This window comes from Hippopotamus amphibius, chromosome 13 (genome assembly GCF_030028045.1).
Source record: "Hippopotamus amphibius kiboko isolate mHipAmp2 chromosome 13, mHipAmp2.hap2, whole genome shotgun sequence".
Lineage (NCBI taxonomy): Eukaryota > Metazoa > Chordata > Mammalia > Artiodactyla > Hippopotamidae > Hippopotamus > Hippopotamus amphibius.
Genome location: NC_080198.1, coordinates 18,263,387 through 18,324,334, shown reverse-complemented (window position 1 = coordinate 18,324,334; position 60,948 = coordinate 18,263,387). Strand labels below are relative to the sequence as shown.

The 60,948-nt window shown below is 42.0% G+C and overlaps 1 protein-coding gene across 2 annotated transcripts; it reads right to left on the bottom strand.

Moving 5' to 3' along the window:
* Window positions 1-13,188: 13,188 nt before the first annotated feature.
* Window positions 13,189-25,694, bottom strand: PROK2 (prokineticin 2). Of its 2 annotated transcripts, XM_057706527.1 has the most exons (4): window positions 25,599-25,694; window positions 22,051-22,176; window positions 14,800-14,862; window positions 13,189-13,293 (listed from the first exon to the last, which is right to left on the bottom strand). In XM_057706527.1, the coding sequence occupies exons 1-4, from the start codon at window positions 25,692-25,694 to the stop codon at window positions 13,189-13,191; spliced, it is 390 nt and encodes a 129-aa protein (XP_057562510.1). The 2 variants fall into 2 exon arrangements, with proteins under 2 accessions (XP_057562510.1, XP_057562511.1); XM_057706528.1 differs by lacking the exon at window positions 14,800-14,862.
* Between the last annotated feature and the right edge of the window lie 35,254 nt (window positions 25,695-60,948).

The following is a 60,948-nucleotide window of genomic DNA, read 5'->3' as shown; positions in this document are numbered from 1 at the left end:
TTCACTCTGTATGACAGACTCTAGGACTATCCACCTCATTACATATAGCTCCATCTCATTCCTTTTCACAGCGGAGTAATATTCCATTGTATATATATGCCACATCTTCTGTATCCATTCATTTGTTGATGGGCATTTAGGTTGCTTCCATGTCCTGGCTATTGTAAACAGTGCTGCAATAAACATTATGGTACATGTTTCTTTTGGGATTATGGTTTTCTTTGGGTATATGCCCAGGAGTGGGATTGCTGGATCATATGGTAGTTCTAGTTGTAGTTTTTTAAGGAACCTCCAAACTGTTTTCCATAGTGGCTGTACCAACTTAACATTCCCACCAACAGTGCAGGAGAGTTCCCTTTCCTCCACATCCTCTCCAACATTTGTTGTTTCTAGATTTTGTGATGATGGCCATGCTGACTGGTGTGAGGTGATACCTCATTGTGGCTTTGACTTGCATTTCTCTGATGATTAGTGATGTTGAACATCTTTTCATGTGTTTGTTGGCCATCTGTATATCTTCTTTGGAGAAATGTCTCTTTAGGTCTTCCACCCATTTGTGGATTGGGTTATTTGCTTTTTTGGCATTAAGCTGCATGAGCTGCTTGTATATTTTGGAGATTAATCCTTTGCCCATTGCTTCATTGGCAAGTATTTTCTACCATTCTGAGAGTTGTCTTCTTGTCTTGTTTATGGTTTCTTTCGCTGTGCAAAAGCTTTTAAGTTTCATGAGGTCCCATTTCTTTATTCTTGATTTTATTTCCATGATTCTAGGAGGTGGGTCAAAAAGGATCTTGCTTTGATGGATGTCATAGAGTGTTCTGCCTATGTTTTCCTCTAGGAGTTTTATAGTGTCTGGCCTTACATGTAGGTCTTTAATCCATTTGGAGTTTATTTTTGTGTATGGTATTAGGAAGTGTTCTAATTTCATTCTTTTACATATAGCTGTCCAATTCTCCCAGCACCACTTATTGAAGAGGATGTCTTTTCCATTGTATATTCTTGCCTCCTTTGTCAAACATAAGGTGCCCATATGTGTTTGGGCTTACCTCTGAGTTCTCTATTCTATTCCATTGATCGTCCTTTCTATTTTTGTGCCAGTACCATACTGTCTTGATCACTATGGCCTTGTAGTATAGTTTGAAGTCAGGAAGCCTGATTCCACCAACTCCATTCTTCCTTCTCAAGATTGCTTTGGCTATTCGGGGTCTTTTGTGTTTCCATAAAAATCATAAGATTTCTTGCTCTAGTTCTGTGAAAAATGCCATTGGTAATTTCATAGGGATTGCATTGAATCTGTAAATTGCTCTGGGTAGTACAGTCATTTTCACGATGTTGATTCTTCCAATCCAGGAACATGGTATGTCCCTCCATCTGTTTGTATCATCTTTGATTTCTTTCATCAGTGTCTTAAAGTTTTCTGCATACAGATCTTTTGCCTCCTTAGGCAGGTTTATTCCTAGGTATTTTATTCTTTTCGTTGCAATGGTAAATGGGAGAGTTTTCTTAATTTCTCTTTCTGCTCTTCCGTTGTTAGTGTATAGGAATGCAAGAGATTTCTGCACATTAATTTTGTATCCTGCTACTTTACTAAATTCATCAATTAGTGCTAGCAGTTTTCTGGTAGAGTCTTTAGGGTTTTCTATATATAATATCATGTCATCTGCAAAGAGTGACAATTTTACTTCTTCTTTTCCAATTTGGATTCCTTTGATTTCTTTTTCTTCTCTGAATGCTGTGGCTACAACTTCCAAAACTATGTTGAATAATAATGGTGAAAGTAGACACCCTTGTCTTGTTCCTGTTCTAAGAGGGAATGCTTTCAGTTTTTCACCATTTAGAACAATGTTGGCTTTTGCCTTCTCATATATGGCTTTGATTATGTTGAGGTAATTTCCTTCTATGCCCATTTTCTGGAGAGCTTTTATCATAAATGGATGTTGAACTTTGTCAAAAGCTTTTTCTATATCTATTGAGATGATCACATGGTTTTTATCCTTCAATTTGTTGATATGATATATCATGTTGATTGATTTGCATATATTGAAGAATCCTTGCATCCCAGGGATAAACCCCACTTGATCATGGTGTATGATTTTTTTAATGTGCTGTTGGAGTCTGTTAGCTAGTATTTTGTTGAGGATTTTTGCATCTATATTCATCAGTGATATTGGTCTGTAATTTTCTTTTTTTGTGACATCTTTGCCTGGTTTTGGTATCAGGGTGATGGTGGCCTCGTAGAATGAGTTTGGGAGTGTTCCTCCTTCTGCTATATTTTGGAACACTTTGAGAAGGATAGGTGTTAGCTCTTCTCTCAATGTTTGATAGAATTCGCCTGTGAATCCATCTGGCCCTGGGCTTTTGTGTGTTGGGAGATTTTTAATCACTGCCTCAATTTCTGTACTTGTGATTGGTCTGTTCATAGTTTCTATTTCTTCCTGGTTCAGTCTTGGAAGATTGTATTTTTCTAAGAATGTATCCATTTCTTCCAGGTTATCCAATGTATTGGCATCTAGTTGCTTGTAGTAGTCTCTCATGATCTTTTCTATTTCTGTGTTGTCCGTTGTTACTTCTCCTTTTTCATTTCTAATTCTGTTGATTTGCATCTTCTCCCTTTTTTTCTTGATGAGTCTGGCTAATGGTTTATCAATTTTGTTTATCTTCTCAAAGAACCAGCTTTTAGTTTTATTAATTTTTGCTATGCCTTCCTTCCTTTCTTTTTCATTTATTTCTGCTCTGATCTTTATGATTTCTTTCCTTCTGCTCACTTTGGGGTTTCTTTGCTCTTCTTTTTCTAATTGTTTTAGGTGTAAGGCTGGGTTGTTTATTCGATATTTTTCTTGTTTCTTGAGGTAGGACTGTATTGCTATAAACTTCCCTCTTAGAATTGCTTTTGCTGTGTCCCATAGGTTTTGGGTTGTTGTGTTTTCATTGTCATTTGTTTCTAGATATTTTCTGATTTCCTCTTTGATTACTTTAATGATTTCTTGGTTGTTTAATAGTGAATTGTTTAGCCTCCATGTGTTTGTATTTTTTGCAGTTTTTTTCCTGTAATTGATATCTAGTCTCATGGCGTTGTGGTCTGAGAAGATGCTTGATATGATTTCAATTTTCTTGAATTTGCCAAGGTTTGATTTGTGACCCAAGATGTGATCTATCCTGGAGAATGTTCCGTGTGCACTTGAGAAGAAAGTGTAGTCTGTCGTTTTTGGATGGAATGTCCTATAAATATCCATTAAGTCGAGATGGTCTAATGTGTCATTTAAAGCTTGTGTGTCTTTATTTATTTTCTGTTTGGATGATCGGTCCATTGATGTAGGTGGGCTGTTCACGTCTCCCACTATTATTGTGTTACTATCGATGTCCCCTTTTATGGCTGTTAGCATTTGCCTTATGTATTGAGGTGCTCCTATGTTGGGGGCATAGATATTTACCATTGTGATATGTTCTTCTTGAATGGATCCCTTGGTCATTAGGTAGTGTCCTTCCTTGTCTCTTGTAATAGTCTTTACTTTCAAGTCTAATGTGTCTGATATGAGTGTTGCTACTCCAGCTTTCTTTTGACTTCCATTTGCATGGAATATCTTTTTCCATCCCTTTACTTTCAGTCTATATGTATCCCTTGGTCTGAAGTGGGTTTCTTGTAGGCAGCATATAGAAGGGTCTTGTTTTTGTATCCATTCAGCCAGTCTGTGTCTTCTGGTTGGAGCATTTAATCCATTTACATTTAAGGTGATTATTGACATGTGTGTTCTGATTACCATTTTCTTAATTGTTTTGGGTTTGTATTTGTAGGTGTTTTCCTTTTCTTGTGTGTCCTACTTAGAGAAGTTCCTTTAGCACTTGTTGTAAGGCTGGTTTGGTGGTGCTGAGTTCTTTTAACTTTGCTTGTCTGGAAAGCTTTTGATTTCTCCATCAAATCTGAATGAGATTCTTGCTGGGTAGAGTATTCTTGGCTGTAGGTTTCTCTCTTTCAGGACTTTCAGTATATCCTGCCATTCCCTTCTGGCCTGCAGAGTTTCTGTAGAAAGGTCAGCTGTTATCCTTATGGGTTTTCCCTTATATGTTATTTGTTGCTTTTCTCTTGCTGCTTTTAATATTTTTTCTTTGTGTTTAATTGTCATTAGTTTGATTAATATGTGCCTTGGTGTATTTCTCCTTGGGTTTATTCTGTATGGAACTCTCTGTGCTTCTTGGACTTGGTTAATTATTTCCTTTCCCATGTTGGGGAAGTTTTCCACTATAACCTCTTCAAATATTTTCTCAGACCCTTTCTTTTTTTTTTCTTCTTCTGGGATGCCTATGATTCGAATGTTGGTACGCTTAATGTTATCACTGAGGTCTCTGAGACTGTTTTCTATTCTTTTTATTCTTTTTTCTTTTTCCTGCTCTGTGGCAGTTATTTCCCCCATTCTATCTTCCAACTCACTTATTCGTTCTTCTGCCTCAGTCATTCTGCTGGTTATACTATCTATAGTATTTTTAATTTCAGTTATTTTGTTATCCATTGCTGTTTGTTTGCTCTTTAGTTCTTCTGAGTTCTTATGAAGTGTTTCTTGTACTTTCTCTATTTTGTTATCGAGATTTTGTATCATTTTTACTATCATTACTCTGAATTCTTTTTCAGGCATTTTTCCTATTTCCTCTTCATTTATTTGGTCTTGTGGGTTTTTTTCCTGCTCCTTTGCCTGCATGGTGTTTCTTTGTTTCCTCATGGTAGTCCAAACTTCTGGGGTTTCTTGTCCCAGCGATAAAGGGGTTTATAGAAGACTGTCCAAGCCCCAGACTAATAGCTGAGTGTTGGGTCAAAAAAAATACTAAGTCTAGGAAACACATACATGTATAAGACACACAATTACTGAATCCAATAGGACATAAGGCACTAGAAAGACCTGACAGAAGAACCCCAGTATGCTATCAGATATTCAAAGAGAAAACCAACAGAAATTCAAAACCAAAACAGAACAAGACAGAAACAAAAGCAAAAACAAACAAACAAATAACACCTTACACATACAAACACAAATCCAGGGAGATATTGTAAGCTAGGATCATATAAAGAAAAGAGCTAGCGTACCACCAGACAGAATGGAGATTCTCAGAATGAAATTAGACCATTGTACTATGAACTAAGATAAAGACAAAAACCTAATATTAAATGCCAAGGCGGTGTCTCATCTGGAGAATAGAGCAAGGAGTCTGAGCAGATCAATAGTGTTGCTTATAAGTATGTTAAGATAAAATAAACTAAAAATGGATGGAAGACAGGGGAACAGAAGAGCATAGTGTGACTGGAAATATGCAAATAAAAAGAAATAGAAATGTATAAAAGATAGAAATGAAAAGAAGGTAGGAGAGATATATAGTCCATACTACAAAAAACTTAGCTAGAAATAGAAGTATATAAAAAGGCTAAAAATAAAAATAGAATAAAAAATTTGTTATAAAACTTGTAGATCCCTTAGGACTAAGATCATAATTAATAAAGAAACAAACAAACAAACAAACAAAACACTAGAACTGATCCCAGAATGGACCAGGTCAATATAATTGATACTAATATTTCTGTTTCCTTGGAGTCTCAGCTGTAAGTGTCCTTCTCCTCGCCTTGGGTTTTTTGTATTATTCTGTGACCAGCAGAGCTTCCTTTATTGTTCATCTGTAAGCGTAGGTGTGTGGGGAGGGAGAGGGTACAATAGCGGCTCCTTCCCCTGGGAGTGAGTGAGCAGTGGCGCACTGTTGTTTCAGTCGGGCTTGGAGGTGCATGTTGCAGAGGGACGCCGGTGGCTCAGGTGTAAACAGAAAGTCTCAGAGTTGGGCCTCTCTCTGGGTTTTTTTGTTCTCGGCAGCCTCCCTGCTGCTGGCTCTCCAAGCCTGTTCTCGGCTGCCTGCCGGGGTCCTTGTTGTTCCTGAGCGCCTTAGGTGGCCCACAGGGGTCCCTCCACTGCCCGTTGCAGGCACCGAAAGAGAGGGAGAGGCTACGCGCGCGGCTCCTCCCCCCCGCCCGTGAGCCTGCAGCCTCCAGCCGCCATCATGGCCGGGCAGCTCTCAGGGACGGGCCCTCCTCGCCGGGGACCGCTTCCCTCCTGTCCTCTCGGTCTGCCACCTTTCTGGCAACAATGTTTCTCACCCTGAACCAGCTCTCCGGTTCCCACGCTCCCGCTCCCGGACCCTCTGTTCAGCTGTGGATCGACGTCCGGGAACGCTGTGCTGCGCTGCGGACCCTCCGTGTGTTTCTCACTCCCTCCCGTCTGCCACAGCTCCGCCGCTTCACCCTCTTTGAGCTGTTGTAGATGCCTCCCTACCGGTTATGTCGCGCTCCTTGCGGTCCTTTCTGGTGTCCGAGGCCGTCTGCTGGTGTTCAGCTGGTTCTCTGTGGGAATTATTGCGTCCTTCGGTGCATTCCCAATGCATCTGTGGAGAGGGATGCGTTCTACGTCCCTCTACTTCGCCGCCATCTTTTCTCCCTGCCACTTTGGCCTGACTTGTACCTGCTCTGTTCTCAGCAGAAAATCCCACAACACAAGTCATCAGTCTTGTCATGTCCTCCCAGTGTGTGTGGCAGCAAGAGTCCCAACGTCTAAACCACTTTTGGGGCATGAGGGATGAGTCCACCTTCTGCAGGGAATCCACTGCACAAGAACACACAAAGTTGTGAAGATCACAGAACAAAGTATTACATATAACCAAATGATGTACTTTTGAAAAGAATGATCCCATTTGTATTGATTAGGGTAGAAGTGGAAGTATTATAATCGAGTCCTTGAATCGGAGTGGCTGAACTGTGTCTCTGGCTGCTGGGTTACTGCTTCAGGAGGTCTTCAGCAACCCACTGGTGGGGTGGCCCTCTGGTCGTCGCCAAGTGCCTTCACTCTCTGGGGCCCAAGTAGCCAGATTCATCGCTGCATCTCCCTGTTGGAGTGCAATTTACTTTTAAGCCAGGGAGGTGCATCACTTCTGCCCACGTTCCACTGCTAAGAACTCAGTCATATGGTCCCATCTGTCTAAGAGCTGCTGGTAAATGCAGTCTCTAGACGTCTGCATGAGTGGCCAGGTGCCCAGCTAAAACCTCTCGGGGGAGGGGCAGGGGTAATGAGAGAAAGATGGGAGAAAAGAGGGAGGGGGGGAGGGAGGAGGGAGGAAAGAGAGCAAAGAGGGAGAGAATTTTAGAATGAATGAATGAATTGTAGACGACAATTGGAGTGGGACTTCCCTGGTGGCACAGCAGTTGAGAATCCGCCTGCCAGTGCAGGGGACATGGGTTTGATACCTGGTCCGGAAAGATCCCACATGCCACGGAACAACGAAGCCCCTGTGCCACAACTACTGAGCCCGCATACTGCAACTACTGAAGCCTGTGCGCCTAGAGCCCGTGCTCTGCAACAAGAGAAGCCACCCCTCTGCCCCACCTCGCAATGAGGAGCCTATGCACCGCAATGAAGAGAAGCCCCCGCTCACCACAACTGGAGAAAGCCCGCACACGTGCAGCAGCAAAGACCCAATGCAGCCAAAAAGTAATTAATTGTTTTTTTTAAAAAAGAGGACAACTGGAGTCTCCCTAACCCAATCCAAGAAAAGTAATGGAGACTATTAACATCAGATGTCCAAAGGACTAATGACTGCAGACAACATTTAACTCTCCAGAGCCCAATCACAATACACGGTTAGGAATATTTTTCTGAAAATTTCTTACTTGGAGCAGCAAATATTTTCTTTTAAAATTTTGTACAAGAGTAAACATCCATTCATACACGCATGTCCTGGGTCTGAAAATGTTTTGCTCCTCCATTTCGAACTCCAACTTGGGATTTCAAAAACATATCTGAAGAGGAAATGTTTAGGAGGACAGGCTGATGAGTGAAAGGACCTTGGCAACATCTAAGCAAAGAGCGATCAAGAGAAAAAAGGGACTGATACTACTACTGGCACACAAGGCTGTGGCTGTCCATCTCCCAGTGGACCCTATGGAGAAGGAGCCAAACTGATTTGCCTCAAGACAAGAGAGGCGGTAAAGGTTTGAGGGTGGGGTGGGCGGTGGGTACAGCTGGAACAAGACTGACATTGAGATGATAGCTGTGGATAAGATACTGGATGATGGAGAGACCAGTCTTCCTTACACAATTTTGTTTATTTTTGTTGATGGCTAAAAATGTCCATAATAAAAAAATTAAATTAAAAATAAAATTTAAAAAATGTCCATAATAAAGTTATTATTTTGCTTGTTTGCTTTGAAGAATGGACCACATACACTCATCTCAGCCTCAGGATTGTCTACAGGGGACAAGCCTGTTCTCAGTCACATGAGAAAACACCACTTGTGAAACTTCTTAACAGTTATTCCAACCTACCTTTTAATAAAACACAATTTTCTCCAATCTTCTTGGTAAAGCTTTTAAGTTTCTGCTACAAAAATATTTTTCATAAATTACACCCTACCTTAAGATGAGGGAAATTTGGATTTAAACAATGTGGAAATTTGTGTACTCTAAAAATGTGAAATCTTTCATCTATAATTCAAGTTATCTTCTCTGAGCCCTTCCCCTTAAGCTTTAAACAGTGATTAAAACAAAAATTTCTTCCTTGAAACACAGTAAACCACACAGCTGACCTAAAACTGATATGTCTTTGAATGACTGTTTAAGTGTATCAAATGTTTACCTTTCCACTACGTTGAATGCAAAATGATAGGCTTTTTAACTTTTAGAACACCAATTTTGTAAAGCCCCACTGGGAGGCTTAACGTTTTCTAATAGTGTTATTTCAAATTTTCTATTATACTTAAACAAAAACTTGTACAAGCAGATACAAAATGTTTTCAGGATAAACGGATGGTCCTCATAGGGAGACAGTTTTCCCCCCACCCCCCCACCCCACCCCCTGGGGACATTTGCTGGTGTCTGGAGACATTTCTGGGTGCCACGACTCAGGGAAACTACTGTCATCTAGTGAGTAGGACCCCGGGGTGCTGCTACTTATTCCACAACGCACAGGACAGCCCCACAACAAAAGACTATCTGGCCCACAAAGTCAGAAGTGTCAAGGCTGAGAAACTCTGGATCAAAGTGAGAAAATGCCTGGAAATATTCATTGCAGTCGCCACTCCAAGGATCAGGCTACGGTTTCGCCTGGCTGGCACAACGCGTGGGTGTGTGTTCAAGGCTTCATAAGGATGAAAATGCCCTGTGGACACAAGGATACACATGCTTTACGTACATACTACAGGTCAGCCCGTGCATTCTGTCATCAGAAATCATGCTCCTACCATGATTTTCCACTTACTTGCTTTTAATCTTTTGTGGCATACTACATTTGATTGACATGCTTACCAGACTGAGTTCTTTAGTTACAATTTGCTGCAATATTGGACTTTCGAAAGCATTTTGATGATTTATGGGCCGAGTAACACAGAATTCTGGGATATGTGGGAAAGTGCGGCTGCAGAGGGGAGCATCTGCTTGGGGTTTCGGAAGCTGAGTCCCCTGGGAGGATGCACGTAGAGGAAGAGAGAGGAGCTGGGGTGCCACACCCCACCACGGGGACCACAAGAAGCCAAGGGACCAGCTAGGCTGGACCCAGGCCTGCTTCCCTCATCTCATTCCAAGGAGCTTTGAATCGACGCCTCCAAGAGCTATGAAACGGACACTAAAATGCTCCAGGGGGACCCTTCTGCGAGCTTCCCTCTAGAAGCAGTGTTGGGGGCAGGGCAGGCAGAAGAAAGAAAATGGATTCATTTATACGTGAAGATCACCGCAACTTTTGAGGGTGGCGAGAAAAGACAAAAGACACGTAGCTACACGCTCAACTTCTAAGCAGATTAGAAAGGCATCTCATAAAGTGGCATCAGGGTAAAACTGTAGCCTTTCTACAGAAGCGCATTCCTTTATTCTCTATCAGCGGTCCTCAACCATGGGTGCATCTTAGAAGGAAATGAGTAACTTTAAAAGAATAATCCTAATACCTAGACCTCAGGCCAGACACATAAAACCAGGATCTCTGAGGATGGCAGATGATGGGAAAATGAGAATGGCGCTTTAAGAACAGCACATCAACTAGCAGCTCTAATTTTGGGAAATGTACACTCTGAAAGGGTCCTGATACTTGGGGGGCAGGGGGAAATGTGGGGGGGGGGGTGATGCACTTTAAGGAGTGTGTTGTTAAAGATTATCATCTGGGGGCTACATTAAAAAATACTAGGAGAAAAGCAGCTCTCTTTAACGCGGAAGCGAGCACCAAGGACTAGCAAATTAGAAGGAAGATATCAGAGAAGGAGAGAAATATTAATTCTGAGGATATTACCTGAAACACACAGCAACAGGTTGAAACAGAAAGGTCATAAAAGGTTGTTAGTGAATTTTAGACAGTGACCTTCATTGAATAGAGAAAAGGTCCTGTTTTTAACGATAAAGTGGTCCCCAACTTTATAATCTTCTAAAAAATGAAGTGAGAAGAGAGTGGGGTAAGATTTCTGTTAGCACCAACGAAGAGGAAAGTTCATTTCTGTATTTCATCTATCACTGGTCTGGTTTGGTACAGCTCCAACAAAAGACTCCATTGATACGCTGGGAAGGATGAAGGTCTTTAGTTAGGGAAGAGGGTTTGTAAGGGAAGAGTTCTGGCACACACTTTTCAACAGTTAAAAAAAAGGCCGCTCTTAAAAAAAAGGCTGAAGTCAGTTTTCATGGAAGTGACAGTTTTCATGGAAGATAATGTTTGCCAAGAAATCCAAAGGTACGTTTGAGTTTGGTCAGCGGCTTCTGGCATAAGATCTATTTCTACCTTAGAAAGGATGGAATCCATTCATAATATTTATATCAGACTAGATTGTTGACTTAGCTTTTCTTGCATAAATTCTCACTTTGCCTTACTTTTAGAAATTCTGGCCTATGAAGTTCCAACTTCAGTGAGAGCTCGTCCTAGGGACTGGAAGAAACGGCACCACCACCTTTATAGTGCAAGACTTTGTGTGCTTTGCACAGAATTATTTTAAAGACTCTCCAAGAGGCATGATCACAAGTTGTTTAAAACCACTGTCTGATAGGTGCTAACATAGGTAACAAGTTAAAAAATAATAACCAAATATACTCCTCAGTAAAAATAATAACCAAGGACAGAGGTAACAAATGACAAAGTTCTGTTTTTCTTTGGATGGTGGTGAGTCAGTAAGTACAGTTCTACGTTTTCTACACAAGCTTCACATTTGTTCTCTTGGCTGTGTATGTGTAGTCTAAGTTTTTAGGCAGTGATTTAAAATATTAAGTTGGTGTACGTAAAAGGAAACTTTTATAAAAGTCATATGTCTTTTAACCTGGGGGGAAACGGATGATTGACCCAATCAAGTTTTCACCACTCATGAAAAAGGATGTGTTGAACATTATATGAAAACAGCATTGAGCAAAATTACCCATAGTTCCACTTGAAGTCTATTTTTTTTTTCCAATAAACTCACCAAGGAATGTTTCTTGAACGCAAACTAAACTGAACCAAAAATAATCCTTCTATGACCAAGTAAGGTAGTTAGTACAGCAAAATCCCATACACTTACGGGACACGTCACCGGAGGGGTAAGGTTACACATAATGCGCAATTGTAAGCCCTGGCTGAATAAATAACTACAAAACGGACAATTTTTCTTTTTGCAACAGTTAGTGGGTTGGCATGGCCACTTTATTCAGTTAAACACATTCCAGAAGTTGTTTATTTGCAACGTCAAGTCCATTTACAAGACTTAGCGGGTTTTTCAAGGCCAGGCTACATTGACATGGCCGCCACCTAGCACCCTGCCTGACCACCCAGGATCAGCACCCCGTGACTATTTGCTGAAACAAGACAGTGAAATCCCATGAGTCTGTTCCTGATTACAGTCAGGTGTGCATGTCATGATTTCCTTTCATGTTCCCAAACCTCACCAATGGAATGCGTTATTTTTTATACGACCTTCAAACTCAGGCAAACAGAACTTTCCTGTATGTAAAATGAAAACTTACACACGGTTAGTGCTATAGTACCAACTTTGGAGTCTTTACTCATTTTAGAACGTGGGCTATATAGAAATCGGCTTGTAATAAAAACTGACAACTGTGACAAAAAGAAGGATATAATATTAAAAATAAATCAAATGATATACAGTACTGTCATTATTCTGATACAGAATTTTTACACAGCAATACTGATACAGGTACAAGTGACGGGGTGCCAGGCAAGCCATTACAACAGACCTTTGGGTTACAGAGAAAGGTTAAGTGACGCCTTAACACCGATTTAAAAATGGTAACTAGTGTTATGCCAGGCGAAAATCAATACTTCCTCTTCCAGTGACATTTTCCAGAACATCTCTAACTAGGAGAATTTCGTTAAAATAAAAAAAAAAACTTTATAAAAAGGAAAAGAAATAAATGTGATATTGTATCGGAAACGTCTTTTAAAAATTCCCAAATCTAGAAATCTGGACTCAATTAATTGGACTTCCCATGCTTTCTGTCCGCACTAGTCCAATCGCAGACCTGAAACCCACTTGCATAAGCAGGTTCAGTCAGCGTTCAGCACCCAGCCTCCACTCCGTGTAAGAGAAGTTTGGGGTGTCTGGTTCAACCACATATTCTTTTCACTGTTTAAGTATCAGGCAAAAAGCTTGATTCTCATCAGCGATTCTGCCAGCAAGCTCAAGGATGTGGACCCCCACTTTATAATGCTAGAGGGTCAGGAGGCAATGCCAAATAATAAAATGAGAGTCTTAAAACTCAGGAGTGAGGGAAAGAGACCAAGGTTGGGGGGGGGGGGTGCAGGCACAGGCAGGGTGGGGCTGACTGGGGGAGTTTTAAGAAAAAAAAGAAAGTTTCTGTAACAAATATCAAATTCCTACCCTCTGCACTTCTGCGAAAACATGGGTGAGCTATTCGTGTTAAAAAAAAAAAAGCCACACCAAAACACAAACAGGAAAATGAGAACGGGTTCCATAATGCCATGCACTTTACGCTTCTGGCCAAAACACAAATCCTCTTTCAATTAAAACAAAAAGAAAAAAGAAAACAGTAAAACATCATTTAAAAATCAAAGAGGGAACTGTGACTTGGAAAGTTGAGGAAGCAATAGCATTTCTTTCTGGCATATTACTTTGTTTGGTACAATCACAGCTAAACAGACTTTACAGACATCGTGTGGCCGTTCACATTTAAAGTTTCTCCTCTCAGGTGATTACTTCCGGGCTAAACACGTATATCGGTTAAACGAAGTCCGTGAGCAGGCTAAGCCAGCCATGCATGGACACGTGTGATGCATTCTCCGCCCAAAAAATGGAACCTAAAATAAAAAAAGAAAACTGAGTCAGAGCAGGACATGTTAGGGAAAAAAACAAAACAAAACAAAAAAACTATTCTTGAGAAATCTCTTTGAATAACAGCAGCTAGTGTTTAGTGAGTTTTAACTATGCATCAAAAAACAGGGTTAGCTTTTTTTTTTAATGTATTACCATTTTCCACCCTTAAGACCACTCTGTGAAGATGGCAAACACTTTAATTATACCCATTTTACAAATGAGAGACCGAGGCGCAGAGAGATTAGGAACTTGCCCAAGGTCACATAACCTAAAACTTGAAGCTTGGCTGGCAGGTAGCCCTGAGGGACCAAGCTTTTAAGCAGCAAGCTATACTGCCTTTCAGGTTTTCTCATTTTAATTCTTTTTAGAGCGCCCTGCTACTGAAGCTCCTTGAGGAGAATACAATATTATGGCCATGATCACATGTATACAATTGAGCAAGTAAAAGTTCCCTGATAAATGACAGATATATAAACTCATATGTTCGTTCACGCAAAGATGTGAGGGAGGTCCCTGGTGGCCTAGTGGTTAGGATTCCGGGCTTTCACTGCTGTGGCCTGGGTTCAATCCCTGGTCAGGGAACTAGGATCCCACAAGCTGTGTGGCATGGCCCTAAAAAATAAAAAAAAAAATCTATAAAAAATTAAAAATTAAAAATAAAACCATTTCAAGGAAAAAAAAAAAAGATGTGAGAAGTCAAAATTCTGGGTGGGGCAAGGGGTGTAATAAGAGGAAAATTAGGGAAGGAGGCAAGCTCGATTTGCAGAAATGCAACAAGGCAAACCCCCGCCTAGAGAGAGCCAGCAGTGAAAGGTCAGCTTCATTCCAAGAGCCGTTCAACTGCTATTTCTAAGAGCCCTGCCCGTGCCTTGGGCAAAGCTGCATTGAGGGTCGACCAGCAACTGGTGTGGTAGGTGCCTGTGGCAGGGGCAAGTGGAGGGCCCTCCAAACACACACGCTTTCTAGAGGCAAAGAGCAGAAACCATTCTCCCTCCAAGAGGAGTGTCTTGAGAATCTGCCTGCTTTGCAAGTGAGAGGGAGAAACTTTAACCCGGGGCCTGGAGGTGGTTGCTAGTCCATGAAATGGGATGACAAGTTACCCAACTCAGAGTAATGTGAGAGGAGCCAGCTGTTACAGACTCACGTCTCTGGGATCCTTCTACCATTTACACATGGCACAGAAATACATCCTTCCTGCCTCCCAGCTCAAATGCTTCCTTTGCTATCATTCTAGTGTATTTCCTATTCTATTTCACCAAAAGAGGCCGCCCCACACCAACGACCTGTCCTTACGAGAAACTCTGAGATGCACCTTCCAGACGCCTTCTAAATGATTTCTTCATACATCAAACAAGAGGCTGTCTGCAGACAGTGGCAGAACCATTCGAACCTTACGTTTAGGTTGAACTGATCGGATGGACCCAATTCTAGTCAGGGCTAATTATTCTGGGCATTATCTTTGGGTGCTCCCAAGCTCACGTTCCTCTTACCTCCTTTTTCCTTTTTCTTCTCTTCCTCTTTCTTCTTTCCTGCCTTCCATTTCCAAAATGGTTCTGGAAGGGCCAGGGAGATGGTTGAGATCAATAAATACAAAGGGAAGAGGGAGGCAGTAGGCGGGCAGGGGAGGTAGGTGGCGAACAGGCAGAGCCATCTCAGCTCCTTCGTCTTTTTGCAAGAGCAATACTTTCAAGGCTCTAACGACAGCGTCTACACGGGCGCACCTCAGCTGTCGGCTCCATGCAGACGCGTGCTAGAATGGTTCTGTCACTGCGTGTGGCAAAAGATCCAGGCACGGCTGGCTCATCTGTTGCCACCGAGAATATGTCAGAGGAGGTGGGGACAATTACACGTGGATGGTATGAGACGTTTTATAACTCGTGACCTTTATGGTCCATTCTTGACCCTGAGATTCTGAGAGATGCCCTTCGCTGAGCCCCAAATTACTGCACGAACCGGTGGTTCTCAACGTGGGGTGATTCTGCCCCCAGCCTCAAAGGGGACATCTGGAAACATCCAGAGACATGTTTTGCGTGTCACAAGTTGGGGGAGGGGGAGTACTACCGGCATCTGGTGGGTAGAGGCCACGGACGTTGCTGAACAGCCTACAACTTGGGGCACAGTCTTCACAGCAAAGAATTATCTGGTCTAAAATGTCAATAGTGCTGAGGTTGAGAGAAACAAACACAGGCAGTGATATCCAAGGAACAGCAGCCTGGAATAAGTGAGCTCTAACTCTAATAAGGATGTCAAATTGCTATACACGGAGAACAATAAGCATGTGTCTTTTTTTCATTCATCCAACAGGCATTCACTGAGTTTCACCAACACATCAGGCCCTATTTTAGGTGCTGAGGATACAGCGATGAACCAAACAGGCAAAGCCGCTGCCCATCACGGAACTTAAATTTTAATGACAGACACCCAGTAAGAGAGTTTCGACTACTAAGAAGTGCCCTCATGGCTTTCGTCTGGTGCTCTGTGGTCACTCTCTGGCCTGTCACGTGGGTCGTCCGCAGCAAAAGGAGCAGAAAAGAGACATAACGCTGGTGGCCTGACATGGGCCGGGCCGCACAAAGGCATCGTGTATGAATGCCACACCAAAGCCAGGGGCCAGATTTCTGCCTCGTTTTGACACAAGCTACGTGGCTCCCTCTTGAGGTGAAGTAATGCACCTGCTTGAGGTCACCCAGCCAGAAAAGGAATGTGTCACAGTCAAACCCAGCTCCATCTTCGTCCAAATACCACCAGGCCCAGACTCTGGGCTCTGGGAAGAAGGGGACTCTTGTTGATGAGGACACAGCACCCAGCCTGGCACACAAGACACACTCAAGAAAGTATCTATTAAATGCCTATCTCCTGCCCTCACCCCCACCATAAGCTGTGACCTCCCTGAAGATAAAGGGGTGACTGTCTCAGGTCCTCGGGCTCCCCCTTCATCCCAAGTCCCCCTGCCCAGGAATGATCAGTGCCACCAAACTTGGAAGCCAAAGGCTCTCGCTCACGTATGGTCCCTCCAAGGTCTAGGAGGGGCCCTGACAATGTGTTCACAAGGTCACGTGTTTTTGTGAAGCCTTCAAAAATGCCTTTATGTTATTCTTTTTTCTTACTGAGAGCACCAAGGCTGTGGAAGCGTCAACCTAGACCTGCCCCAACTGAATTTAACATAATGATTAGATTTTCCTGCAGGTCCTTTTACACCTGAATGCCCTTTTCTTATTTTTAACCTTTTTTAAGATCCACTTTGTGTTTCTCCCTCCCTCCTCCAAGCCTTTCTTCGCTGGACCAGCCTGTAGCAGTTTTCTCCTCCATTTATGAGCTCTGAACCGCACAGACTACAATTTTCAACATGATGCACCCTGTAGATACTTGCCAATTTCTTGAGCAGCCCATTCACTGCTAGTTCTACATTCACTGTATGACAAACCTAGGAGGTGTCTGACAGTCACACACGCATGACAAAGTGTTCACAGAAGATGCATCTTCAGGTGTACATACAGAGCCAAGGAGCTAATCATTCAGTACCGACGTGGTTTACTTTAGAATCAACTATATACACTAAGGCCCATGTTTCTCATAGTCTAGGCTTCCAACCAGCAAATTCTGGAAGTTACCAAAGTAGAACCTTCAGCACTCTTGAGAAGACGTGCTTCCCAACGCATCTGCAGCACTTTTAAAGAGAAAACAGTGCTGATACAAAACAGAAATATTGTTTGTGCAATCTCTCAAGACAGAGTCAGTTGATTAAAGAAGGAAACATAATGGGATACATGAGGAAAAGCCTAGTCATGTGACATAAAAAACACTGGCCCTATTATAATTTTATTCTTAATAAAACCAGGTTTGGCTACAACGTTTTCAATAGAAGTACAGCGTTCAAGAAAATTCAAATGGGGTAACAGTGCCTAAAATAAAAATGACAAGTCCCACACTCCCCCAGTTTCTGGTTTTGATAGCTATGAAGAGTGCCACCGTACCTTAATTCGGTCAAGTTTTAAACTGTTCTAATTTTTGCGGAATAGGTATATATTCACATAACCCTAAATCATGCAGTTATTTATCTGTTCCCCTCCTGTGTGCACAGGGTTAACCTGGGGCCTAGGCTGATGGAGGCAGACCTGACGTGGACCCGGGCCTCCCACTGCCCTGTGTCCCCAGGAAAAGTAAAGAAAAATGGGGAATGGTGGGTCGGTCTCACTGGTTGTGGGGAACTGCTCTTGAGCTGGGGGAGCCTTGAGCCTCTGGGACTAGGGGGGCATAAAAGATTTGCAAGAAATAAGAGTGGTAGTTTCTGTGGGTCAAGGGAATGCCCCCCCCACACACACACCCACACTGGCAATCACGTGTAGCAGCCACAAGCACCTTCGTGGATGAGAGGGCAAAAGAAGCTGCGTGCTTGGGTACCTGATGAGTTCCCCAAGACATGAAGATGCTGTATCTCCTGTGCTGGGTTCTGTAAGGCTAAGTAAATGAAGTATTAGACAGAGACGCTCAGCTGGGGTGATTCCAGACCCCTCCAACACTCCCCTCCTCCCTGACCAGGGGACGTGTGGCAACATATGGAGATATTTTTTGGTGGTCACAACTGGGAGAGGAGTGCTACTGGCATCCAGTGGGTAGAGCCCAGGGATACTGCTAAACATCCCACAATGCCCAGGGCAGTGCCCACAACAGAGAGTCATCCAGTTTAAAATGTCACAACAGCCCAGGTTGAGAAACCCTGTATTAGACTAAAGCATATTTACGTCTTGTGAGTCTCTCTGCCAATTTGAACCTGTAATCACAGCCACGAAGCTGCCCTCAGAGATCAAATGCAGTCAGCGACATCTGTGATAGGAAATGAGCGTACTCTGTTTTCTTCCACCCATCTTTCTCTAAATTTTGGAGTTATATTACATTTTAGTTAGTATTTTAAAACATTTTATACTGTATTCTGATATTATGTCTATAATGTTTCACCATAGGTTGGCTCTAAAATAGAAACAGCTAATAACTTTTTAAATCTTCCTTTTTTCTTTTTTTACACAAACAAGACCCAGATTTTAATCAGAATTTTGTTTCAGAAAAGAAAAATGTATTATTCAAGTTTTAAAGTACAGGTCAAAAATAAAAACAAAAAACAAAAACGAGTGCTAAAAATGTTAACATAAAAAATGGAACAAAATTTAAAAACAAGATTAATTTTTTGAAGGAAACTGTTTAAATTTTAAAATTTTTTATAAAATAATAAGCAATGAGAATAAAAGTACTAGTCACATAATTCTAAACTTCCTAGTGAATGAGTAATCAGAATGGAATGGACATGGCTAATCTCTGTAAACTCTAAAAGTGTGGGTATCAATAGAAACTAGTGTTTCTTAAACGGCAAAGTATTCCCAGCAGACATGATTTAGTAGTGCATTCTTAATTATTAAAAAACTAATTGTTAAAAAGCAATACATGTTAAAATTATTATTCGCCTAAAAATGTGTTCAGAAAACATGCATCCTATTCTTTTTAAGTAAACATATTTTATTCTATTTTTGATTACCAAATGTGAAGTTAAAAACTTTACAATTGAAAAATCATAGCTGAGCAGTGACTGTAAACTCTACAAGTCATTTGATACATCTGAAACAAAACAGTAAAATAAATTCAGGGCCCACCAGTTTCTACCTACAGGTCTCAGTTTCATTCACCAAATATTGTTCACTTTATCAAAATAAACATCTGTGGCTAATGTCTAAGCCAAACCAGAGTGGAAAGCTTAAAATCTGAGCAGGTGTAGTCCTCGCCTATTCAAAGCTTTGTTTTTCAAACATCAATACCTGTGACCACAACCAGAGTTAATCCATTTTTTTTAACAAAACAAAAAGAAAATAGGGGGTAAAAGTAATGAACACATCACATTAAAAAGAATTTTCTATACAGTGTCCATTTACATTTTTACCATCTACTAATGAGCTGTAAAACTTCAGAGTGGAGTTTTATCAGGATATATTTATAAAAAATGTTTTCTCTTGAGTTGTTTTAAATAGACTATAGCTGAAAGATACTCTGGAAGAACTAGATTTTCACCAGGATAACTTCATTTCGCCCAGAACAAGTAACAACTCTGGGACTAGAACTAGGTCATTGAAATGACCTATGAAAATGTATTTTCAAGACAGAAAAATAACCAATATGAAAAGCTGTAACAGTCAGGTGTAGAAACACATTTCAAGTGGGCATCTGAATGGGGGTAAATTCAGATCTGATGTTAAAATCCTATTTTTTCAGTACTTTGGTTCTTTTATCACTTAATTCTACTATGAAAACCCTCATCTGTTATTGTAGACTTCGTTATTAAAAGTGTGATAAAAACACAGCACAGAGATGTACCTGGGTTTATGAGAGGAGAATGACTTTGTTTCCTTTCAGAACTGACCTTACTACTAAACCTCAACTAGAAATTAGAGGAACCGGGGAAACAGAATCCAGTTCTCTTGTCAAAATATCTCAGATTTGGAAAACTCATCGCAACTACAGGATGAGACAGACTGCACCTCTGCAGTGTTATCCCTCATCTCAGTGAGCATCTTCCCCACACAAACCAGTCTGGGTTAACTGTGCTAAAAACTGCACTGAAAAAGAAAAAAAATTCAAATTAAACACGACGACAGCTTTTACGGAAGTAGAAGAATACAGTGGGTAGTAGGACCACACAGACAACGGAGCGTCAGACAGAAGTGAAATCCAGAGCCTGCCCTCTGACCTATCACCTTGGGACTTACTGAGCCGTCTGAGTCTGAACGTTGTATGGAGAATGGGACAAAACCAAACCTTACTTTACAGGCTTGCTGTCAGTGATGAAATCAGAAACACATCCACATTTAGTATCGAGTGTCTGCTACACCACGGCATTCAACAAATGGCAACTAGTAGTGCTGCCTATACCAAAACAGGTCCCCAGAGTGTGTCACTCTTGGCTCGTTTTAGCAAACCGGCTGCAAGATTCTACTACCTGGGGCATGTGAGGTTAGATTAACACTGTACAAAGACAACGTAATTCTTAAAGAAGGCTGACGAAGAGTCAACTTTTCAGCAACAGAGACACCAATGGACAAAAGATGACTTGTGCTGGATAAGCCTGATGAAAAAAACTGAGATCAATGCCAAAGGCGGCAGAGCCGGACAACGTTTGGCACTGAGCCAGACAACTAACGGTCTAAAACCTTTCCTGTCTCAAAATGGCCAAGAATAAAAGGTGCATATCATGCTTACAAACGACAGTACCAGCTCCAGCAGTCAAACCACAGAGAGGAAAAGTCTAAAGGCAACAGGAAGTGTTTCTCAAGGAAACCACAGCAGAGCCCAGTGCCGTCTTCAGATGGGTCCAATCAGCCAGGATCTACTACAGCGCACAGAGCGAAACCCAAGCCCATTAATTTCCTTATTTCATTCCAAGAGAGTCAAAATATGAGCTGTGATCTGTGATTGTGGAGTACGGGAAAGACGTTTGGCTCTCCTACAGTTTTAAACCCTGAGCCACATGTGGGGGCTAAAAAAAAGGCAGAAGGCGGAATTCATTTTGCTTTGAAAACATTCAACCTATTTTGAGACGAGAGGATACGACGTGCAGAGCAAACACTGCAGAGGACTGAACTCGCCTCCAGCAAACCACCAGGCCTGGGACGTGTTCTTCAGCACACACCCCTCCCCGCGCCCCAGACCCCATGTAACTGCTGGGTAAGTGAGGATGTAGCACGAGGAGAGCAAGGCACCACAACCTGGCATCCCTCTGGAATTTGGCCGGAATCATACTGTATTTCAAGCATTTGGATTCTCCAGGCTCCACAAACTTCTCTGCTCCCTCCTGCCTGCAACCTACCCGCCTCCAGAAGTCACGTACAGCTGCCCGGCCCCTGCAGACAGGAGATCTGCAACCCCTGGGGACAAAGCCTCTAAAGCCCTGTCCAAGTCCTGCCATCGGTCCTGCTACTTCTTGTCAATAACTTTTCAAAAGTGATGTTTAGGGTATTGTGATACTGAGCTGTTAGACGATAAAATAAATTGGAAAGTTAAATATCATGAACCTCTAGAGCTGTGAACAATGCATCCTGTGAAGAGAGTCAAAACACAGGACTTCAAGTTCAGATACAAGAAATATCATGAACCTCCAAGGCTGTGAACAATGCATCCTGTGAAGAGAGTCAAAATATAGGACTTCAAGTTCAGATACAAGAGTGACTGCATCGTGGATGATTTTCTGCAAAAACCAAGACACAAACTTATGTACTTCTGCCTTTTCAGCAGGTCTGACATGAAAAGTATTTTCAAGAGCTTTCATACTCTCATTTCTGCAAAGAAGCAGATATTGTGTATGTGTGTGTATGCATGTGTGTGTATACACATACACAAATATGTAATTTGCTTTAAACATATATATATGCATAGACACACATAGCATATATATATGTGTGTGTGTACATATATACACATTCCAAAATTTTTTGAGCAAATTTAAGTGTTTGAAATTATTTTCATGAAATGTTTCTAATGCCACGAGAACAATGATATGTAAATGATCAGTAGAATAAGGATGGTAAAGGATACATGTCTCTCAAATGGAAAGGGAAAGGAGAGAGGAGGTGGATTTCCACTCCATCTTCTCTGATTTCCAATCTCTAGCACATTGCCCTGGGTTTCATGTCATATAGGTCTCGTCTAGAGTTGAGTTACTGCATCGTAAGAGACCTACCAAGAACACAAATGTATATACTAACTTTACGCGTCAGCGGATGGCAGCTGTCTCCCACTTTGCCCATCGGTGTGCAAATCCGTATGCTCTTAACCCAGATACTAACAGCACAGCACATGCCTCCACCACACTGGGGGTCCTTGTCGCAGGCCTGAAATGTAATAAGCAAACAGATAAATATAGATAACAGGAAGGACTCAGGCTAAGGGGATCTAGAATTAGCAGTTTAAAAAAAAAAAAAAAAGAAAAATGCCTTTTTGATATCCAAACGCTATGATTTTAATAATCTTACATAGAAAAAAAGAACTGTTATCTTCATGTGCTTGAACACATTCACAATAAAATCTGATCAGAAGTGATTTTCCCACGTGGGTTAAAAAAAAAAAAAAAAGCCTAAATAATGGCCCACCCATTATGAAAATCCTAAATCACAAGATTTTTTAAAAAAACAAAATCAGCTCTCTTTTTCTCGTACTTTATGGCTGAATCGGCTTTGAACCTGAAGAAAGAATCTGTGCTCGTCTTTTAGCATATGTGGCCATTAGGAGCTACATAAATCGAATTGCAAGATTTTATGACTATTAACTGCAGAATACATTGGGCCCAATTTTAGAAAGGGATTTAAATGGTCTCTAAACCTGGCATGAAATGCTCCAGACCTGTGAAGGCACTGACGTAAATTTTAAAAGCATGAGTCGCTTTCTCTTTCAAATATTTGCATTTTGGTTCATGAGATTTGATGTTTCACACACCACTGGATTGATTTTCACCATTTCCTTCTGAAAGAAAGAAATCTCATAGGTTGAGAATGGACAGACCAAGACTTCCTGCCTCATGTGACTTTTTTTCTGGGTGAGTAACCTGCAAAAAGGAAATTATTGGCTTAGGATATACGTATGTATACTTTACAAAATTAGCTGAGCTATTCTATAAGATCCACTGGATTTAGAAATGCAAGCGACAGATGAATTATCAACATCGATTACTTAAGACATTTGTTCCTAATTTTAATAAAAAAATTGCAAATACATATAATCAAAGAATCAACTATGGAAGAATTTCCATACTTGACTAAATAGAAGTAAATAATGAAGTCTAAACTTATTTGCATGAAAATACATCTGAAGAACTACCGTTCTCTCCTAGAACCAACCATAAATAGGATGCTTTGTTTGAATGGTGTGCAGCGATAAGGTAAAAGCATCTTGTGCTATATATGTAAGAAGCTAAAAAGTCTATAATTTAGACACCAATTTAAATGCAGATTTAATGGAAACAACTAAAACACTTCTTCAGAGTTCTCAGTTTGGGGGACAACTATAATTTCTCAAAATGTAAATATATGGGCACACACTTCATTATTTTTTCATTAAAAGTGATCAACTATCTTGCTTTAGAATAGTTTTTTTTGTCCTTGCATTAGAATTTTTCTCAGGCTATTTAAAACAAATATCTGGATTAAAAACTACAATTTTCATCTTGGGGTGTTTGGACATTTATAGGAAAATATATAAGCATTTCCATTTTTCCAATTTTTATTTGAATGCCAGAAATCAAGCATGTGTAGCCATTACATGCCATAAATGAGATGTTCAATACACAATCTCTTCCAATACAGTGTTAACAAATCTATGTGGACATATAAATCAATTTAAAAATAACTACATATACTATCCCCCCAAAAGTAGATATTTAACGTGGAGGTTTCAGGCAATATTTTATTTCAACAGATGCTCAAGACCAGGAATTCTGAAGCCCCACCAGCTCTTCTAATAAGACAAACAAAAATCCCTTAAAATTCAATCAATCACTTGGATGTTTAACATCCCAGAAATGACATATCTAGATAAGTTACTGACTTTTTCATTTGACTCCAGATGGTTCCTGTCATGCAAACATAACTGCATTTCTTTACTGCCATGTTATTTTAGGCAAATTTTTTAAAATTCTTTGTGTTGCACTGATTTAAAACAAGAAAAACAGCACACATAATTATATAATAAACCCAATCTAAACCTTAGCAGATAAACATTCAATGTGATAAAATTTCATTTTGTAACAACAACAAAAAAGCTTCAGTTCTTGGAAATGCAAAGAACTGCACAGGTTTATATATTTCTAATTAGACAGCTGTTTCCTAATGCCCTTCATATTTAACCCATGCTGATCTATTCAAATAGTGTTATGTTGTGAATAGAACAAAAAGATACTTATACCACAAAGGAATTTGGGACTCAGAGGATTAGGAGAAATTTAAAATGAGCCAGCAGGGAAAGAGCGGGGGAAAACTAATCAGGTTTCAATTCTCACGTATTAGACCTGCAAAAACTTTTTTTCAACCACACCGACAGACAAAGCTATTCAAAGACATTTGTAAAAATCTCTACACGCTATTCTAATAAATATCACAATGCTTATAATTATCTCTTGGCTGTAACCCAAATATCTATTGGCTGTAACCAAATACTGTTACAGTGCAAGGACTCTGAATGTGCTATAAGTCTACTAACTAACATGGAGACAATAGAGCTTAATTTTCTCAAGACAATGACACTTCCCTTAAATTTAAGTGTGATTTCACTATCTGTGTATCATCATTTCAAACACAGTTTTATTTAAACCCTATTCTGTGCACTTAGATATCTGAAAGAATTTAATGGAGGTGTAAAATAATTTCAGACTTAAAAAAGAGTAAAACAGTTAACAGTCAGGAAATGGTAGCGATTCTGCATTATTGACGTAGACCAGACATTTTTATCTTGGGCTGTAAACTTATTTTTCAGATCCACACAAAGAAAACTGTTGGTGAACCGAGGAGAGAACTGAACTAGTTCCTACTTCTACACATGATGAAGACATCTCTCTAAACTGAAACATCTACAGGGCAACCTACTCCATAATGAAGCCAGGGCACTGGAGGTGCTTGATATATCAGGAACTGGAAATGGAACACTTTTTTACAGCGAGACCCTCAGGTCATTGGAAGAAAAATAAACACATACATACATACAAACTTGGAACCCAGAAGGAGCGTCCACATTGCTTTTCAAAGTGTATACATGTCCTCGGACCAAGTCATTTCAAAGGGTTTTTGCGGAGGATGCTTGGGGGAGCCAACTGCTTAACTACAGAATTAAGACTGCTGACATTTGGGGCTATTGGTCTTGCTCCTTTGCAACTTCAGGGCACTTAAGTTTTAAGGATAAAGGCTGGAACGTCTGGGGAAAGTGCTTGAGAAAGCCGCGAAAGGAAAGTTAGCTTAAGAGAGAAACAGACCAAACACGAGGAGAGAGGGAAGTAAGCGGGAGAAGGTGGTGATGAAGGTGGTGGGGTGAGACGGTGGTCACTTTTTCTTCCAGGGAGCGCCCGACGTCCCGGCCGTCCGCTGCTTTGCAAGCAGGACACTGCACCAAGTGCGCCGAGGGGCGACCGGGGCAGGTGTGCCCGCCCGGGAAGACCCTCCCGGTGCCCCCCGCCTCCCCGCCGCGATAACCCTTCCCCCCCACCCGGCGACCCCCCGGGTGCGCGGCGGGCGCGCATCCCGGGCAGACAGGTGCGCCGGGGGCCGCTTACCCCGGTGATGACGGCGGCGTCCCCGGCGGGGGGCGTGAGCAGCCGCGGAGGCAGGAGCAGCAGGAGCAGCAGCGGGGCGCAGCGCGGGCTCCTCATGGCGCCCTCGGGCCTGGGCGGGCGGTTGGGGGGCCGTTGGGGGCGCGCGGGCTGGAGCGCAGAGCGGCGGCGGGCGGGCGGCTCGCGCGAGCCTGCCGGCGGTTATAAAGGCGAGCCCCGCCGTGACTCACGCCGCCGCCCGGCCCGCTGCACGCGCGGGGCCACGGCGCGGGCACACCCCCCGCGCCCACCCGGCCCGGCCCGGCCCGGCCCGCGTTCCCGCCGCGCACGTGCCGCCGCGGCCCCCCGTGCCCCCGCGGCCCCCCGTGCCCCCGCCCCCGGGCGCCACGCAGGCAGCGCCCCCCACGCGGCGCCCCGCTCCCGGGCGGCCCCGCGCCTCGCGCCCGCCGCCGCCTTCCGCACGCGCCCGCACGGCTTTTGGGGTCAGAGACACCCGGCTCTGCTGTCCCGGTTTCCTCAGCTCCACGTGCTCAGCGCCGCACACTTGCAGCCCAGTTGCTCGCCAGATGTGTCGGGAGCGCCTACTACGTGCTAGGCGCTGTGCACGCACCGGGGAAGCAAGGGAGGTGATAAGAACCGCTCAGGTTGTTTCATTTCTGTATGCCACCTACTGCCACTGGGTCCATCCTTAGGGGCCAATAACCGAAGAGAAAAGACAGACATCAAACACACACTCTGGAAACGTGGAAAACGTGGCGGAAGAGGGCCGGGGGGGTGGGGGGCGGGACGGGACCCAAGGGAGGGCAAAATTACCCCTCATCCCACATCCCTGACGACACTGAGGGGTTTGTGCTTCCAGCTGTGAGAGTCCAATTTATTTCTTTCATTTCAAATGCTGTCCCTTTCTGCTCACATCTGTTCCCGACCCTCTGCTCTCTGATTTTCTTCGCATGCATTTCCTCCCTTTAACATCGCGCCAGCTTCAGACAGAGCAGTTCAGAATGATGCCAAAGCGAAATGAGATCGCCAGGCTTCGGATGCCAGCCTGAGGCCCCTGAAGCTCTAGGTAGGCAGCTCTGTCTTTTACTTTCCAGCCCCAAATAATCACCCTTCGGTCTTTATAAGATGCAATACAGCGTAACTGGGTTTTGTTCGTTCCTGTAAACATGACTTGAGTGCCTACTTGGTTCTAGGCCACCTGTGACAGGCTACCAGTGACAGATTTGCCTTCCACCTGTGACCTCGAGCCTAGCTCCAAGAATCTCAACCTGTTCTTCCTCAACGAAATTAATTTCAAGAATATCTAGATGTGACCAAACCAAACTTGCTTCCACGTAAGTTTTGGGAAGCCCAGCTTTCCTACTGAAACCTCAGCTTTCCCTAGTCCCATTAGGACCACAAAGTGTTGAAAAGCAGATGCTTCTTCCAGCTTCTATAATAAATGCAGTGAGGAGAGTCCGGACAAAGTTACTTTCAGACTGTAGGGCTCCCCCATGCCAAAGCATTCAGACTAAATGTGGGGGAAAAAAAACAGGCAATTATCCGAATGTTAAACAGCTGAGTATTTGGAAAAGTAAATCTTTGACTGATTATAAAAAACCTTTTTCATATGTGTTTTTGTGTTTGAGAAATGTCTTGAAAGAGAAAACAGAAAAGCATCAAACTTTTTTTTAACGGTTAAAAAAATTGTTAAAATCAGATTCATTCATGGTAAAATAAGTGGAAACAGTAGCAAGTGACAGATTGGTGGAAAGTTTCCTTTTCCAGTCTCCATGCCAACGCTAGCATGGGAATGCTGCTGGGTAAATGTAAAAACCAGTCAACATGGACTTTAACATTCCTATGACTTTTTAAAAAATGGTCTATTTCATATTCGTTACTACTGAATGCCAGCATGCATATTCCCTGCTTCTCCAAGCATAGAAAACAGGATACGTCTCTATAGGAAAAGCAGTTTTCAAAAGTAAATGGCTTCACTGCTACAGAGCACAAGGAGGTCAGCTTGATGCTTTGTGTAGACCTAAAGGGGTGGGATAGGGAGGCTGGGAGGGAGACTCAAGAGGGAAGGAATATGGGGATATATGTATACATATAGCTGATTCACTTTCTTGTACAGCAGAAACTAACACAATACTGTAAAGCAACTATACTCCAATAAAGATTAAAAAAAAAAAGTAGATGGCTTCATACACTGCTGTTTGGAAAACAGTCCTCATGAGGCTGTTTTGAACCAAGGTTGGAAACATTTAAAAATAGGATTGGTTTGGTTTCATGTTGATTCTTTTGATCCTGCTGTTTCTTTTCATTGTTTTAATGTTTTAGAGGAGAAATGAAGGCCTCCGATATGACATCTTTGCATCCATGGCCAAGTTAGAAAATTGCTGTCTGAAAGTTAGTTCCATGTTATAAAAGGAAAAATGGAAGATAGAGTTTAATTAGTTCATAAAAATCAGGTAGGAAGGCCATTCCTGAAGTAGAAATTGAAGATTAGCTTAACTATCCTATTCTCTTTCTTACCACATTAATTTTGCCACATCATCAATGCAGCCTTGGGAAAACTATAGAAGGAGAACCAAATCTTGTATAGTTCAGAGTGCGGACTTCCGTATTCTAGTAGAGCATCATGACTCTGCTGAATGGAAGGGGCAGTACAGGAAAGTCCACAGACCCCCGATTTGTGAATCAGGCTGACTTGGATTGGAATTCTCAAGTGACCAGCAGACAGGCTGCTTAAACCTTTTTAAGCCTCTGTTTTCTCACTTGGAAAATGGATATAAAATACCACCCTCATGGTATACAAGCTCCATGGGGCTTAAAGGGTATAATACCTATAAAATGCTTAGCACCGTCCTTAGAACATACTGGAAGCCCAGGTAAGCAGTGCCTCTATTAAGTCTTATCCTTTGGTGTCTTCTGACAATGTCAACCAACACTGATAATTTTTTCTGTCCTGCCCATCAGGTTATACACTCCTTGGGATGAGGATCCTTGTGTCTAAGTTCGCACACAGTCCTCTTGGCACAAAGCACAATGATGGGCAAATGGCAGGCCCTCAGGAATTGATGATCCACAAGAATACATCCTATGGAATATACTCTGGAGATGGGTTATAAGAAAGAGGTATACAGTGTGGACACGTTTACTTGACATGAATCGATCAGTCATCAAAAAGCTAGCGGGATACATACTTTACCTGGGGCAGCTGATTCAGCCTGCCACTCTACTCAGGGGACATGTGACTGAGATGGAGTGAACTGGGAGATGCAAACCTCTCATTACTGTCGCTCTGGGACTCGGGCTGATGAAGCCTCCATCTCAACACGTGCTTCAGGACTGCCTGTGTCGTGTGATGTAATAGGTTAAATTATGTCCTCCCAAAAGCTGTTTTCAAGTTCTAACCCCCAGTACCTGTAAATGTGACCTTATTCGGAATTAGGGTCTTTGCAGATGTAATCAATTTAAGATGCAGTCCTACCAAATTAGGGTGAGCCTAAATCCAGTGACTGGTGTCCTTATAAGAGAAGGAGGGATACTTGGACACAAAGACACACAAAGAGAAGGCCAAGTGAAGATGGAGGCAGAGATTGGAGTGATGCACCACAAGCTGAGGAAACCCAAGGGTTGCCAGCCACCACCAGAACCTGGAAGAGTCAAGGAAAGATTCTCCCTTAGAGCCTGCAGAAGAAGCAGAAGAAGCATGGCCGTGGTGACACCTTGATTTTGGACTTTTAGCCTCCAGAAGTGTGAGAGATTAAGTTTCTGTTAAGTGCCCCCGCCCAGTGGTGGTAATTTCCCATGGCAGCCCCAGGAAACTAATCCAGGTGAGTGGAGCTGGAGGGTTGCGCACCAGGTCTCAAATGCCTCTGCCTGGAATTGATGCATATCACTCCTGCTCACATTTTAATGGCCAAAAAGAAGTCAAAGGACTTTGTCTTCAAGGTGACAGACCATGCAAGTCTGTAATGCACTCTGGTGTCTGAGGTGGACCAGAAATCTGGTTAGCAGCACCATATTTTACAGGAAAAGAAGCATTCATGGCTTGGAGTCCTTAATGAGCACATACTAGGGAAGAACCTTTGTATTCTACTACAAGTTAATCACTAAAGGGATTTGCCTATAAGCTTAAGTTATACATAATGGCTCATCTCTGGGAACCTTGCCTCCCAGGTAATGAGCATTAAGCTAAAATACCTTTGTTTAGTTCACAGGAAACATCCCGACCAGGCCCACCCACCCATGAATGACTAGAGAAAGGAGGAAATTAACACATCCCCTCCGGAGGCTGACCAGAAGCAGGAAGTGTTTGATTTTACTCCTTCCTCTTTCAGTATAAAAGAAGCCTACATTCCAACTCAGGCAAGAGGGTTCTTTGAGACATGAGTCCACCATCTTCTTGGTTTACTGGCTTTCTGAATAAAGTTGCTATTCCTTGCCCTAACAATGCATCTCTTGATTTATCGACCTGCCGTGTGGTGAGCAGTACCATCTTGGACTTGGGAACAAGCATAATGAACTTTGAATGATATTAGTAATCATTATAAATGATAATGTCTTATTTCCTTTGTGTTTTTTTCTGGTTCAGTATTCCCTATACTAGAATTATACAAAGACTCTGAAAAAAAGTAAATGTATAAGCTGATAATTTCTTTTAGGTGAGTGGTAAACCATAATTCATTTATTCAACAGACATCCACTAAGTACTTACTAAATGCAGGTACTGCTCAAGGCACTGCAGGTACCCTGGTGAGCACAACAGGTGAATCCAGCCCCCTGGGATTTTATAGGCTAGTGGGAAGGAGGACATGAATCAAATAATCATCCAATTAGACAGTTACAGGAAACAGATGTAGAGCACTAGGAGCGAGCATATGGGGAGACCTGGAGGTTTCCCTAAAGTGATGGCATCAAAGCTGAGATCTGAAGCTTGAAGAGAATCTAATTGAGATAAATGAGGGCAGCAGGCGTGAGGGTGGGGGGTGGCTGGGCATTCCAGGCAGGGGAATTGCTTATGCTAGAGATTGAAAAGCGCATCCACGGGTTCGATCCCTGCTCCAGGAAGATCCCACATGCCGTGGAGCAAGTAAGCCCGTGCACCACAACTACTGAGCCTGTGCTCTAGAGCCCGTGAGCCACAACTGTTGAGCCCATGTGCCGCAACTACGGAAGCCCACACGCCTAGAGCCCGTGCTCCACCACAAGAGAACCCACCACAATGAGGAGCCCATGCACCACAATGAAGAGTACCCACCCCATCCCACCCGCCCCTTGCCACAACTAGAGAAAACCTGTGTGCAGCAATGAAGACCCAATGCAGCCAATAAATAAATAAATTTAGGAAAAAAAGAAAAAGAAAAAGAGCACTCACGTTCAAGTTGCTGATGAGAGGCCAGTGTGGCTCAAAGAATGAGCCTAAAGGGAAGTCTGGTACAAATGAGAAATCCGAGCAGTGGCAGGGACCCAATACAGAGCCTTGTGTAGGCCATGCTGAGGATCTCTGTCTGCATATGGCTGGGGAAGAGGAAAACCATAAGGATGGACTAGGCGTGATGCAAGTAGCTTTTGAAAAGAAGACCCCTGTCCAGTACCAAACTTGTCGTGACCCCCACCCCGAACCTCTCTGGTTGAACTCCATCCTTCCGAGGATGACCTTGGAGCCGCCCTTGACCTTCACCCATACCCCATGTCCAGTCCATCTGGAATCTGACCACTTTGCCCTCTGTCAGGGCCTCCCTTCTTGTTCGGAGCCATCGTCGTCTCCAGCCTGGATTATTGCCATTGCCTCCTGACTGGCCCCCTAGGCTCACCCTTGCCCTCTGCATCTTATCATCCTCCCAGCTGCCTCAGCTTTTCTTTTACATTGTAAGTCAGACCCTTTGCTCAAAACCATGTAGTGTTTCTTGTCTCCCTCACAGAGATTTTAGGTCTTTGCTTCATCTACTATGAAGACCATGTGTCTTCCTGCCAGCTCTGCTCTGGCCACACTGGCCTCCTGGAGGCTCCTAGATCACACAGGCAGGCTCCCACATTGAAAACTTCATTCTGAAACTTCTCTTTGTCAGGACTGCTCTTACTCCCAATAGACAGGAACGTGACTGACTCCTTCCCTTCTTCTCGGGTGCTCAATCCTGACCTCAAAGAGGCTTCTCCCATACACCCCAATAAACGTAAACGTGCACCTGCCCCAGCACTCCAGGTGCCCCTCACTCTACTCCTTTTCATATTTTGCTTTCTCCTCTAGCATGTAACACCTTCTAGTGCTCCATTATTTACTTAATATATTTATTGTCTTGCACCCCCTCACACACTGACCAGAAGAGAAGCTCCACAAAATTGGGGATTTTTAAAAAATCTTTTTTGTTCACCAATTTAAGTCCAGTGCCTGGAAGAGTGGCTGGCACATGGCAGGCACTCGATAAACATTTGGTGAACAAAGTACTGAAAACATGGAGAAGAGACTGGATGGATGGATGGGTGGGTGGATGGAGATGGGTGCGTGGATGGATGGATGGGTGGGTGGATGGATGGATGGATGAATGGGTGGGTGGGTGGGTGGATGGATAGGTGGGTGGGTGGGCGGGCGGATGAATGGATGGGAGGATAGATGGGTGGGTGGATGGATGGGTGGGTGGGTGGATGGATGGATAGATGGTTGGATGAATGGGTGGATGAATGGGTGGATGGATGGATGGATGGATGGATGGATGGATGGATGGATGGATGAGGATGGATCTGATGGGAGGCTACTGTGATGGTCCAGGGGGTTTCCGCTACTGTTGCTAGCAGTAAAAAGGGAGAGAAGTGAACTGATTCACTCAAGCAGTGAAACAGGCAGAGCCCACTATTGACTGAGATAAAGAGTGGAAAAGGAAAGATCAAGATTCACCAAGATTCACCTTGTATAACTGATCAACCATGAGTATGCTGGGATGCAGGAAACTACCTGGATGTGGGGAAGGGCAGCCAGACAGAGAAGAGGCTGGGCTGGAGATAAAATTCTGACCAGATATATTCCCTTTAAATTATTTTTTTATTTGTCCATTTCATATACTATAGTCACAATGGTAAAAATTTAGATCAAGGGTTAGTGATCTACTACCTGTTTTCATAAATAAGGTGTTATGAGAACACAGCTATACAACACGTTTATGTGTTGTCTGTGACTGCTTTTACTGTACAAGAGAAGAGTGGAGTGCTTATGAGAGAAAGATTGTATAGCCCGCAAAGCTACAAACATTTATTATCCCGCTCTTTATAGATTCTGCTGACTCCTGCTTTAGGTGATAAAGAAGGGGAGTCTGGAGTTTTTCTACTGCTCCTCAGAGCAAATTTATTTCTCTTTCTTTTTCTTTGTTTCTTTTATTTTAGGGCAAATTCATTGCCACCAAATTTTCCTAGGCTTGTTATGGGCTGTACTTTCGCTGATCTCTCTGGTTTTTCAGTTTAATTCATCTGTGCCCTGAGTTTCGGAATTTGCCCCAAGTGCTAGCTTCCTAATGGACCCCTACCATGTTCACCCTGTTAGATGCAGTTTCATTTCAATTGCTTGTTACATGGTAGGTGCTCAATAAGTATCTGTGGGTAGAATCTGAGGCGGAAAGGCAATAAATGGGTGTTAGGTCTGCCATCTTGAACTGGGAGCCTGAAACCTTTTCTCACATATATAAATGAAGAGCACTTTCATTACTCTTCTATATGAAGTTCTACTTTTGATTCCAACTTGCTTGACGACTTACTTTTTTTGTGTATCATCTTCATATGACTTCTAATCATTACAGCATAATAGGTGGGCCTGGTAATTTCATAGCTGGGTCCCATTTGTCTTTGTGTAAATGATTTTCATTGAGATGGATTCAAAAAAAGTAAAATAGATATTCTGTTTGTTTTTTCACCCTTCACCCTTTATCACTGTACTATTATACAATGGCTTTTCTTGTTAATAAACCCATAATATCAGTCTGAAATATCTTTTAAAAATAATAACCATGCTTTAAATGTGACATATGAAAAATGGAATTGCTTTTATAATTCTAAGTAAGACATCTATTTTAATCTATTTCAATGATGATTTTCTTCATTTTTAAAAATAAATCCACACGCTTCAATTTGAAAGCCAATTGTCTACGGAGGCACTGAAATTATTTAGTCTATTCAAGTGATAATGTACAATAAAGTTTACCTATTTTTAAATAGTTGAATTATTAATCCAGGAGAAAGAGTCTTCTTAAAAACAATTAGTATAAAATACATTTGAAATAATATGAGGGGTCAGGATGAACATTTGGTTCTAAAAGATTTGGGTTTTTACTCATTATAATGCTGAATGTCTTTAATATGCATTTTTAGCATTGAAGAGGGACCTTGGAGCTAAAGCTTATATATCATGTATCTCATTAAAAGGGAGGGATTGTTATGCAAATCTGCAGCATATTTGGTAACTTTTCAGAGTGAAAGAGAAAGTCTCATATAGTAAAGAGTTTTTTTGAAAGAAAAAAACAGGGCTAGGTAATTACTTCTTTATTATTCTAGATCAACACTTATTCACAATCCCACACTAAATTTCATTAAGCAATTTGTTTTTCTCCCCTAAATGTGAATCATATTTATTTTTCTACTGAGGGAAAGGATATGAAATAATAAAGCATCTGGGTAGAGGAATTTTAGCCACAAACCAGTTTAACAGAGTCTTCATTCCTAAATGTAAAGCCAGCTCTCTCTATGCTTTGCACATGGTTGGTGCTCAGTAAATCTCAATACATCTTCTATAATAGCCCCAGTTACCCTGTGGGGCAGCTATCACAATCCCCATTTTACAGATAAGGAAAGTGAGATTTGGAGAGGTTAACTATGTTACATGGAATCTCAATAACTTCTAAGTAGTAGAGCCGGGTTTCAACCCAAGTTGGTTTGATGTGCAAAACTTCAATATTATAGCTCCTCTTCCCATTTACATGCTTTACTTAAATATTGCCATAAAAAACTTTAGGTACCAATAACTAGAAGAAACAATCATTGAATTTTCCTCAAACTCATCTTAAAATTACTTCTCTCTCTCTCAACTGAGAGATCAAGACTTAAAAACAAAATGGTAGAAAACAGGTACAATTTGTGTCTGGGGGGAGTTTTTCCAGAGAGTTACCTAAAGAACAGATTCAAAAGAGCTATTATTTCTTTGTAAAGGAAAGAGGCAATCAACATTTCTGCTCTGCAGTTTCATTTGTCAGAGTTCTAAGACAAGACTTGGTCTCACAAATAGCCTATCAAAGGCATCCTGCTTGCATTTTTAGGCAGAAAGGTCAGCAGAGTGAGCTTAAGGTTGGAGGCTGAGGGTTCTAACACAGCATTTCCCTGTGAGCGTTCCTTCTTACAAAAATATTGAGTTTCATGATCAAAAGATTTTGGAGACTTCGTAAGGACTCACAATTGGTATCAACACATTAAAAGTCCTGAGAAGTCCTGCAAGAAGACGTGAGCCCAAGATGGTGCAACAGAACATTTCTAAAACATTTGGAGATAGAGCACTTTTTGCACATATCAGAGATAAAAATTTAGGCAAATCTAAATCCCCTATCCTGACCACATGCCAGCCTTTACGAAAAACCGACAACTTTAGAATAAGTGTTTTGAATACGTAGCCAGTCTTAGATGAGCTCATCAATCAAATACAAGGAATGTTCAGATACTCTGATTCATCTAACTTGCTTTACAGATGAGGAAACTGAGAATTCAAAAGATTTCATCTCATTGGAAAAGGGAGACAGAGCTGGGAGTAGGTCATGCTTCACCTGCTTCCTAGTTCAGGGTTTTGCTTGTTTGATCTGACTACAAATGCATGTCTTTGAGGTATTGGTACCCATCTACAAAACAGTTATAAACACATTTTCCAAAAACAGGAGACCATGTTATGAATATTCCTGCCCTGTACGTTGAGTCATCGCAGTCACTGGTTCTATCCTTCCCACAGTAAGAGAGATGACAGCAAATTGTGTGTTCATGTTAAAGCACCCTGGGTCTCTATCCACTGGTGTCATCTGCCCTTCACACAGTTTGGCAAAGTTTGGGTTTGCTAAATGTCTATGTAAGTATCATAGATATTTGGTCCATGAGTTAGCAAAAAGGATAGCATAGGCTGGTGGGCGAGGGGGTTCTTGGAAAATTACTTTTGGTGGGATAAACTCTCACTCGAAGAACCCTAGGTGGTAAATTGGTAACTCATTTGTTTACTTCTAAAATATTTGTGAACTAATAGATGCAATTCACCATAACGAAAGTATTTCCAAGCCCTAGCCAATAATCCACAGTGATTGCACTTTTATGATCTTATCAGAGCAATCTCCCCTCCATATTCTCTTGGGTTAGGCTGTTTAATAGACCTCCATCATAAGAGGTGGAGATGGAGGAGCAGAGAGGGATGGGGTCGGATGAGTTATGGGTGCTTCATAGTGTTTTCCTTGCAGAGTGTGTGGGGCTTCAGAACCCCGCCTTGCCTGAGGGACCCACAGTCCTTAAAGCTGATGAAAAATCTCAAATCTTATCCCAGTACTAAGTGCTTCCAGCTGTTATTTTTAAATTAATTAATTGCCAGCCTGATTTGTACATTGATCTCCGATAGACTGTTTGTGTAAAAGAGTAGATTTCAAACTTTTTTTTTCTGTTCTACCAATACTTGGTAGAACACAGCCAAGTATCGATTGATATCCTGTCAGATAAAATTCTTCCTGATTTCCTTTCTTTTACATGCAGAGAGGGCAGTGGGAGCCGTGAAGGGTAAGCAGAGGGAATTTGAGTCACCAGAGACCCTGATAAATGCCTGTAGGGAGAAAAGTACAGTGAGAACTAGTGACCACTGCATGTTGCTACCAGATGGTTCTTTGTGGAGCCATGGTTTCACCATTACCATTTCAAAGCCCTAAACTGTTCCCTAAATGAAGAGCTCATCTCATTAAATCCACACTCATCTGAAAAGCATGGAGGATTCCCTGTGATATGAACCCAGCCATCCTGTTCAGCAGTCTCACCTTTGAATTCTAACCAGGCAGGTTTCTTTCCTGAAGTCACACAAGCCAGGAGCATCCACCAGCATCCCTGCTTCCACCTTCACTCCCACAAGGTTGTCCCTCTTCTGTCTCACTACTTATTCACTCTACAAGGTCAAAGCTTTGCATGGTCACCCTTCCAAAGGACTACAGTCCACATTCAACTTTCTCTTCTAAAATCTGAGAGCATGTGGAGGGTATCCCCCGAACACTTGAGAGACACGTCTGCATCTGAATCAGGGCTCCTTCACCTGCTCTCTGTTACTTCATGGTTCTGAGTCTCAGCTTCCTCATTTGTAAAATGGGGATAATGATGGCTCCTTCCTCAGAGGGTTGCTATGAGAACTAAATGAAATAAGGAATACATGTGATCCACTGACTGTATCATTGTAAGAGCTCAATAAATGTAAGCTATGAGCATCCTTATGCTTATCTAATAGGTAGGAATGACTGGTAGGTAATAACAAGAAGAACTGAACATTTAAAGTGAGACCATGTAAAGTGTAGCAGACTGCATGGCATACAGTATGCCCCCAATCTTTGTTTATTAGCTATTATATTACAAAGATGACAAATGATGCTAATATCATAAAGAAAAAAGGAAGTGACATATCTAAATATCTATGTGTCTAGCACAGTGCCTGGCATATATGAGACTTTGAAAATGTCAGCTATTACCATTGCATATTATTTTGTATTATTATATACCTATTTCCTAAATGTGTGTTTATAACTTCTCTGTTTTCCCCAATATTAGGCCTCTAGTGGTTTTTTTTAAATTTTGAATGTTTGCCCCAATTATAATGAGTCATGATATATCAACTGATGAGCTCTCAAAGTCAAACAATCTGAAATGTACAACTACCCTGCAGTACACTTTATATTTTGAATGCTATTATTTATTTTCATGAAATATTATTATACATTTATTAAAAGTTTGAGCAAATTTGGGGTTTAGTAATGTGTTGTCAAAATTCGGGGGCTCCAGTTAACAAGCTTCCCTTTTCTGCTACTGGGGCAGTGCAGATTTAACAGATACTGAATCAACTCAGAGATGTAGGCTGTGAAAGGTAAAAAGTCTTTCTGGTCTGGCCTTTGAGGCCTGCTTGCTAAATTTTTTTAACATTGATTTGTATTTAAAGAGTGTTGCTCTGGAGTCAGCTTGGTGGAGTCCAGTTCCAGACCTGCTGTTTACAATCTGACCAGCCGTGGGAAAGACACTGACGGTCCCAGAGCTTCAGCCCTCTTATCAATAAAATAGAGCTAATAATAATAATAATACTTGCAGTAGAGGGTTGTTACAAAAAATAAACAATGTGCCTGATGCACTGTAAGGACCCAATAAAACATTTGCTGTTATCAAAGGAAAAGGGTAATACGCCAGCGTCAGTGTCCTGGTCTTGACAATGGACTCTGATTATGTAAGATGCTATTGTTGGGGGAAGTGGGTGAAGGGTAGCTGGGAACTCTTTGTATTATTTTTGCAATGTCTTGTGAGTCTAAAATTATTTCAAAATAAGGTGTTAAAAGAAAAAGAAAGAAAGGCAGGAAGGCAGGAAGAAAGAGAGAGAGAGAGTGAAAGAAAGAAAGGAAGGAAGAAAGGGAGAGAGAAAGAGGGAGGAAGGGAGGGAGAGAGAGAAAGAGAGAGAGAGAGAGAAAGAGAAAGACAGAAAGAAAAAAAAGAAAGAAACAAAGAAAGAAAGAAAAGGAACAGCCCTAGTGTACAATTCAGCAATGCTAACCATCGTCAGGCCTGAGGGTACCCGGACTGAGACTGTACCTGTCGGTCTCCAGTGACAGGCAGGTCTCCCTTGAACTTGGTGAATAGCACATTCAGGCCACACAAGCCACTGCCCTGCTCTCACTGTGGATCCCTGCAGCCCTCAGCTTAAACAGGGGAGGAGAGGCTGTGGGAGCCAGAGGGCCTGAGCGCTGGTCTTCGGGCAGTGAGGGTTTACATCTTACATCAACAGACTGGCATTCTGACTTCATGACCCACATCAGGGAGGCCTGATTCTCATAAGTGCCCTGCTCCCTCTCTGGAGGTGCGGACAGGTCAGGCCCTGAGTCTGCCCTGAGTCTGCAAGGCTCAGGGAAATCTTGGACGATCATCACTGAACCAAGGTGAGATCAACTTGTGACCTCTTTTGGGACACAGCCAGGAAGCCTTCCCTGCAAAGTGCATCCCCTCCCAGTTCTGCAAATGGAGGGTTTCAGGCTTTTCCAGTTATGGTTTTCTTTTTTTTTTTTTGGCACACTGGCTTAGTTGCTCCGCGGCATGTGGGATCTTCCTGGAGCTGGGATCGAACCCATGACCTCTGCATTGGCAGGCGGATTCTTAACTACTGCGCCACCTAGGAAGCCCCAGTTATGGTTTTAATCACTCCCCGTACAGCGCAGTGCAATCCAACGGAACTTTCCACAATGATGGAAGTATTCCATATCTGTGCAGTCCAGGAGAGTATGACTAGTCACGTATGCTTACAGAACACTTGAAATGTGGTGGGTGCAAGTGAGGAGTGACATTTTCAGGGTAACGTACATTTACATAGCCACACGTGGCTAGCAATTCCTCTATGATAAGGTAGAGACACAAACTGAAAACTTTCTACACTGCTGTGAAGATTTTTGAAATGTAAGCCTGGAAAAGAATTCAAAAGATATTGGGAATTCTCTGAGGGTCCAGTGGCTAAGACTCTGTGCTTTCACTGCCGTGGGCCCAGGTTTGATCCCTGGTTGGGGAACTAAGATCCCACAAGCCATGCAGCATGGCCAAACAAACAAAACGAACAAAAAAAGTCCCCCCAGAACAAAGACGATGTACAAATATCTCTACCCATATCCTTTTGAGAAAAATGTCTTAAGCTACGAGATCCTGAACGGTAGGAGAAAAACACTCAGCCCACAAATACCATGGATGACCTGCTTCTATGGAAAACATGTCTTTCAGGAAAAGATATGAACCAGTTGTCATAAATACGACAACAGCAAATATTAAAATGGGCACTTACTAGATGCCAGAAATTGTGCTAAGTGTTTAATATGCACTACCTTCTATAATCCTCCCAACATCCCCAAACAGTTATTAGTAGACCAACACCTAACATCTCTCGGGCACTTCCCATGTGTCACGTAGGATTCTAAAGAATTACTGCTTTGTCTCATTTAATTCTCCCAACCCTGTGAGCTAAGGACTAATAATGCCCCACTTATAAGCCTTGTGGCTTTGTGCAAGTTTCTTAACCTCAGAAAAATTAAAACATATAATCTAAACATAAAAGTATGAAATATATATGTATATTAAAAAATACTAACGAAACAAGGGCCTGTGTGGCCATCACCCAGCTTCAGCTTTTGAACACCGCATGTGCTCCTGAAGCCCTTGTGTGTCCCTCCCCAAATACATACCTTGATTTTTTTTTGTTAACCACTTCCTAGCTTGTGTTTTGTAGTTTTGCCAGTGATGTACAGATCTCTAAACAAACATGGGTTCTTCTTCTGCTTCATTCCATGAGCATCTCTGAGCCCTTGACTCTGTTCCAGGTTCTACAGAACTTGACTTCTGAAGTCCTGAGAAATCTTTCAGTTGCCAGTATTATTAATGAAACCCCATCACGCCAGTACTAATGAAACCCTGGTCATGCTGGCTTAAGCAAAAAGAAAGAATTTATGTACTCTAGAAACTGGAAGGACCAGGGGCGGGTCCAGGCTGGTCTTCAGTCATGTTTTGGGTTGAGTTGGTCTCCTCTGTCGGGCTCTCTTGAATGAGGTGGCCCTTGCTGCTCCAGGCTGACATCATCTCTGTTTCTCATTTACCGAAAGCAGGGGATAAACCTTCCTTTCCTAGAATTCCAACAGAGATCTCAGGATGGAGGCTCAGTGGACCATTTGCGGTTAGGTGTTCATCTCTGAACCCATCACTATAGCCACAGGGATGGACCGTGCTGTTGGACAGGCTTCTGACATGCGGGTGTGAGGATGATGCACATGTGAAGGTAGTCCCACCAGAGCACTTGAACTTGAGGTGAGAAGCAGGTGGTTCTCCCAAGGAAGATAAAGGTGATGGTAACAAAAGAAGAGAGGATGGATGTGCACAGGTAAAGGCAAGAGACAGGGGCCCCACTTCTGAGCCCAGAGAGTTATTTCGCTTTCGAGACAAGAGGGTTACTTTGGACACATCTCAGCTACTGATGAGCTGCACACACATTTCCAAGACACAGGAAGCAATATGACTGCTCCTATGAGAACCTTCTCAACCTCTCGGGAAAACAGAAGCTATCTCCAAAATTATTCTATTTCTAAAGGAAAACATTACCAAAATCTTTATCTTTGGCTTTTCATTTTTATAGACCATACTCTTTGACTCTAAAAATGTACTTTATACGTTTAAATTGGATAGTATGTTTCTAACTTGCTACTTGATGACTACATATATTTTCTCTATACCAGAATGAGGTAAATGAAAAAGAAATTGGTGCTATTTCAGAGACGGATGGTACAGAGATCAGCAGAAAAAGCTAGAAACAAACATAAAGCAACCCATGATTACTCATAATAAAGATAACCACCAAACAATGAGACTTTGCGGGGCTAAAATTATGAAATATTTATAGACTAGTTCATTTTGTTTGCCACTGCAAACTAGTTTTCATTTTTCCCATCTCCCTCTTTGCTTCTCTTAGAAGCCATGGAAACAGCCCCTTCTTTTTTTTCCCTCTATGCAAATGGATTCACCTCAGCATTTACTGACCTTTTCTTGGCATATTCTCTTTGACTGTGCCCGTGTCAGTTGTAAAAGAACGCAAAGAACCTGATCGTGAATGCTTTCAGAAGATAACGATGTCAAACCTGACCTTGAGTCAATGATGGCGCAATCACTTTGCAGAATTTTAAAATACACACATCAATGATGATTCTTTTACCTTAAAATAATTATATTCCTCAACAAGAATTTTGGAAAGAAAAACAGTATATTTCATTCTATAGACCTATTTTCCCAAAGTTTGCATGCAAATCCCACTTTTGTAAACTGAATCATCGGTTAAGGTCCAGGGTAACTCAAAACATTTTTCAGTGAATCGTGGAATAATTCTAATTTCAAAATAGAAAAATACTTCTGAGCTATCTTATACAAGCTTACATAAGATATCTTACATGTCTTATCTTACGTAACTTTCTCCATTTGTAGGTGTGGAAAGTGAGATATATAGTGAGAAATGACTCGTCTAATGTACAATTAGAGTGAGTTTCTTCTGTGATTTGTACATATATATGTACACATGTACATGAATGTGTATATGTGTGTGTGTGTATATGTATATATTACATATATATGTATGTATATATTGATATATATGTTGTATGTGTATATATATATGTGTGTGTGTATGTATATAATTGCAGATTTTGTTTTCAATATTTACTTAAAAGAAGGTCAGTCTACAGGACCAAAAGAGGATTATTTTCTTCACAGCTCTCTTGTAGTTTGGATATAATTTATCATTAATTATAAAGCTGGTAGATAATTAAGATAAAAAGTACGGATTTTTAAATGGCTTTTTGAGTGAAAAAGGTCACAGCTTACACCAGTGCTTTGCAACCAGGGGCAATTCTGTCCACCAGGAGATATTTGGCAATGTCTGGAGACATTTGTGTTGTCACAACTTGGGGGAGGGAGGGCACCGGGCCGCCCGTTGGTAGAGGCCAGGGATGTTGGTAAACGTCCTCCAACGCACAAGACAGACAGCCCCCGCAGCAGAGAGTGATCCAGCCCCAATGTCCACAATGTTGAGGTTGAGAAACCCTGGTTTAAAGGAGCCCATTACTGCAGGTAAAGACTCCCACAGAGATAATAAACCCTGTCCTTTTGCTTATTTTGCTGGTGCTGTGTTCAAGTCTCACAGGAACGCCGAATGTATTTGAGAAGGCTTCTGACCCGCTGTAGTACTTATCCTCTGTTTCTTCCTTCCTATGAAACTGAACTTCTCCTTTTTAAGGTCAACTCTCTTCCAAGGCTTGAAAGCTGCTTAGGACTAAATTCAGCTGCATATAACAGAACAACCCAACTTCCTCTGGCTTCACCAATGGGGGTTTTGTTTTCCTCATTTAAAAGAAGTGTGGAGGTGGCTGTCCGGGGCTGGGGGGCCGGATCCACGATGCCATCGGAGACGGGGCTTCCTCCACCTTTCCACCCAGTTACCCTTAGCACTGTGGTCCTCCTGCAGGTCCCTGCAGGGTGGCAGGATGGCTGCTCCACGAACAGCCTGGGGGAAGGGGGAGAGCCACTGGTAAAGAGTGCCTACAGGGTGAGAACATCTGCCGCTGGTGACCAGCCCAACTACGTACTCACCTGTTCGTCTCTAACACCACATGTCCTATGCAGCACTTACTGTATTTGATAACAACACTTTTTATCTGGTTTCTTGCTCTTGGTCTCTTTCCACCCCCACCCCCCACTAGATGATACACTTTGTAAGGAGAAGGTAGCCGCCCTGCCAAGGCTCTGCCCACCTGCCCTGGCATACCTTTTGCCGTTTCTGTGCTTTCCTCCCTTTGCTGCCTTAGACCTTTGCTGCGAACAGTGGAACCTGTGGCGGGGCAGCTCTCAGGCTCCTGGAAAGGATTTCTGCTACCTGTGCAGGGAGCCGGCAGTGCCGGAGTGTTTCCATCCCAGTGGGGTGACCTGAGGCCCATGAGCTGCTAACACAGGACTATGAAAGCCCGGCTCCCTTACCTTGAGTCAGGAAAAACTCCGAGGTGCCTTTTATACTCCAGAGCACCCCGCAAGTGCAGGTTGAGGCTGGGGCGCTGCCTGAGAGCACCACCTGGCTTTCGTCATTCCTTTGCTGGCCCTGGTCCCCAACACCCCTTACTTCCTATCCCCCTCTGCTGGGAACACTGCCTTATGAAGTCATTTCTACAAGGCTCTTGGTCTCAGAGTCCCTTTCTGGGGAACAAACCCTGTTGTTTTTATTCACCCGGCACCTAGAACAGTGCCTGACATATAGTGGGTACTTGACAACCTCTGTACAACTGGTTAAAAAATACAACATTAAACTTGATCAAGCCACCAGTCGTAGCGAAAAGACACATTTGAATTCAGTCAAGTTCATGTGAGTCAGTAACAATTAGTAACTCATCTTTATAGAGGTTTGATTCTGTGCAATGAAACAGATTTAAAATAACGATCAAAGTTGGTTATCATAATCCTTGCTTAAATTTGAGGTCACAGATCAACATGCTAAAAGACCAAGTTTTTAAAATGTGTATCATTCTTCAATTAGCTTAAGTTTCCTCTCAGAGGTCCAGAAATCTCATCCTGCGAAGATGCCACAAAGCTCTCTTTTTGGTAAGCAGGCTGGCCGCACCGACAGAAGCAAAGCTCCAGGGAGTGTTCACTGAAGTTGCTACACATGAGAGCTGGAGGTCAGGGAAGAAGGATGCGTCCCTACTGGGTGCCTCCATGTCCTGTGCAGAACTCTCAGGGCCTCAGGGCTCGTGGAGTCTGCCCACGTACATCACCCCTGGATGCGGGGGACACTCCCCTGCCCTGTGGTCTGCCCTTCACCGTCCTGGGTACTTGCCAGTGGTGATCCTGCTACGGGTCATGGTGCCTGACTCCTGGAACAATATCTCCTTGAAGCCAGAGAATGCCCTCCTTCAAAAGCACAGGCAAAATGAATAGAGCCAGTGTTGGCTAAGGACTGTGTCTAAATTCAGTGAATCTCTTACTTCACATTCATATCATTTCCCCTTAGGGCCAAGTAAACATTTTCCAGCCACAAGCCACTCTTGGCTTTAGAGTTGAACTCCCCACATTCAGATCCCGACTCTGCCACATTCAAGCTCTGTGACCCAGGGCAGTGCGCTCCATCCTTGTTGGCTACAGTTTCCTACTTATAGAATGCGGGGCATCTGAGGGCCAGGTCTTGGTCTTTTTTGACCATCACTATGTTCCCAGTGACTACACCGTACCCGAAATATGGGTGATGCTCAAGAACATTTGCTTGATTAAACTAATGAGTGAGAGTTTTTTGTGAAGGGAGAAGGAAACCGTGAATGTAAAGAACTTAATATAGTGTCCGGCACAAAATAATCTCTCAATAAAATATTAGTTACAATTATAATATATATATATATAAGTGTATACTTTTACTTCTTTTTAACATGTGGAAACATAGTTTCTAGGCACATGTAATGTGTCAGAATTCATCCTCTTAATAGGGCATCTCCATATTTTCTGACAGCAACAGTACATGTGATAAACACAGCTGGTTGTCCCATTAGCCTCTATTCTCCGTTATGTATCTTCCTAAGAGAAGCCACATTCTGATCAAGTATTCACCATCCTACATGTCCCCTGACTTAGGGGAACGTCACCCAAGACTAGGCACTGGGAGTGAATCCTGAACTGCCTGAGCCAATCACAGGCCACCCGTCCCCCTCACCCTGCCCCTGTGATTCTAATTGGTCACACAGCGAAGGTTGATCCAATCAGAATGAAGGAAAGATTAACATTTCACGCTTGGAGGTGTGGCTTTTCCCTCCCCTCAGGTGGCTGACAACAAAGCAGCTGGGCAGCTCTCATTGCCACTGACAGCCATCCTGCAGTCAGGAGGTGCTCCAGAATTAAGGTTAAATCATCATGAGAAAGATGGAGCAGAGAGATGCAGAGAGCCAGGTATTTGAGAGTATCTTTGAACTGCTGATGGTTCCATTCCTTCCTGTTATGTCAGATAATATATTTCCTTACTGTTTAAGTCATTTAGGATAGGCTTCTTGCTACCCTGGAGCCAGAAACATCCTACCTAATGGACTACAAAATTATTTAGGAGGCGATGCTAAAAGTGCCTTCTTCAAATATTAATAGTAATGATAGCCAACAATTACTCACCACTGTGTCAAACCTTGTACCAATACCTTTAACTGTTTTACACATTTACTTTTCCTAACAAGCTTATGAGGTAGACTATTATTAACCTCAGTTTTCAGATGAGGAAACCTATGTCCAGGCACATGTCAAGGCTGCACAAACACACACACACACACACACACATACACACACACAACACTCCAAAACAGATCAATGGGAGAGCTGGCATTTAAACAAAGGCAGTCTGGCTCTGGAGCCAAAATTATACCTAAAATTATACCTAAAATCTAACCATAAAACTATACAGTACTTACTACTATGAAGGTTCACAATGAGAACAAGAAGAAGGAGAAGGAGGAGGAGGAGGAGGAGGAGGAGAAGGGAGGGGAGGAATAGGAAGGAGAAGGCAAAGAAAAAGAAGAAGGAAAGAAGGAGGAAGAGCAGAAGGGGGAGGGGAAGGGGGAGGAAAAGGAGAAAGAATGGAACATGCTTCAGTTTTTGAAAAAAGAATATACTAAATCTTTCTTAGGAAATAATTGAACACTAGCACAATGTTATTGCCGGGGTACCATTTCATAAACTCATCCCCTTTTGAAAGCACACATTCATTCATTTATTCAACCATTCATCAAATATTTATTGGGCTCTTATGTGTCAGCCACTGTGCCAGGTGCTGGAGGTACAATAGTGAGAAACTTCCTGTCTAGTGGGAAAGATAGACGAACGATCAGCAATCACCATGCTGCGTGACGAGCACTTTCATAGGGGAAAACACAGTGCCCGCCCCATGGGAGCATCTAAATGTGGTGCCAATGTATAATGACTGGACGGCCAGATGAAGAGGAGACTCCAAAGGAAGCGGAGAAGAATGATCAGAGATGTCCCCAGGGAGGAGAGCTTTCTAAGGAAAGGAGGAACAATGTCAGAGGCTACAGAGCAGTCAACTCAGAAAATGAGTGAAAAGTATTCAATACATTTAAAAACAAGGAGGCCTTCCCAGGTGGTGCAGTGATTAAGAATCTGCCTGCCAATGCAGGGGACATGGGTTTGATCCCTGGTCTGGGAAGATCCCACATCCTGCAGAGCAACTAAACCCGTGAGCCACAACTACTGAGCCTGCACTCTAGAACCTGCGAGCCACAATACTGAGCCCATGCGCTGCAACTGCTGAAGCCCACGCACGTAGAGCCTGTGCTCCGCACGCAACAAGAGAAGCCACCACAATAAGAAGCCCATACAGCGCAATGAAGAATAGCCCCCCGCTCTCTGCAACTACAGAAAGCCCACACGCAGCAACGAAGACACAACGCGGCAATAAAAACAAATATAAATAAATGAATAAATTTTAAAAAAGGAGGTTTTTGGTGTCCTTGTTGAGAGCAGTGTCAGTGAAGCAGGAAGCAACCTGTGGATAAATCGTCAATCTCTTGGGCAAGGGTTACTTACAATTCAGAAAGTCGCTGTGATTAGTGATGATGCAAAGATAAAGCAATTACAGGGCAAGAAAGAGTTCCAGTGGGTTTTAGCCCCTTACTCTGCTTTAAGTTTCTTTGCAGGATCTTTTGCAACTTGAAATGACTGCAGATTCGTGTACTTATTTGTCATCTGTCTCCCCTCCGGAAGGAATGCACCAAGAAGGCTGAAACTTTGTCGTGTTCATTCCTACATCTTCAGACCTTGGCACAAAGTTGCCATTCAAAAAATATGGGTTGACTAAAGGGTTGAAAGAATTTGCTGAAAATATGTGAAGGAAAAATAATAAAATAGAAACAGCAAGTGGAGCTATAGGGACATGCGTCCAGACTATTTACAAAATAATTATAGATGAGGGTTCAAATAAGAAGCAAGCTGTGAGGATGACTCGAAGACATCTCCTGTGGTCCACCTCCCAGACTTGTAATTTAAATGGAAATCAACAGTGCTCAGAGACTGTGATGCACTTCAAAAAGACTTTTCTAATCTACAACTCTCCTATAGACTCTTATGAAGAAATTTTATTACCAATTAGATCCTAGACTGCAAAGTAATCAGCTTAGGGGAAAAAATAAATTAATCTGTGTTTGTGTGTATGTCTGTGTGCATATGCTTTTTTATGATTTTAATCAAGTAAGGGAAAGAAGTATGTTTAATTTTGAAGCTTGCATTTCAGAATCTTGCATTTTTATTGAAGGCACTATCATATATAATATGCAACATCTATGCCAAAGACATGTTTGGCTTCATTGTAGGAAGAAAGACCTACTTTCTACTGAATCATTTTTATGGGAGATAAGCACTGAAAAGGCAATCCCAAGAAAAACACTTTTCTTTGCCTAATTTGCATTTATCTCTACTTTCTACAGCTTTCTTTAAGTTAGATGTTTCAGCAGAAATCAATTAATTATACAATGGTTTTAAATGAAATATTTCATAATTTTACCAAGCCCAGTTCTGTTAGTGACTCAGTATGGTAGATATGCATTCAATTTAGATATTGAATCCTGGTCTCCAAACCCTGTGATTACAGCGATAAGGATGGAGCGCGTATACGTGGAATAAAGAATGTCTTTCAAATATTATGGACATTATTATTCATGATTGCAGTGGAAATTAAGAAGGAAGGAGTTCCACTTAAAATATCTTAACAGTGTAAGTGAAAAGCAAAATGATTTGGGAAATTCATTTGTTCTTGAATAGATTTTCCAAGTATAAGTGTGAAATGGTTGGTAATATTCCAGATTGCCCTAGCTGGCTAATTAGTCTGTTTAGGGTAACTTAGGTTGCAGAAACAAATATACCCTCAAATCTCAAAGGCTTTCATTTAGAAAAGCTTATTTCTAACTCTCATTATACATCTATCTCAGAACAGGCTTTAGAGAGTTCTACCTCCAGGATGGCAGAGTAGGTTCATAATTGACCGTCTTCCCACAGATAACAAGCCTGAAGTCTCAACAAGATACATAAAAAAGAAACCACCTGGAGAGTAAGCAAAAGCAGGCAGATTTCGAAAAGGGGTCAAAATTTGGAAGAGGGATCATCAGGTCACGAGTCTCCCCTTTTTATGGCTTCATCTGACATCAGGCTGCAATCACGGCATGGGTGGCCTAAAACTTCACTAGAATATCTGCTGTCTTTCTGGCCTGAAGAAACAAAGGTTCTGGTGCTGGAAAGTGAGGAAGGAATCCCAGAAAAGAGAGAGCCAGAGCAGAGGAGCCTCGAATTCTGCACGTGAAGTTTGCCCAAGTCTCTGAGCTCTGAACGATGCATGCATGGGGCAGACTCAAACTAGATTGGAGGAGGCTCAGAGAAGAAAGTAGAAATCTGAGCTGCTGTCCTTCACAGGCAACACAGAGTTCAGAGTCTGAGTCTGTCCAAGTTCCCTGCTTGGAAAACAAAATCATCAACACTCTTTGTAAGAATATAAGAGAGTCAAGAGCTTCTACAACATAACCAGAAAGAAGGCAGGAAAAAGAAAAAGAGGATCAGAAGGCAGAGGGAATAACAGAAAAAAAATGGTAAAATGCTGTAACTAAATGAAATCATGCGGATAACTACATTAAATATTAATGGGTAAACAATCCCTTCAGATGGCAGAGATGATCCCATCTGGTTCTGGCTCTAAGCTACAGGAAAACCTTTCTAAAATGTAGCTTCTATGATGACAGAAGGAAAAGAGCAATGGGGAAAGTACATGATGACTCAGAGATTCTGCTCAGAAATAACAACCATCATTTTCACTAGCATTTTATTGGCTAAGGCAGGCTACAGGACCAAGCTTGGCTTCAGTGCGGCAGGAAACTATAATTCACTTACAAAGAGGGAAGCCAATATTTTAAAATAAATAATAAAATCTACTCATGATGACATGTTTACTATTATGGAAGAGTAAGTATCTTAGGGTCAATGACTCCTACATAATGGGAATGTTCTTAGAGAATATAAACTCTCCTGACAAATCCAACATTATCTATGTGACCACAGATAGCTCAGTGGCCAACTTTCTGCCTGATCTGTACCCCTTTCTCAGAGATTCTTTCTCTTGCTAAGTGGACAACACAAAACCACTATAGACAGAGAGAAGTTTTTGCAATTTTGGTACAAAATGTTGCACTATAAGAATTGATTCTGACACAGCCATATGTCATTTATAGTTATTTGATAATGCCTTTTTCTTTTCAAACATGAAAGAATATAATCCAGTACATATTTTATATATATAGGTACCTTTCATTGACTAATTTATCTTCATGTCTTATTCCTGGTAGGTAATTCTTTATCACATAGTCTTAGTTCCTTGATTTACCTTTAAAAATTGCATAAGCATATCTCTATTAATTTCATTTTGCAAACCTGTCTTTTTATATAGTGAAATATCTAAATATAAGTTCAGAGCCTCATATATTTTAAGAATTTTTGCCTTCTTTTGTCACATAATTTAGAACTATGCCGTATAATCTTATCTCACACAATTCAAAACAGTAATACAAGATGTATAGACAAAGGCTCTCCTGCTGTTTTAAACAGCATTTAGCAAGTTTTATAGCTGAAGGGTTTGCAGACGCAACTATCACTTTCTTATGGTGTGTATATGAATATTCTTTATAAACCAAAGATGCTACTATAGTAAGGCACAGCATGAACCTTTCAACAGCCAATTTTAAGCCCCTTGCTCTTAATCCTGTTCTAGAATTTTGGGGAATCATTAGAGCACAGTAAATTCTCAATTCTTTAGACTCCCAGAAAGAAGTATACAGCAAAGAAAGTACCCCAATCATTCCTAGTTGGCTTAGGTTTTCATTTTTATACTTAGAAAGTGCTATGAAATTAAAAAAAAGTCTTTTACATTATCAAGTGTACTATATTCATTTATTTTCATATTTTATGTCACTGGGGACTAGATAAGTTGGGTTAGATACCAACATTTTCTTTTTTAAAAAAAAATTTATTTATTTATTTATTTAGCTGTGCTGGATCTCAGTTGCTGCCCGTGGCATCTTTTAGTTGCAGCATGCAGGATCTAGTTCCCTGACCAGGGATCAAACCCGGGTTCTCTGCATTGGGAACGCAGACTCTTAACAGCTGGACCAGCGGGGAAGTCCACCAATATTTTCTTCAGATCATGTCGTTATCAACTAAATTCTGCTTAGAAAAAAAGACACTGACAATGCTTCTTAGCATGTCCTTTTTTTTTAATATATATAATATGTTAGCCTACTATCTTGGACTATCAGTTGAAAATTATAGCACAGGACAGCAAAGTAGGTCAGTTGATAAATGAACCTGACCATCATTTGCAAAGTTAAAAGCACCGTATCCATTTAAAGTGCTGCTATTGCCAGCGACTAAGGAGACCAAAATCACCAGCTGAGGCTAAATTCAATCTGTTACCCAGTGGAACAGATTGTAAAAATATTCCCTCACAGCTCTTTTGAACTCTGAAGTTTCTTTTTAGAAACAGTTTTGCACATAGAAGGAAATTGTTTGTGAATGCTAGCTAATTTGGTTTCGCCTGAGCGTTCTAGAGCTGTTTTAAATGCCCTTGGTGGACTCTCTGATAAGTTTCATTCAATAATCAGAGTTATTTACTGGAGAGGCCTGATTGGACTTGCTAAAGCCATAATGTGCTCCACTGACAGTGGGGGAGAGGTGTTGAGAGTTCATTATCAAATACCCAATCCCCTCATCTAACTCACGAAAGGTATTTCTTCCCCTTGAAAACCACAGTTGGTCTTCTTCAAACCTTGTCTAATTTCACGTAAGATGCTAACCTTCCTCCCTTCTGCCAGGCAGCCCTCGTAATAAGGGGACTTGATGGTCTCCATGCTCTTTGAGGTCTAGTTGGCTTCTGTCTACGATACTGTGAATGCCTTCACTAAAGTAGTTCCACAGTTCAATTCAGGCAAGAATTACAATTAGTGGCGGGCAAAATTCGTTTTGCATTTATTATTTGGCATTTAGTAGCTCTCAATAGCTTGAAAAGGACTGTAAAACAGCCATGTAATTATTTCTATGTCACCCAGCCTTGTGGGTAGGCTGAAAACAAATCATTCCACCCAGAACCAGCTGTCCTAACCTCTTAACCCTAAATTAAACTCTGATGGCATTTACTTGAGGAGAGGGAATTGGGGAGGGCATTGAACTCTGCCTCTGCCACAGATTCGCTGGGATGACTTTGGGCAAGACGCTTCCCTGTCTTAGGCTCAGTTTTCTTGTTTGTAAAATGGGGGGGTCATGTGGCTTTTATGAAGAATAAGTGAGATCATATTTGACATGTTGAATAATAAGTAGGAAGGGCTTAATAAATGGTAGTTACCATTATCCCATGGTGTGTTAGGGTGTCCAGAGAAACAGAGCCAATAGAATGTATGTATATGTATGTATATATTTTATATGTATGTTGATCATGAGATTGATTTTAAGGAATTGGCTTATGTGATTGTGAAGTTGGCAAGTCCAAGATCTGTAGGGTAGACTAGCAGGCTGGAGATGCAGGGAAGAGCTGCAGTTGAGTCCAAAGGCGTCTGCTGGCAGACGTCCTCCTCCTAAGGGGAGGTCAGTCTTTCTCTATTGAGGCCTTTAAATGATTGGCTGACACTTGTCCACATTGTGAATCATCTGCTTTACTCAAGGTCTATTGATTTAAATGTTAATCTCATCTAAAAATACCTTCACATCTAGAGTAATGTTTGACAAAATAATCTGGGCACCAGGGCTTAGCCAGGTGGCCACCTAAAATAAGTCACTACGGGGCTTCCCTGGTGGCGCAGTGGTTAAGAATCTGCCTGCCAATATAGGGTACATGGGTTCGAGCCCTGGTCTAGGAAGATCCCACATGCTGTGGAGCAACTAAGCCCGTGTGCCACAACTACTGAGCCACATGCCACAACGACTGAAGCCCTTGTGCCTAGACCCCATGCTCCACAACAAGAGAAGCCACCACACCGCAACAAAGTAGCCCCCACTTGCCACAACTAGAGAAAAGCCCGCAGACAGGAACGAAGACCTAACACAGCCAAAAAAAAAAAATGAGCCACTACACACAGTAATGAGACTGTGATGTCTTGTGGATGCCACTTTGGTAAGTACTTTAAGTATATTAATTTAGTTACTCCTTCACCACAATCCTTTGAGGTAGGTACCATTATTATGTCCATTGTACAAATGAGAATGCTTGAACACAGAAAGGCTGTGTAACCTGCCCAAGATCCAAGAGCCAGGAATTCGAGCTCTTGATGGCCATGCCAGACTATCAGCAACATGAGAATAGAGTCACATAGGTGTGGCACCTGCCATACCTACCACAAGGCTATATGAATGTCTGTTCAACAGATACCCAAATGGCTCACTCATCTAACCTCTTGGATTCCTTTAGGCAATGGGAGATTTTCTATGAATTGATTAGCTATTTTGCTTGGTTTTGTCTTGTGGATGAAACCTCAAAATGATATATTCTTTCATGTCTGAGATAATTCCCAGGAACTACTGACAACGCGCTGAGTAAATGAATTTAATGTGCATAGTAAGTGAACTCATAACATACATATAGGCTTCAAGGAGACCGTGTAAGTTTCCAAGCTGACTTATGTATGCCAAGGGAATGGCCCAGGGAGGAAAAAAATCTGAAATTACTGTAAAAGATTTACCCATCAGTATAAAATTTTTGTTCAAGCACTCCCAATTTATGTATATTTATTTAAAAATTACATCACATGCTATTGCATTGATGGATAAAGATATTATAACCAAAACAAAGAATGAACTTTAAAAGAATGATGTAAGAAATAAATGTTGGGTTTAGGTGGTGCAGTGGTTAAGAATCCACCTGCCAATGCAGGGCACACAGGTTCGATCCCTGCTCCAGGAAGATCCCATATGCCACAGAGCAACTAAGCCCATGTGCTGCAACTATTGAAGCCCACGTGCCTAGAGCCCGTGCTCTGCAACAAGAGTGGCCATGGCAATAAGAAGCCCACACATCACAATGAAGAGTAGCCCCCACTCGATGCAACTAGAGAAGGCCCGGGTGCAGCAACAAAGACCCAACACAGCCAATAAATAAATAATAAATTAATTAAAAAAAATAAACATTAATGAAATTCTAGATTATTTTTTCTTCTCATATCTCAATGGTTTGTCTTGTATCCTCCCACTTTGGTTTTCACTGACTTAAGAATCTCGGGTAATTGGAAATTTATCCATCTATGCAACTTAGTAAGAAATGAGTTGGCTCTCCCCACAAACCTCATGTATCTAATACGATAACAGGGATCAGCAGAAAAGAGCAGCGAGGATTAAATGAGATACTATGTGAAAGCCCTTGACACAGCACGTGGCACTTGCTCTTGTCACGAGAGACGCAATATTGCATAGATTTTATGAGTACAGACTCTAGAGGCAGGCCCTTGGGTGCCGATCTCAGTTCTGCCATGTGCTAGCTGTGACTGAATTGGTGGAATTGTTATGTGGATTAAATGAATTAAAAAAATAACAAACAAGTAACATCGTGGCATGTAGTAAGCACTATATAAATGTTACTGGCCTTTATCACAACGGCCCAATAAACGTTGTGTTCATTGTAAAAGCCAATATAATGGCTGAGCTCTTTATGCCTCCACCCCTATTACTTTGTTCACTGAAAATGTGATACCATATGCACTTCCCTGGTGGCGCAGTGGTTAAGAATCCGCCCGCCAATGCAAGGGACACAGGTTTGATCCCTGGTCCGGGAAGATCCCACATGCCTTGGAGAAACTAAGCCCATGCACCACAACTACTGAGCCTGCGCTCTAGAGCCTGTGAGCCACAACTATTGAGCCCATGCACTACAACTACTGAAGCCTGTGCACCTAGAGCCCCTGCTCCACAACAAGAGAAGCCACCGCAATAAGAAGCCTGCGCACGGCAATGAAGAATAGCCTCCGCTCGCCTCAACTAGAGAAAGCCCGGGCGCAGCAATGAAGACCCAACGCAGCCAATAAATAACATTTTTTAAAAATGTGATACAATAAATGTTCAGAATGATAACTTTGAAATAGTGCCCCAGTTACATTCATCTGCGTACCTATCACAATTGTTGCCACATCTGACCACCACCTGTATTATTATTTACTTAATATTTGTCTTTAAATATAGTTGGGGCAAAAACCTAGAACTACTTGATTATTTTTGAGAGCAGCAATATTAGTGAAATCATGAATTTGCTGTGCTAGTAATACTTGTTTTCCTAAAAATACATGACAATGAGCGCATAACCATCAAACCATTCCTCTCACCATAAGAAATAGTGCATCATACAATCCTTAAATTATGAATGCTTCAGTAATATTCACTCTACTTAATGAGACTGAAGAACAAACGAACATATGTTAGATACTAAACACAGGTTACCCTCAGAACACCCTAGTTCTCAAGAAGTTTAGCGAATTGAGATTCTAATCATTTTATTTTTTGGTACTTGAGTGTCTTTTTCTTTTGGATGAGAAGAATTTCAATTTCTTTCATTCTTCTTCTTTGGGTCACTTTATAGTGACTACATTTTCCTTTAAATAAACAAGACCCATAAGAACTTTGATCCCTGTTATCATAGGGATTATAAAAGTACCAAGTTAAATTCACCAGATTTCCCCATGCACGCATACAAGAGACAGATTAAAACAAGAGCTAAGTCTAATATTAAAGAAATACAGCAATATTGAGATCAAACCCATCTCTATCAAAAGTGTGGAGTTTCTATCTTGAAGCTGACCATAAATAATGTCACAGGCAAATGCATGTTACAGTGAATCAGACCCTTTGATCTTCCTGCTGTTTGCTACCATTTTTTACTCCGGAAATACGCTCCTCTTATCTAAATCAGAATCCCAAGCAGATTTCTTCTAAACACTTTGAACCAAACTGCTAACATCTTGAAACCTATTAGATAATCAGATGATTCTGGTTTAAAATGGAAAAGATATCTGCTTGAAAAAATATAAATGCTTGTGCAAATTAAAGTCATTTCCTTAATCTATATTTAAGGGTCCCATTTTAGCCCTCAACTCTATCATCTTTATTACAGATGCTAAAGTCATTATTACTATAACTATTAGGGAACAAATCATGTGAGCCAGACTCATGCTTTCCGTTGGTCCTACTCTCAATCTACGTGACAGGATGGAAAGCGATCTCTTTTAAGAAAACGTTGAATTAAGTGGGGCATTCTTTAATGAAACACAGTGACATAGGTCAGAATTTCTCAGTCGTGGCACTACTGATATTTGGGGCTAGGTAAGCCTTTGTTGTGGGGACCGTCTGTGCATTATGGGATGTTTAGCAGCATCCGTGGTCTCTATCCACTAGATGCAAGTAAGCACCTTCCCCCAGCTGTGGCAACCCAAAATGTCTCCAGACATTGCCAAGTGCACCCTCGAGGCAATCCCTCCCACACAAAATGAAGATGCCCACAGGTCCACAAGAAGACTTTGCCATTGTTCTTCTGAATGTCATTGCTGTGTTTGGGGGAAAAGGTTGATGTCTTTACATGAGACGTGTATGTGTGTGTGTGTGTGTGTGTGTGTGTGTGTGTCTATATTATAAGATCCAAACTATAAATAACAGAAGTAAGTGAGAAGATTGAACGTTTATTACCCAGAGCCATATAAATTCAATAATAAATAATGGCTCTCTAAAAATATAAGTCTTTTTCAAAGTCATTAGTTCTAATCATAAATGAATTTAGCAGCATTTCTTTAAATTTTGCACCTTTGTAATGAACTCTGATAAATTCATGGAACTGGATGTTAAATAAAGAGATAGAGAGGTCTAATTTGCTGCTTCATTAAGCTAGCTTATTTCAAGACATTGCGCATATTGCTTTGAATTTCATATTTCTTAGCAGTGGAGACAATGGTCGTATCCATCTTTAATGTAGTGTGGCAGACAATTAGGAGCTCAAATGGATTAAATCTCATTTCATCAGAGATACACACAGTGATTATTATTTTATTGCCAAATACTGTCAGCATTACATTTCTTCAACAGCTACTGTGATAGCTGACTCGCATGCTTAAATTTGCATTAAACACTGTATGGTAACAACAGTGATTTGGGCCGTGTTTTCGTACATGGCGTTATTCTGTTCTTTACTCTGTGTATTCACCCAACACTAGTTTTAAGGGGATAAAGTTTTATACACACTTGACTTACGAGAGACAGCTGTAGCATACAGGGCACAGCACTGGGTTCAAAAACACATGCTTTAGTCCTAAGGCTGCCCCTTTCAACCTCGGTGACCTCGGTAAGGTCACTTTACTTAAAACAAAACTAGAAGAAAGATAATTTTCTTTCATTGTTTTAAATATTCCTTGTCAGATTTTTCAAATTCTAAAAGTACTGCTCTCTGAAAGAAATGAAATTATACAACAAAACAATTATTTAGCCCTCCATCTCCTTGACCACCCCCACAGCCCATCTCTCTTCAAATAACTATTATTCATCATTTCGTATATATCTGTCTATATACCAACCTCCTGTGAACACCTACAGGTTTATCCAAACACAGTTGATTCCTTTCTTTTTAAATTAAAAAATGGGATTGCAGTAAACAATTTTTCTTCAACTTGCTTTTCTGAGTAACTTTAGACCTAAGCCATTGTTTAGATTTAAAATTGTTGCATACTATTTTATAGTATAGATAGTATAGGCATGAATATTTGCGCAACCATTTCTCACTTTATTTCCAGTCCAGATTGACCCCACTTTATTTCCAGTCCAAACCATGGATTGGACTGGAGAGACCCCACTTTATTTTCAGTCAAAACCATGATGCAATCAATGTCACTGAACATACAGCACCAAGGCTAGATTCTTCCCTGCAACTGGAAATGGGAAACAGGATGCTTCACCCAGACTGACTAACTCCTCTGTGACCCAGTTTCCACAATGGCACGTTGAGAATCACAATGTCTGTCCTCCTTCCTTCAGACACCCGTATAAGGATGGGCTGAGCCGGCATGTGCAGATGATGTGGTGGTTCTAGAATCGGGAGGGCCCTCGAGAAAAAGCCCCCTCTAGCCAAGCCTTTCAAGCCTTTCCAAGGCACCTGTTTTTGTCTGCATGACATGATATGAAATTTGTAAACGTGTCATAGGTTCCCCACGTTGTGGGCATTCTTTTCAGTAGACATCGCCACTTTTTCAGTAGATAATTCAGTGTTACAGGGATTGGCATTTAGTTTACGAAGTGCCACAGCAAGTACTACTGCAATGTAGAGCCTGCGTTCTGAGAGCTGGGGTAGATAAGGTGTGTGAATGTGAGTGAGTGAGAGTGTGTATGTGTGCGCGCGCATGCATGTGAGAGAGAGAGAGAAGAAACATGCACTCAGTAAATTCATTTAGTATGAAGTGAAAGTCATGCAGTAACATCATTACAAGAGAGCAGGCTTTAGAAACTGCTCATATGATGAAGGGGTGTGCCACACATTTAACATTCAACCTGGCAGCATAATTATCTTTACTTATTCTACTAAAATATCTCATAATGTTCAGTGTAACATCTCTCTCCTGGAAACGAAAGGTCTTAAAAATACAAAAAAAATGATATAAATATGAGTGTATCATATGCTTTACTCAAACCACACTTGTATTTATGAAGCAGGAAAGTGTCGACGGACAGTGACTATTTCACTCTCATCTGATAGGCTGCAAAAGTGCGCCTTCTAGTTCAAAGACTTGGGTCTAGACCCCAGGTTTTTAAACCGTGGTCTGTGATCCATTGGGTTATGAAGTTAGAGATCAAGATTGGCATTTTTAAAATTAAATAGAATAGAACGGAAAACATCAGAGTTATAGTAATAATGATAATTATTGTTTCACAGATAGAGGTGTGTACGTGCGCACGAGCGTGTATACTGAGCTCAATGTTGAATGTTTTTCTTACTGTGGTCGCTATGAGAGACATGTGAAAGTCCCCAGTCTAGTGACACTGCTCTCGAGAGCCACAGGCAGTCACCACTTTGCTGTCTGCTATAGCTGCCTCTGTTTGTGTGCTCTAAAGATGTGGCCGGATGTGCTTTCTTCCCTCTCCTCCTTTTCTTCTCCCCAACATCTTTTCTTGGAGAGCGATTTTTGACTGCACAGAATAAAGACGCAAGAAGTTGATACTAAACCTCAAGAGGCGGTCAATGTTAGCAAGATAAAAGTTCGCTTGTTCGGAGGAGGCTTTGCTCTGAAGAATTGAACCTGAAAGACCACATCCTGGTTAGCCAAGATGGAGCAGGGACCCTGGGAGGGAGGCAGGGCTTAGAAAAAGACAGTTGGATGCCAGATGGTACTAGTGAGAAGAAAGAGGGACCCCAAAGAAAGGAGGAACTCCCAGAGTCCATTAGAAGGTGATTTACCCGATAAAATGATATTTTGCTCTATCTTCTAGGTTCACTGAAAACCTTTCTTTCTGGTACTTTGAGGATTCAATAAATACTTACTGAGTATTTTCTATGTGCCAGGTTCTTTTCCCTGGGAAGACAGCAATGACCAAGACAGGCAAAGTCCCTGCACTTGTGAAACAGTTTAAGAGGGTGGAGGACAGACAGTTATTAAACAAGTGACTAAAGCATACAGAATGTCAGATGGTGGTATAGACCGTGGAGAAAAATGAAGTAGGGGAGGGGACAGGTATGTGCTGTGCAGGGGCTGCAGATGAGAGGTGCAATTTTACAGAGAGTGCTCGGGGAAGGAAAAGTAACAGTGGACCTAAGGTTTAAAGAAAATGTGGACGTGAGGTCATGCAGACCTCTGGGGAAGAACATTCCAGGCAGATAAATGCCTGATGTGCTCAAGAAACTCAAGGAGGCCTGGGTGATTGGGAGGCGGGTAGGAGGGGAGAGCAGAGGAAACTGAGGCCAGAGGTGCATGGTAGCGGGTGGGGGCGGGATTCACATTGTACGGAGCCCTGAAGGTCATTACGGGTACTTCGGATTTTGCTCCAAATGAGATGAGATGTCAGGAGGGTGCGGAACAGAGGGTGACACAATGACACGTTTTTAAAAAGATTACCCTGGCTACTGTGCAGTGGCAGAACCTACATCCTTCCTCCGATGTTACAGATAAAACTAAGGGGGAAATACAGAGCAGTACAAACATACGCGAAGCAGAAATTAAAGCAGCAAGGAAGATGTCCAGGTAATTCCAAATCGAGGTCCCCTGCTCCCTTCCTTCTGTTAACTTAATGGTGAACCAGACACAGGAAGCTGGGGTTCTTGGTGATCAAGGTCAGTTAATTAGTGTAGACGGAGGGTCAGGTCGTCTTCCGCATTCTTACTCTGAAGCTGCGTTCAGAGCATCTCCTTCCATGAACTCTGGTTGGCATCACCACCCTTCCAGTCCTCAAACTCATGTTCTCTGCACTGGGTTCTTCGCTTTTCTCGCCAGGCCTCCGATCATCTAACTCCAAGGAACTCAAGGCCCCTCCTGCTGGACTATTGTCATGGTCAACCCAGGAGCCTGCACGGGGATTTTCTGCTGCCACTTCCCCTGGACCGCTGTGGCCACGCCATCGCACAGATTTACTACTGCTCCTTTTGTGGACATTGGATTCCCTTTCTCTGCTCCTCCCTTGGCAGAAAGGAAAAGAAAACTACCCCAGAGCACCCAGTAACACTCTCCTGAGCAACCTCTGTAGGCTGGAGGCGCCATACCTTGCCCTGCTATAGGGGTGGGTGCGAGGCACAGACAAGCACCGCATATGCAGTACCCCTCACTTCCCCTGTCTGATGGGGGAGGGGCATGGTCGGCCCCAAATTACTCCAAGAGCATCCACTCTGCTCACCTTCCTCCGACACCGGACTGCGTGCTGATGCTCCTGTTCTGACATCCTGACCTCCCACAGTGCGGGGCTGGGTCCCAACCTCCCGCAGCATATGCATGTTGTCAGGAACAGTGGCTCTGCCTGGCCCAGGTCCAGACCACCGGGTTATAGAACTGGTTGTCACTCAGTCTACTGCTCGCAAAGTGGGAAGTGTTTTGCCCATAAAGATGGGTACTTATGGTCCTTATAAATACCGAATTACCTTCTCTAATATGGAAAATGTAGGCAGTATCCTGCCCTCACAAAGGCCTTTCTTTGCAAAATCCCGCTAACCTGCTGCTGGTATATATGGAATCCGGGCTCTAGTGAATGGGATTTTGTAGGTGCACTGGTGAAGGTTAAAAAAATAAATACAAATTAAGCTCTTGTGGCTTTCACACAATCTGCAGTGCAGAAATTCAGATGCCCTTTTCTGTTATATTAGATCGCTACACTACAACTAAAGTCGCTGTGCATCGTAAGTGATCAGGGGAGTTTTATACAGTCTGCTTCTCTCCCGTGATCACTGTCCCGGCAGACGGAAAGACATGTTCTCCCCAGGGGCAGCAAAAGGGTGCTGGGGTAAGGAGTCCCTTAATAACGAATGAAATTAATCGAACACTGATTACTAATTAAAATAACTTTTTTG

What these genes read in the sequence shown, in the direction of transcription:
- PROK2 (XM_057706527.1), bottom strand. Translation starts at nt 25,694, where the DNA reads ATGAGGAGCCCGCGCTGCGCCCCGCTGCTGCTCCTGCTGCTCCTGCCT. An exon ending in ACGCCGCCGTCATCACCGGG is followed by an intron (nt 22,177 to 25,598) that starts GTAAGCGGCCCC and finishes ATTACATTTCAG; the next exon opens with GCCTGCGACAAGGACCCCCA. An exon ending in GAAGAAAAAGGAAAAAGGAG is followed by an intron (nt 13,294 to 14,799) that starts GTAAGAGGAACG and finishes TTTTTATTTTAG; the next exon opens with GTTCCATTTTTTGGGCGGAG.